The sequence below is a fragment of the Anomaloglossus baeobatrachus genome, chromosome 5, assembly GCF_048569485.1.
Source record: "Anomaloglossus baeobatrachus isolate aAnoBae1 chromosome 5, aAnoBae1.hap1, whole genome shotgun sequence".
Lineage (NCBI taxonomy): Eukaryota > Metazoa > Chordata > Amphibia > Anura > Aromobatidae > Anomaloglossus > Anomaloglossus baeobatrachus.
This window is the reverse complement of record NC_134357.1, coordinates 169,610,899-169,682,987: the sequence shown is the minus strand read 5'-3', so window position 1 is coordinate 169,682,987 and position 72,089 is coordinate 169,610,899. Positions and strand designations below refer to the sequence as shown.

At 43.7% G+C, this 72,089-nt stretch overlaps 2 protein-coding genes across 2 annotated transcripts in view; one reads left to right on the top strand and one right to left on the bottom strand.

Moving 5' to 3' along the window:
* Positions 1-16,008, top strand: part of CDHR1 (cadherin related family member 1) — a 366,668-nt gene extending 350,660 nt beyond the window's left edge. Inside the window, 1 exon segment of the mRNA XM_075347300.1 lies at positions 14,430-16,008. Coding sequence (XP_075203415.1) covers positions 14,430-14,984 — 555 coding nt within the window. The 3' untranslated portion in view covers positions 14,985-16,008.
* A 26,713-nt stretch (positions 16,009-42,721) lies between these two features.
* On the bottom strand, positions 42,722-56,968 carry LRIT2 (leucine rich repeat, Ig-like and transmembrane domains 2). Its single transcript, XM_075347299.1, has 3 exons — positions 56,859-56,968; positions 55,732-56,516; positions 42,722-43,542 (listed from the first exon to the last, which is right to left on the bottom strand). The coding sequence occupies exons 1-3, from the start codon at positions 56,966-56,968 to the stop codon at positions 42,722-42,724; spliced, it is 1,716 nt and encodes a 571-aa protein (XP_075203414.1).
* Positions 56,969-72,089: the final 15,121 nt, after the last annotated feature.

Below are 72,089 nucleotides of genomic sequence, written 5' to 3'. Positions count from 1 at the left end.
GGAAAAGAGACAGACTGGGAAAAGAGACAGACAGGGAAAAGAGACAGACGGGGAAAAGAGACAGATGGGGAAAAGAGACAGATGGGGAAAAGAGACAGACGGGGAAAAGAGACAGACGGGGAAAAGAGACAGACGGGAAAAAGACACAGACGGGAAAAAGAGACAGACGGGGAAAAGAGACAGACGGGGAAAAGAGACAGAAGTGGAAAGAGACAGACGGGGAACAAGATGGACAGACACAGAGAGACAGACAGACAGAAACAGAGATAGAGAGAGACAGACACAGACAGACACAGAGATAGAGACAGACAGACACAGAGATAGAGATAGACAGAGAGACTGATACAGAGACAATCAGAGAGATACACAGACAGAGAGATAGACACAGACAGACAGCTAGATTGACACAGACAGACAGATAGACAGACAAGAATACAGACAGAGACACACATGGATAGAGACAGACACACAGGGAACAATACAGAGACAGACACACAGAGACAGACAGGGAAAGAGATAGACAGAGAGACAGACACAGACAGATAGACAGACAGACAGACAGACAGAAAGAGACAGATAAAGACAGACAGACAGATACAGGGGGAGACAGATAGAGACACACAGACAGAGACAGACACAGACACACAGAGACAGACAGACAGAGACTGGGAGAAAGACAGTTACTATCCCGGGAAATGCCCGGGTATTACAGCTAGTCTAATATATAAAGCTGAGTGTGTGTATGCGTGTATGTATGTATGTCCGTTAAAGGAATCCACACCGTTGCATTTACAATCACAAAATTTTGCACACACCCCATGTGACTCAGGGAACACCATCATAGACTATGTTTTGACGGGGAAATTTAATCCCACACTTTATAGTTACTTTCCAAAAAACCTGCTTCCATTAAAGTCAATGGAGCTGTGAGCTATAGGTTATTAATTGCAGCTGTAAATCGTTGCTATAGGAACAAAATAAATTGTTAGAATAAGAAGCTTATGTGTGAGGTAATAAGATGTCAGTGGGGAGACGGATAGAGAGAAAGAGACAGAAAAAGAGACAGAGAAAGACAAAGTAAGAGGTAGACAGGGAAAGAGACAGAGACAGACAGAGACAAACAGGGAAAGAGACAGGGAAAGAGACAGAGAGAGAGAGAGAGACGGACAGTCAAAGAGACAAAGGCAGACAGACACACAGACAGGGCAAAAGACAGGCAGACAAGGAAAGAGACAGGGAAAGAGACAGAGACAGGCAAAGAGACAAAAACATGAAAAGAGACAGAGACAAAGAAAAAGACAGGGAAAGAAACAGACAGGGAAAGAGACAGAGACATGGAAAGAGACAGACAGGGAAAGAGACAAAAACATGAAAAGAGGCAAAGACAAGGAAAGAGACAGAGACAGACCTGGAATGAGACAGACCTGGAATGAGACAGACCTGGAATGAGACAGACCTGGAATGAGACAGACCTGGAATGAGAAAGACCTGGAACGAGACAGACCTGGAACGAGACAGACCTGGAATGTGACATACCTGGAAAGAGACAGATGAGGAAAGAGACAGACCTGGAACAAGACAGGCAGGGAAGGAGACTGACAGACAGACACAGAGATAGAGAGAGACAGACAGAGATAGAGAGACAGACACACAGAGAGAGAGAGACAAACAGACACAGAGAGAGACAGACAGACAGAGCGAGAGAAAGACACAAAGATAGAGAGACAGACATACACAGAGATAGAGAAAGACAGACAGAGAGACTGTTACAGAGACAGACAGAGATAGACACAGACAGACAGAGAGACAGAGACAGACATGGATAGAGACAAAGACACACGTGGATAGAGACAGAGACACACATGGATAGAGACAGTGTCAGAGAGTGACAGACAGTTACACACAGAGACAGACACACAGAGACAGACAGAGCCAAACAGACAGAGACAGACAGAGACAAGCACACAGAGACTGGGAGAGAGACAGAGAGACAGTTACTATCCCGGGCAATGCCTGGGTACTACAGCTAGTAATAAATAAATAATTGGAAAAAATGGTATAGGGTCACCTGTACTTTGATAACCAGTGCAGATAAAGCAGACAGCTAGAAGCTGCAGCCCCCATCTGTCTGTGTTATCTGGGCAGTGTATAAAAATATGAAGAACCCCATGCATTTTTGTGTTTAATTAATTAAAATATTTAAAAACACATTCTGAAGTTCCCACCAAATCTGATACTCAGCTATGATAAAACGAGCAACTGGGGACTGGTATTCTCAGGCTGGGGAGGCCCATGGTTCTTAGGCCCTCCCCAGCCTAAAAATAGCAGCCTACAGTCATCCCTAAAATGGCGCATCTATTAGATGTGCCAATTCTGGTGCTTTACCCGCTCATCCCAATTATTCTGACGCTTTACCCGCTCATCCCAATTGCCTTGGAGCAGTGGCAATTGTCGTAACATAAGAGGTTAAAGACAGTTGAGCTGAGCTGTCTATGGTAGACCCCCATTACTAACCATGTAAGTAAAAAAAATATATACTCAAAACACAGAGAAAAATCTTTTATTTAAAAAAAACACCCTCTTTCTCCAATTTATTAACTCCAAAACACCTCTGCAGGTCCAATATAATCAACAGACATGACATCCCATGATGATCCTATTTCTGCTACATCTGATGTCGCAGTGCGCTATCAAATTAGAAATCATGATCGAGCACTGCAGCATCAGGAACACACTGACTGAACTGCGCTGTGAGTGGTGACGTCCCTGAGTTCATGTGACATCACAGCTGGGGTTCCCACAGTACCCCAACTATGATCTCAGGTGAATTGACTTGAAATGAACTCATTTGACTTAATGACCTCACCTCATGGGAAGTCATTGAAGTCAATACCGGATTACCAGATTAGGTGATATGCACAGATTGAGTATTTGGTTGCAGACATTTCTACACCAAATCTGCAGCTCCTGGCAAAATAACGCACCAGAACTGCATCAAAACGCATGCAGTGTTCGTGCAGTTTTTTTGCCAGGAGATACAGATTTGGAGCAGAATGTATGCAACTAAATACTTAATGTGTGCAACACGCCTAATCTGGTAAACCGGCATTGAGTTCAATGACTTCACCTGAGGTCACAGCTGGAGTTCCCATGGTACCCCAGCTGTGACCTCAGGTGAAGTAACCTGAGTGACCTCACCTCAGGTGAAGTCATTTAACTCAATGCCGGATTACCGGATTAGGTGATGTGCGCACATTGGGTATTTAGTTGCAGATATTTCTTCACCAAATCTGCAGCTCCTGGCAAAAAAACACTCTGAAACCGCTTCAAAATGCATGTGGTATCAATGCGTTTTTTTTAACAGGAGATACAAATTTTGTTCAGAAATGTCTGTAACCGAATACTGAACATGAGCACATAGCCTAATCCAGTAATCCTGCATTGAGTTGAATAACTTCCCCTTAGGAATTCAATCAGTTCACCTCAGGTGAGTTCACCTGAGGTCACATCTGAGATACTGTTTGAAACAACAGCTGTGACGTCAAGCAAACTCAGTGACATCACCTCTCACAGCTGTGGCTCCATGAGTATGTCACTGACACCACAGTGATCGGTCCCATTTTCTGATGTAATCGTGCACTGAGACCTCATGATAATAAACAAAACCGTAAAGAGAAGGACACTAAGGCGGGCTTTGCACACTACGACATCGCAGGTGCGATGTCGGTGGGGTCAAATTGAAAATGACGTACTTCCGGCATCGCATGCGACATCGTAGTGTGTAAAGGTTTGATGATACGATTAACGAGCGCAAAAGCGTCGTAATCATATCATCGGGGCAGCGTCGGCGTGATCCATAATTACGCTGACGCGACGGTCCGATGTTGTTCCTCGCTCCTGCGGCAGCGCACATCGCTGTGTGTGAAGTCGCAGGAGCGAGGAACATCTCCTACCGGCGTCACCGTGGCTTCCGTAGGATATGCGGAAGGAAGGAGGTGGGCAGGATGTTTACATCCTGCTCATCTCCGCCCCTCCGCTCCTATTGGCCGCCTGCCGTGTGACGTCGCTATGACGCCGCACGACCCGCCCCCTTAGGAAGGAGGCGGGTCATCAGCCAGAGCGACGGTCGGAGGGCAGGTGAGTGCATGTGAAGCTGGCGTAGCGATATTTTTCGCTACGCCAGCTATCACACGATATCGTACCTGCGACGGGGGCGGGGACTATCGCGTACGACATCGCAGCATCGGCTTGTGATGTCGCAACGTGCAAAGCCGCCCTGAGACAGCTCTCTGTAGGCTGTATCGGCACGCCCCACAAAATAGGGATAGAATTTTAAGAAGAGAAGGGCTTAAAGTGCCATTAAACAGTAAATAAAGCCCAAATCATATTTCATGCATATAAAACAAATTTTATTGTAAACAAGAAATACACAGGAGTTATTTAAATAGCATATAAAATGTCAATAAATATTACAGGATCAGAGTGAAAAAAATGAAGAAGGGGAAAATAGGCACAAGAATCCCTTTCAGATGGGTGAGAAAGTAGTACTAGAACAGGGTGTGAGGCAGTGACAGGGGTAATATTTGAAGACCGCTATGTGTCCCCCAGAATGTGTCTGGAAACCCTTTGAGTTTGCTATAGCTATTACTGGGAGTATAGCACAAAGGGTAACAGGGAGACAGATCCCTCCTCCCAGTCCAGGTTTTGTAGCAATCCTCATGTCCGGCATTTTCGTTTAAATCATGCAGAGCACATCAGGGTGTGTCTCAGTTGAGAGCCAGGCTTGGTGAAGCTAACACATGCTGTGTGAGCTGGGCTGGCTCTGTGTGGAGTGAACACAGGCCAAGAGTGTGAACCTAGGAGAACCTTACACAGATCCCTGCGGTTAACGGGGTCCTAAGGTAACAAGACTTTTTATTCAAAGGATTTGTCTATATGCACCGGCTGTGATCCGGAAGAGACTTTGACAGTGGGAAATTGGATCTATTTATGCTGCAACAATAAATAGACTGTTGGTGTGAACACGCTGCTGCCTCACTGCCTCACGTTTTTGCCCAAGCAACGCTGCTACCTCACAAGGGGTATAGTTGAGTTCACCTTATTGACATTGCATATGCTATTTAAATGACCCCTGTGTATTTTTTGTTTACAATAAAATTTGTTTTATATGCATGAAATATGATTTGGGCTTATTTACTATGTTTAATGGCACTTTAAGTCCTTCTCTTCTTAAAATTCTATCTCTGAGACCTCATGCTCTAGCAAATCCACGATTGTCATGGGATGTCGTGTCCATGGCTTACGTCCGACCTGCAGGAGTATTTGGGGGTTAATAAATTGCAGAAAAAGGGTGTTTTTTGTTTTGGTTTGGAGTTTTTTTAATAAAGGATTTTTCTCTGTGTTTTGTGTTTATTTGTTTTGAATTACGGGTTAAGAAAAGGGGGGCTTTCATAGACCCCTCTCCATTACTAGCCTCAGGCTTGATGATAGCTGTGATTTCTTTGACAATTCACAGTTGTCATGAACCTCTTATATTATCCCAATTGCCACCGCACCAGGGCAGTCAGGATGAGTCCTGTAAAGCGCCAGAATTTGGACATTTAATAGATGCACCAATTTTGGGGCAGCTGTAGGCTGTTATTTTTAGATTGAGGAGGGCCCAATAATTATGGACCTCCCCAGCCTGAGAACACAAGTCCCCAGATGTCCACTTTATTTTGGTTGGGTATCAAAACTGGGAAGGACCTCACAATCGTTTTTTATTTTTTTTTTTTAAATAATTAGAAAAAAAACCATATTGGGTTCCTCATATTTTGATACATAGCCAAGATACCACAGACAACTGGGGGCTTTTTTAAGTCAACCAATATTTTACCAAAAAAACCAACACACTGAATGGCTCCACTCAATCAGTAACAAAACCTATAGAGAACTATGAATGGACGAGCCAGATGAATAAAATTGTAAACTTTATTGAAAAATTATTTTTTAAAAAACACACATATAAAAGACAAAGAATGAGGTCACAGTCAGATACCATCAGGTGATCACAGAAAATAGATCAATATATGTACGGCAGTAAATGTCTAAAAACCTATATCTCAGAATAGATTAATGGTGTGAAAAAATAATAATAAACCAAAGTGAGAATGAACACCATTAAAAATGGAAAATCCACAAAAACACCAAGAAAGAGGCCCTACGAAGTAGATACCTCATAGGGCTACCCTATTAAAGATAAACACCTTACCTGCAGCTTAAAAAGATGCAAAAGGGAGAAAAGCAATAGGGTTTAAAAGGCCAAGAGACAATGCCCTTTGTAGCCACTAGATGGTGTTAAAGCAACGAGGATATAGGAAGGCTGGAAGGAGAATAGAGTCCTTATCGCAGGAAACTACAAATAGTGGCAGAGGAAAAAATAGGCAGAAACTGCTCCATAAAAACTAATATTTCCAAAGCCAATCCTGCAATGAAATAAGTCTAAATAGAAATCAAGGGCCAATGCCCACTATATCCATAGGAAAACATTTTTTTTTTTTTTTTTAAATAATTAGAAAAAAAAACATATTGGGTTCCTCATATTTTGATACATAGCCAAGATACCACAGACACCTGGGGGCTTTTTTATTTGCTCTGGGTATCAAAGTATGGAGGATCCTACCCCATTTTTTCCAATTATTTATTTATTTTTACACTCCACTTCAGGGACCCAGACAGCTAGTATGAGGGCAATCAATCACAGACACAGGCACAGAGGGTGAGTGGGGGAAACAGGACTGCAACCAATCACAGACACTGTCACAGAGGGTGGGTGGGGAAGCAGTCCATATTCATGAACTTTAATGACTGGACCAGGAAGTATTGTGACAGCTGAGGGGAAACTCAGTGAGCATGATTCTTCTGCTTTAATAACCGCACATTATTTATTTATTTTTTTCATTAAGAGTAATGGATATCACAAATACCATGCTATTTGTGCAAGTAATGAATAGTGACAAATACTGTATATTCGCTCATCACTAATAATAACACATCCACATTACACCATGAGAGAAGTTTTATTGAATAGGAAAAACGCTTTTCCTAAATTCTGCTAACACTGAGGTACATCTTATGATATGGTACGTCTTATAGATAAAAAAAATACTGTACTTTTGTACAAAAAAAAAATATATTTTTTTATCATATTCTGACCCCCATAACCTTTTTTTGTATCTTTCTGTAGATGGAACTGTTTGAGGGCTTTTGTTTTGCAAGACAACCTGTAGTTTTTTGCACACTTATTAGTACTTTTTTTAGTACTTTCCGATCATAGTTTATTATTTGGTTTTAGTAGGCATTAACATAAAACATTAAAATTGGAATTGATGTAAAATTGTAGTTTTTACAGCATTCACTGAGTTTATTAATTGATATGTTAGGCTGTGTGCATGTTGCGTTTTTTCTCGCACTTTTTCACACATCTCGTGCAGTTGAGTGAAGATTGGCACAAAACCTGGAGGGAATCCTGATGTCAGCAAAGTCAATGATAATCATGAAGTGTTATGCACATGTTGCTTATTTGTGATTTACAGATTTGGTGCAGAGAATTATCTACAGCATGTCAATTCTTTCAGTGTTTTTTGCAGCATTTTTTCAACCATTGATTTCAATAAAATTAGTCAAAAATGAAATAAAAATACGAGTATAAATATAATTTGGATTTGTTGCATTTTGGTTGCGTTTTTGCTCCATAAGTGGTAACTAAAGCAAAGCTTGATAGATTACATAGACAGATAGTGGATAGACATACAGTCATAGTCGAAAGTGTTGGTATTCTTGAAACTATTCCAGAAATTGAAGTATTTCTCCCAGAAATTATTGAAATTTATGTTTTGTAATACACATTCATTTAATTTGTGTATTGAAACAACAGAAAATACAACAGACAGAAAAGGCAAACTGAACATAAATTCACACAAATACCCAAAAGGGGGCTGGACAAAATTGTTGGTACATTCACCTTAATATTTGGTTGCACACCTTTTGAAATAAATATCTGAAATCAATTGATTCATATAAATATCACAAACGTCTTACATATCTCAACTGGAATTTTGGACCACTCTTCTTTTCCAAACTGCTCCAGGTCTCTCATATTTGAATGGTTCATTCTCCCAACGGTATTAAAGAAAACTCCACAGGTATTCAATAGGATTTAGATGTAGACTCATTGCTGGGCACTTCAAAACTCTCCAGAACTTTGTTTCTCTCAATTTCTGGGTGCTTGATGAATTATGTTTGTTGTCATTGCCCTGCTTTAAAACTCATTGACACTCAAAATCCTTTGATAATCTTCAGATTTCATGATACCTTTCTCACAGCCAAGGCCCCCAGTGCCAGAGGCAAGAAAACAGCCCTAAAACTTCATTGAACCTCAACCATATTTGACTGCAGGTACTGTGTTCTTTTCTTTGTAGGCCTCATTCTGTTTTCAGTAAACAGTACAGTGAAGTGCTTAGCCAAAAAGCTCTACCTTGGTCTCATCTGTCTACAAGATGCTTTGCCAGAAGGATTTTGGCTAACTCACATACATTTTGGCAAACTGAAGTCTAGCTTTTTATGTCACTGTGTCAGCAGTGGGGTCCTCCTGTGTCTACTGCAATAGAGTTTCATTTAATTCAAATGTCAACGGATACAGTTGAAACAAGAATTTTACATACTCTATCTAAAAAGACACATCTGCATGTTTTTCTCACTATCTGACATGAAATTAGAATAAACCTTTCTAGTTTTAGGTCATGTAGGAACCAAAATTATTTATATTGGCCAAATGCCAGAACAATGAGAGAGAGAATGATTTAATACATTTTTATTACTTTCGGCAAAGTCAAAAGTTTACATACACTAAGAGTACTTTGCCTTTAAACAATATGGGACAGCCCATATGATGATGTCATGTCTTTCGAAGCTTCTGATACATTTATTGGCAACATCTGAGTTAATTAGAGACACACCTATGGATGTTTTTTAATGCACATCTGAAACACACTGCTTCTTTGTGTAACATCATGGGAAAGTCAAAAGAAATCAGCCAAGAGCCAGTCTGGGATTAATGCCTTAAAACATTCTCTCTCTCATTATTGTGGCATTTGGCAAATATAAATAATTTTGCTTCCTAATTGACCTAAAACAGGAAAGATTTATTCTGATTTCATGTCAGATAGTGATAAAAACATGCAGATGTGTCTATTTAGATTGTGTATGTAAACATCTGGCTTCAACTGTAGTTTGCACTGACACTGGAGCACCCTGAGCCTGCAGGACAGCTTGCATTTCTTTGGAACTTGATTGAGGCTGTTTACACTATCCAAACTATCCTGTGATGAAACCTTTCATCAATTTTTCTCTGCTGTCCACATCCAAGGAGATTAATTACAGTACCATGGATTGTAAACGTCTTGATTATGTTGCGCACTATTGACAAAGGAACATCAAGATCTCTAGAAATGGACTTGTAACTTTGAGATTGGTGACATTTTTCAACAATTCTGGTTCTCAAGTCCTCAGACAGTTCTCTTCTACTCTTTCTGTTCTTCCTGCTTAGTGTGGCATACTCAGACAAACAATGCAAAGATTGAGTGAATTTAATTTATCTAATTTCAAATGTGAGTTTCATATTGGTCACACCTGTTTCTTGCCACAGGTGAGTTTGAACAAGCATCACATGCTTGAAACAAAATTGTTAACCAACAATTTTGGAAAGGTGGCAACAAATTTGTCCAACCCATTTTTAGGGTTAAGTGTGAAATTATGCCCACTTTGCCTTTTTTTCTTTTTTGTGTTGTTCCAAAACACACAAAGGAAATAAACATCTGTATAACAAAACAGGTGTAATTGCAATAATTTTCTGGGAGAAATACTTTATTTTATGGAACAATTTCATGGGTGCCAATAGTTTCAGCCATGACTGTAGATAGATAAATTTGTATAATGGCACAACATCTATAACATTTTATAAAATTGGATTGCATATGGTGCTTATTGTACAGCTTTCTAAGATTTGTTAGATAGCAAATTAATTATTGAAAGAAACGACATGTGATCGCCAGTTTTTTATAGCCAGCAGAGGTAAAGCAGACAGCTGTAAGCTGATAAAATAACTCTGGGAATGTCCCAGCCTAAAAATACCAGCCCACCCTAGAGGAGGAGCATCACACGATGCTCCAATTCTGACAATTTGCTTCCGCCCCTCGATGCTTTGACAATCGGGCTAATAGTTTTTCTGGTTGATGTCAGCTGTGTAGTGTCCAAAAACAAAGGTGGCAGCAAGCTCTGGTGTTAGTAATGGAGAGGTTTCTAACACACACCACCATTAATAATCCAGTAATAAAAAGAAATCAAACACAACAAAATATTTTATTGCATTTATCACTCCCAACATTTCCCTTGATCACCAAATTTTGTAGTTAAAAAAAATTGCAGGAGGTCCAACTAGTTCCCCAAATCCGACGAAGTCCACTAATGGAAATCTGTAAACAAAAAAAGAGTAAAAAACCAAGACACTTTCCCTTATTCACCAATTCATTAAATAAAAAAATCCCCAGCACCTCCGATGTAGTGCATGGAATACGACTTCCAGAGTATCTGGAGCTTTGTTTTGAAGCTCCATAAACTTTTGCAACTGCCACTGTGTGTTCACGCTGCGCTCTGCATGCCTCGGCAATTCTGATTAGCAGTGATGTGAGTTAAATTACTGACGTCATCGATAATCAGAATCGTCAGATCTCACAGAGCACAGTATGACCCCACAGTGACTTTTAGAAAAGTCTATGGAGCATCAGAACATGGCTCCATAGGCTTTGAATGTCGGATTTCAAAGATTACATTGAAGCTGCTAGGGATTTTTTTATTTAATAAATTGGTGATTGAGGAAAGGTGTCTTGCTTTCTTCCTCTTTTTTTTTGTGGACTACATCAGATATCGTGGAATACATTGGATTGGCTGGACTACATCAGACCTGCATGGGATTTTTTTTTTATAGATTGGTGAATGAATGAATTAAAATGTAGGGGAGTATTAATTTCAATATACAATTTTTTTCTTTGTGTTTTTTTTCATTACTGGGTTAGTAATTGGGGTGTGTTATAGAAACCTCTCTTTTACTAATACCAGGGCTTCATGTCAGCTTTGTTTTTGGACACTACACAATTGACATCAACTCCAAAAACTATTACATTGATTGCCAAAGCACTAGGGCAATCGGGCAAAGTGCCATAATGGGAGCATTTTGTGATACTCCACTGCTGCTGTGGCTTTGGACTGGTATTTTTAGGCCTGGAGGGGCGCAAAAACCATGGACCTACCCAGCCTGATAATTTCAGGCTGCAGTTGTCTGCTTTACCTTTGCTGGTTACCAAAAATGGTGGGGACATCTTTGATGGTTTTTTTTTTAAATGTATTTATTTATTAGGTTCCTCATCATAGAAAGCTGTACAGTAAGCTAAACATGCAATGCACTAAAGGGTGCAATTTTATAAAATGTCAGGGAATTGTGCAATGATATATCTGCCAGATATCTATTTGTCTATGTTTATCTACAGTACTCTTGGCTCTCTAAGCTTCAAGTTGCTTTTAGTGCTGTCCAAAAATTATAGAAAAACGCAAGTTAAAAAACGCATAGGAGATGCATCAAAAACTCACATTTTGTCCACGGTATTTTTTATGCCAAGAGATGTAGAAATAGTGCAGAAGTTTCTTCATCCAGATACTCAACATATGCATATACCCTTATTGTTATTCTTTGGTCAGGCCAATTATGTTGGTACCCAATGTATTACTTTTTATATTTTAAACTTTTTCACAACAACATTCACTTTTTTAAAAAAATCCCTTTTTTTGTACATCATATTGTAGATGAACAATCTTGATCAGTAAAGGATTGCCAAATTAAAATTATACGATCCTCAGCCTGTTGGGTGCAGGATTGGAAATCTGAACAATTAACCGAAAAGTCGTCAATGTTTGGTTTTGTTCGGTAAATGTTTGGTTTGGGTAAACCATCTTCTCTTGGTCCCATCACATGTCATGTAATGAGATGGCTAAGAAGTAACTGTACAGGGAAGTAACTGTAAAAAAAAGGAAGCAAATTGAAGCAGGACATACTTACCGAGTCTCCCCGCGGCTGCAACGCTTCTTCCGGGGCTGCTCATTATCCCTCATACATATTTACTGTTTTCCCCACCCACCGGCGTCTCTGATTGGCTGCAGTCAGACCCTGCATCCAGACAGCGTCTGTGACTGGTTGGAATCACAGATGCTGTCTGTGTTCTTATATTAGTTTAAAATAAATAAATAAAATGTCATAGTGTGAGTCCACCCATCTGTTGACACCTAGCACACATAAAGCCCACAGCTACAGGCTTCAGCCCCCAGCTGTGCGCTTATCTTGGCTGTGTATCGAAGTATGTTGAACCACCTGCGGGTTTTTTTTTAATTATTTAAATATATATATTTTTTTAAAATTGGTGTGTGGCTCCCCCCCCATTTTGATAGCCAGCCAATATAAAGTCCAACAGCTGGCGGCTAGTATTCTCAGGCTGGGGAGACCCATGCTTGTTGGGCCCCCCAGTTTAAATATAGCAGCCTGCCAGGATTGCCGCATCTATTAGATGTGACAGCAAAGTGCATTCTAAGTCATAGATGACTTTGCACTTTGCGCTTTAAACGCGCAAGAGAACCAGCATACTTTTTTAAAAAATATTTTGATATTAATTTTTGTGCAAATAAACTTTATTTTTTTTATCTTGGTGCCTATCCTATACACTTTTTTCATGGTTTACCTGTGGTCACAGGTGGAGGGCATATAGACTTATTTCCTGTAGCAATAGAAGTAAGTGCTGGCGATGTTTGCTTTGTTTTTGCTGGATTGCTCTTTCTTCAATATTTTCCAATGTAAATATGCCAGAGATTGACCAGTAGACGAGAAAAATGCTCATTTGTTTGTTGTTTGGATTGTCTATGGTGGCGTAAAAATCATGGTTATTAGTAGAACTGCTGGCAATGACATGATGAGTATGGGAGACAAAGTGATCATATTACCTATCTTTCTGTTCCCATCAGAAGTTTGTTGGCCTGTGTAAACTTAGCAGTAAATAATTAACTGAAATGTAGTCAATTGGCGCTTGTTAATGGGCTGAAAGCTGTCTAAATAGACTATTAAAAGTCTTTGTTGTCCACTTCAGGTAAAACATAAACAACAGAAAGAAACAATGTGACCAATAATAGTCATTTCTTTACTAATTAGTTGTTTCACAGAAAGGCAAATTCAAGGTGCCTAACTAGGCCAACATGGTCAGAGCTACTCATCCATACACACCTTTTGCTCACTACTGGTGAACTAGTGCTGGGCGAATAGTAGCTATTCGTATTTGGATTATTCCTGACGAATCCCAAGGTATAATTCCGGTATTCATCATGAATAACGAACCTAATGCAAGTCACTGGTGAACACAAGTATTTTTCATGAAGATTTCCCAGAAAAATGTTCGAGTTCCCCCATTGACTTACATCAGATTTTTTTTATTCATGATGATTGGAAGAGTACTTTGGGATTCATTACGAATAATCCGAACCCGAATAGTTACTATTCACCTATCATTAGTCGCCACCTATTTCCATTTCAAGCAGTCAGCAGCTAAAGTTTATTTTAGTCATTGGACTTTTTTAATTTTATTCTATGTTCCTTGCAAATCATTGTTACCTTGTTTCCCTTTTTCCAACAAGTCTTCCATTCCCCACATTACGTCTTCTCATGTTTGCCATTTCCAGATCAAATCAAGGGTAAAGTCCTATGTTTTGGGTCTCAGAAAACGACCATGGATGATATTTGGAATTTGCTTGAGTACAGTCCTCTCCAGCATTTCTATAACTATAGTGATTTCCACCATCATGTACTGGAAAAGTGTGAAACGATCAAAAATCCATCCTAGAGGCAGGGTCAAAAAAATTACAAGGGGACCACCAAAGCAGGCTTTTAATTAACTGAACCAGTTTTTATGTGCCTCCAAGATGCCAAATGACCTCAACTAAACTTGGTCTGCATTCATGTATGTTAGTGATATTTCATTACAGCATTTTCTTGTCTGTAAAAGAGTACAAGAAAACAAAAGGTAGTGTTGTATAACATACTAAATGCCTCGCCAGCATGTGTTAGCTGTCGTGTTACATCCAGGAATTATTTTGAGCTTCTTACTTTATGAAGATAATAATTATTTTAGAATTAGATGATTCTTGTCCTTTACTTTAAATGAGTGTCATGATCATAAATGGTCCAGAATGCAGAAAGATAAGCACATAACTATAAAAAGGAAGTTTACTGTGCGGTCAAGTGGCAGACATACAGAAAGGGCAGTATGTATGTCATATGTTATCTTTGTACTCTTTTACAGACTCTTCTTCACAAGGGGCCTGTGGCTGCCTTTTTGATGCAAAGTAAAGATAACCCCATGAAAGCCTTAGGGGTGCTAGCTGGTGTTATGGCAGTTATGGTGGTCATTACACTGTTAATATCTACAGCCATGTACTGGCGCAACAAAAAGTCTAATAAAATTATGCCCATGAGAAGGGTTATTAGAAGACGAAGACCAGACCATCCTCCCAGGACAATTAGGACTGAATGGTTGAAGTTTAAGAATTCCACTGGTTCTGCTGAGAAGTTCACCGTGCAAGATGTGGAAGCAGATCTTGAAAATGAGAATGGAAATAACAACAGTCAGTTTACTAATTTTCCACCAAATGCTCCCTCTCCTCCTCCACCCCCTCGTCTAGTACCAAAAGCCAGTAGGACAGAATGGAGACTGCCTACTGTGTCTGGGTCCCTCACACCCAGGATAATTGATCAGCAAATGAAAGAGAGAATTCCAAGTGTAAGCACTGCCCTCGTGTCTGAACTGAAACTGATGCTGGAGAAGAAAAATGCTGGCAGCTCAAAATGTTTTTATTAGTTTATCCCACTGTAGCCCAGAAATCCAATATTATGTTACACTATGGATCTATGTGCAGTATGTAATGTCTAATAGCCATGCCATAATCTGACATGACATGTAAAGTTGTATAAAATGCAAATATTGGGGGATATACATGCGTGTATAATATTTTATGCACAATATTATAAATGTATCCATATTTACCATGTTATGTATAACCTGCCATGGTGTCATATTGAGATATCCATTTAGTAGCTAGAACTTTCAAAAATGTAAACTTTAAAATGAATCTGTCAGCAAGATTTGACCCCCCCCCCCTTAAGCTCTTCATATCCACATGTAGCTCTATTCAAGACACAAGTCCAGAAAAACCTTTACATGGCCATTCCATTTCTCCATTACTGAGAAATCAATATTTGAATTCATAAGCAAATGAGGCTGACTAGGTATTTGTAGATCTGAATCCTCAGTCACTCCGGCTCTACTACCCGTCCAGCACCACCTCCTCTTTCTTCACTGACAACCTCTATAATGTGTGACTTTAAACAAAAGAGTCATCAGTCAAGCAGGAGGAGGTAGCCTTGGGCAGAGAATAGAGCTGGAGTGACAGAGGCTTCATATATACTAATCTGTCTTCAGCGTTACATAGTTACTTAGGTTGAAAAAAGACCTAAGTCCATCTAGTTTAAACTTCCTCCACCAGTTCTACATCTTGTCACTAAGTCATTTATAACCAACAATGTTGTGTGTACTGAGGAAATCATCCAGCCCTTTTTTAAAAGCTGTTAGGCTATGTGCCCACGTGTGTGTGCTCTGCACCGCAGCGTTTTGTCACTGCATGTGCGCTTCAGAACACAGCTGAAAAGCTGCGTTCTGAAAGTTTGCTGACCGCTGAATTTGTGCGCTCTGGATGCTGCCTCTCTCTATAGACAGAATGGAGACAGCATGCAGAACTCACTAAAGAAGTGACATGTTGTTTTTTAGAACGCAGTGTTTCGGCAGCAGCTGAAGTGCTGCGTTCTAATACGCAACATGGGCACTTACCCCCTCATAGAACTCCAACAGGTTGGTTAGACATGACTTATCTTTCATGAATCCATGCTGTTTGTCATTATATTATTTTCTGCAATATATTTTTGCATGTCATCCCTTAAAATGCCCTCAAAAACTTTGCACACTACTCATGTCAGGCTTACTAGATGGTAGTTGCCTGGATCTACCCTTTTACCTTTCTTAAATATCGGTACCACATCAGCAATCCTCCAATCCAATCCTGAGGCACCAACCCTGTTACAAGCGAGTCTAAAAAGATGAGATACAGCGGTCTGTCGATTACAGAGCACAGTTCCTTCAATATTCATGGATGAATGCCATCTGGCCCTGGGGATTTGTCAATATTTAAATTACTCAGACACAGGCGTACTTCTTCTTGTGTTAAATTAATTATATCGGGTCGTGAACTTTGATTTTTCACTTGTTGAATGATCCCTGGTACAGTCAGTTCCTTGGTGAACACAGATGAGAAATGCCTATTTAATATCTCAGTCTTTTGTTTGTCCTCTATAACTAATTTATTATTATATTTTAAGGGGCCGATATTATCCTTTGTTTTCTTTTTTTGCATTAATGAATTTATAAAAGATTTTGGGATTTACTTTAATGTCATTGGCGATTTTTGTTTCAGTAGCTAATTTTGCTTGCTTGATTTCTTTTTACATTGCCTCTTTTGCATATCCATTCAAATGCTGATTTCTAAGTAAAAAATAAGAAGATTGGCCATGTAAATGAATAGCTGGAATTGGCTTTGAAAGAGCTACATTTGCATATAATAGTTTATGACAGATTTCAGATTTTCTTTAAGGCTCTGTGTGCATGACCATTTTATGAGGTTATGCATGAGCTATATATTCCTGTGTCAATGAACGGATCTATGATCCCTTTGGAAAGAACTTTCTTGGTCCCACTTGGCTCTAAATATGAAACTCATGCATTAACCTAGGCTACTACTATGTCTTTTAGCCCTAAAGAGCCTATATGACATATGGTCATTGTATTTAATTTTATTTTGGCAGGCTTTTCATTGCTATATTGTCTTAGTTATTATATTTTTGGCAAAACACCTTCCACGTAGAAAGACTATTTTGCTGATGTGTTTATTACTTCAAGATGCTTTTGCCAGAGAGAAAAATGAAAGGTTCCATACTTTATTGTAAATTATGGGTTCTGTAAAATATGTTCAGAAATATAAATGAAGACATTAAAGACACATTTATTGTAACAGAATGTAAATAATGGAACATATGGTTATACATTGCAAATATTCAATAAGAGCAAAATATAGCTTTATAATCTAACAATACTAAATGTGTTTTCACTCATTTAAACCGTCTTCAAAAAATTGATGAAGTTTGTATTTTACTGGATGCAAAACTTCTATCAAGAAAAACTATTGCATATAAAGTGATGTGACTTTAATTTTGCGGGTACCTAAAATGTATTAAACTAACAGAAATAAAAATGTAAATAACATTTGTAAGCCCAGTGTAAAATAACTTTTTCCAACCGCTTAAAGGCAATCTGTCACCATGTTTTACAATCTGAAGACAGCATGAGGTAGAGGTTTAGACACTGATTTTAGGTATGTGTCACTTATTAATCTGTGTCTGATGTTGTTTCAATAAAATGAGTGTTTTATCAGCAGGAGTTTGGACTAGATGCCCACATGAATCCTAGTCCAACCATACCTTCTGCACTGATTTGCTGCTCACTTTCAATATACATTATTCACAGGGGTGGTAGGTGGGGTTAACATCTGAGCTCTGCTGTAATGCTACATCTCATCTAAAAACTCTGAATGTGTCATAACTGCTGCACTCAGTAAACTAAGTAATACATCATTGGAATCAGGGTCTCTTTGGAACATTATCCTGCTCTCAGATATGGTAGCAAACACACAGTAACAGATTCCCTTTAAATTACATGTTCTGGTATTGGTGTACATACAGTTGAACCGAGCAGCTGCTAAACTCTAGATGGAAATAGATTGGTGAAATAAAATCTAATTTTTGAAAAGTTTATGCTTATTGTGAATACTTAATGGGTGTACTAGAAATATGTAATTTTTAAATTAAATTCACAAACATACAGTTACATTTGCAGGGGCACTTATGGCTCCCATCATCACCGTTTCCAACTGCCAGTAACATTTCCTAAGTACGTAGTCACAGAATGAAGTGATAACATGGCCATTTGTCATATTTTCACTGTTAATAATCACATGTTTACATGCTTCCCATCAGTGTTTTTGACAGGTTAAACAGAGGAATAATGCAAATCATTACTAAGTGTCTTTTTTTTAAGTGTCTATTATATCACTATATTTCCCTCTCACCCCAAAAAATAAAATCTCATACACACACTCCAGGAAGAATCTGTATGGCATCTGTTTGAAATTGACATCCATATTCTACGTGAACTCTGCGCCATATGTTCTGCAAACATGACAAATCTGTGTGTTACTTGTCAATTTTTTTTCTGCTAATGGTAATTCCCTTGTAGACATCCCCTAATAGCTAATTGTTTATCTTTTAAAATGACTTTTTAATTTACGTATATGTTGAGTGGAGTCAATAAAAATGTTGAATATCATTTCATGACTTGTACTGTGCATGAACTACAACTTGTGTTTTAATGCAGAACTCGATGCTCAATTCTAGGACCCTCTTGCTGGTTTGTTGTCTGTGCTGAGCTCATTCTGGTGATTTGTATTCTATGTAGTCTTTCCACTAGTCATTGTGCATCTTGTGACTGTTCCAACATTATCATGATAGAGAGTATTGATTTTGGGCCATATTTATATTGATTTTTGCCCTTTTTAAACATGTCGAGAATATGACATAACTTTCTAAGAGACAATCAAGACAATCAAGACAATCAAGTCAATCAAGACAAGAAATGGAGAAAAGTCTCTTTGACATTTATTCTGTGCACTGATACTCCCTAGGACTTGCCCTACAGCACAGTGCTCATTCCAGCGAATTAATGCCCACACCCTAAGAATAAGGTGGATCCCAGAAGTCTGACCCCAACTCATAACTAAATGAGGCCCATCCTAGCCTTTACATGTTAAATTAATGTTAAAGCTACTTTAAGTATTTCTTTACAGTAGACATTGATGCAGTTCTCCGGATATAGTTGATTTTAGAAGATGTTGTATTCTTTCTATACATCTACAAATATCTGCAAACTATAGGTGTCCTATTTTGTATGCTTTTTACTTGTATTTTTTTTAGGAAAAATATTTCCTGTAGGAAAAGAAACATATTTGCAAACGTTCAGCTTCATGTACAGATAGATCAATACGATCTGCAGCAGATTAAAGTACATTTAAAATAGACTAGATTTTCTAAAACCCAATCCACACCTTCTTGGAAAATAACTCTATGGAAATTAGAATGAACTGCAAATTTGAAAAATGCAAATTTCTGTGAATTTAAGGCACAAATTATTTTCTATGTGTGATCATGGCCGAACAGTCAACATGAGACTGCACTTTCTGAATGTCAAATATTATTATAATGTATTGCGGAACAATATGAGACAGGATTTAGGAGTTTGGGGCAATGAGATTATAATTTGGGGTTAGTAACAGTAGCTGTTATTACAAAATACAAAATAAAATGTAGCTTTTTACACTTCCTAATTGTTCTTCGAAATTTCAAGTAGATTTGTCACCTTCATTTTACAAATATACACTTCTCATTTACTAGCTGTGACTTTAGCTGTATTTTTCCATTGGTAACCATACCAAATGCTTACCAGAATTACATTAAAGCATAGCCTACATTTTTACTGCTAAATCTGTCTATTTTTTCCATGTAGATGAATGCAAATTTTAATTCAGTAGCATAACTGGTATGGATGTGCTGTGAATTGTCTTCCTTATGTATTATTTTCACCAATATAACTTAATAAACTGTCTGAAAACATTTCAAATATGTCTCCTTGTAATTTTTTTCCCATCAACTACATAGTAGTGTCTGCCAAACTGAGAAGCAGACTTCAAAGAGTACCAGGCTACCCTCGATCTGAGGCTGCACTTGTTATTTCATAGAAAAAGTGTGGATCTCCAGATTCATGATGTTTCTAAAGATTATCTAGTAACAAAAGCACTCATAAGGGTCTTTAATGTGCTTAAAAAGGGCCCAACATTTCAGCAAAACCTGGGTCCAAACTAACACGTACGATGCCTTAATCTTCCATGGGTGTACTTACAGAGAAAGTGAAATGTCTCAATCTTTGCATTAACTTAGTGCAGCCACATTTGCTACTATTACTGAAATGCATCTGCTGAAATTATGTTGTCATTTGGTAATAGTTTAGCAAAGTAAGTAGCAGTGCTCAGTTAGTGCAAACAGCGAGAGCTCTCAAAATCTTGCTGATTCACTGCAAGAATGGTGGCACAGAGTTTTGGTATCTAGCTTTGCACGCCGAAATGGTACAACATGGACATTCTGGTCTAAATTTTGCTAGAAAGTTGGAACCTATCGGGGGACAATAGTGGTTTTATTACTAGATGATATTTAAAAATCACCAATCTGGGGTTTTCATTGTTTTAGTAAATAAAACGACTTGTCACAGCCTTTAAATTCCAGGAAAGCAAGCTAGTGGACAATAGAAGCAGCAGTGCTTGCCGGTAAGTGAAGGAAAAGATAACTTATAATGCTTTTCAAAATGCTAACAAAGAGGCATGGATCCAGTGTTACAGCGCATAAATAATGGAACAATCCCTGGATGAAGACATCATATTTAAGACCAAGCTTTTACTTTAGTTTTGGATGAAATGACAGGTACGCTTTAATCCTCAGGTAATATACACTTTAAATTGTAACTAAACTTTTAAGGAAGTTTTTGATGCATAGTTGCCCTTGTCAAGTATTGTTGATCAGTGTTAGTCTGGGTTCAGAAGACCTCCACCGATTGCTCAAATCAAAAGGCAGAAGCTCTCAGCATATGTTCTAACTTCATGCTATTTGAAACTTTCTTTTGAGCTTGTACACTGTTCTGCATGTGTTGGACCAAAAGCTGAGTACGTATGTTCCTTAGTTCCAGCAGCTTTTGGTGGTCTTAGGATGAGGATGCTCACCAGTCAACACTACTTTAAATTAGCTACAATATATGGAAAAATGTTTAAAAGTTTAGTTTTAGGGATGATCGAATACCTCAACAATTAGGCTTTGCGAATATCCGACGAATAAGTCACCGCTATGTGAATATTCGATGCACAATGTAAGTCTATGGGAAGACCGAATAGTTCTGAATAGTTGTTTTTCGAGCTTCCCATAGACTTACATTGCGCATCGAATATTCGCGAATAGTCGAATAGTGGCGAACTATTCCGCAAATATTCGTGAAGCCGAATATTTGAGGTATTCGATCATCCCTATTTAGTTTATATTTATCCTAATACACTAAATGAGTTTTAAAACACTAGTGGAAAAAATAACATTTCTTAGGTAATGAAAACCAGTATTACTGTACACACATCAAAAGTCAAGATCTCAAAATCTACAGTATATCATAAAACTGAATACAGCGCTCATATTTTTGTAGATATTTTATTAAATCTTTTCATGGGACAATACTGAAGATATGACTATGATAAAATCTAAAGTAGTCAGTGTACAGCTTGTATAACAGTGTATATTGGTGTGCCCTCTAAATAGCTCAACACTCTTTTTGCCATTAGTGTCTAAACCTCTGGCAATAAAAGTCAGTACACCGCTAAGTGAAAATGTCCAAACTGTGTCCAATTAGACATTTTCCCTCCCTGGTGACTTATTAGTGTTACAAGGTCTTAGATGTGAATGGGGAGCAGCTGTGTTAAATTTGGTGTTATCGTTCACACACACTTTCACATACTATTCACTGGAAGTTTAACATGGCACATTAAACAGAAGGTGGAGCAGCGCAAGATCTCTATTAACCAGCTTCTTGATTGAGGATGGAAAAGGATCCCAGTGGCTCCTGTGAAGCTCTAGAGAACTCCATACCAAAGAAAAAAAGCAAATTAAGTTAGTACTTGAAACTAATGGTGGCCAAAAAAATTGACACTTTGGGCACAATTTGGCCATTTTCAATGGGTCTACTCACTTTTGTTGCCAGTGGTTTACACAATAATGGCTGTACAGTTAGGTCCAGAAATATTTGGACAGTGACACAATTTTCGCGAGTTGGGCTGTGCATGCCACCACATTGGATTTGAAATGAAACCTCTACAACAGAATTCAAGTGCAGATTGTAACGTTTAATTTGAAGGTTTGAACAAAAATATCTGATAGAAATTGTAGGAATTGTACACATTTCTTTATAAAGACTCCACATTTTAAGAGGTCAAAAGTAATTGGACAAATAAACCAAACCCAAACAAAATATTTTTATTTTCAATATTTTGTTGCGAATCCTTTGGAGGCAATCACTGTCTTAAGTCTGAAACCCATGGACATCACCAAACGCTGGGTTTCCTCCTTCTTAATGCTTTGCCAGGCCTTTACAGCCGCAGCCTTCAGGTCTTGCTTGTTTGTGGGTCTTTCCGTCTTAAGTCTGGATTTGAGCAAGTGAAATGCATGCTCAATTGGGTTAAGATCTGGTGATTGACTTGGCCATTGCAGAATGTTCCACTTTTTTGCACTCATGAACTCCTGGGTAGCTTTGGCTGTATGCTTGGGGTCATTGTCCATCTGTACTATGAAGCGCCGTCCGATCAACTTTGCGACATTTGGCTGAATCTGGGCTGAAAGTATATCCCGGTACACTTCAGAATTCATCCAACTACTCTTGTCTGCTGTTATGTCATCAATAAACACAAGTGACCCAGTGCCATTGAAAGCCATGCATGCCCATGCCATCACGTTGCCTCCACCATGTTTTACAGAGGATGTGGTGTGCCTTGGATCATGTGCCGTTCCCTTTCTTCTCCAAACTTTTTTCTTCCCATCATTCTGGTACAGGTTGATCTTTGTCTCATCTGTCCATAGAATACTTTTCCAGAACTGAGCTGGCTTCATGAGGTGTTTTTCAGCAAATTTAACTCTGGCCTGTCTATTTTTCGAATTGATGAATGGTTTGCATCTAGATGTGAACCCTTTGTATTTACTTTCATGGAGTCTTCTCTTTACTGTTGACTTAGAGACAGATACACCTACTTCACTGAGAGTGTTCTGGACTTCAGTTGATGTTGTGAACGGGTTCTTCTTCACCAAAGAAAGTATGCAGCGATCATCCACCACTGTTGTCATCCGTGGACGCCCAGGCCTTTTTGAGTTCCCAAGCTCACCAGTCAATTCCTTTTTTCTCAGAATGTACCCGACTGTTGATTTTGCTACTCCAAGCATGTCTGCTATCTCTCTGATTGATTTTTTCTTTCTTTTCAGCCTCAGGATGTTCTGCTTCACCTCAATTGAGAGTTCCTTAGACCGCATGTTGTCTGGTCACAGCAACAGCTTCCAAATGCAAAACCACACACCTGTAATCCAACCCAGACCTTTTAACTACTTCATTGATTACAGGTTAACAAGGGAGACGCCTTCAGAGTTAATTGCAGCCCTTAAAGTCCCTTGTCCAATTACTTTTGGTCCCTTGAAAAAGAGGAGGCTATGCATTACAGAGCTATGATTCCTAAACCCTTTCTCCGATTTGGATGTGAAAACTCTCATATTGCAGCTGGGAGTGTGCACTTTCAGCCCATATTATATATATAATTGTATTTCTGAACATGTTTTTGTAAACAGCTAAAATAACAAAACTTGTGTCACTGTCCAAATATTTCTGGCCCTGACTGTATGTTAAGTTATTTACAGGGCATACAAAGTTTACACTGTTATACAAGCTTGACACTGAGTACTTTATATTGTATCAAAGGGTCATATCTTCAGTGTCGTCCCATGAAAAGACACTGTATAATAAAATATTTACAAAAATATGATATATGATATGAGGTGTATGCTCACTTTTGAGATGTACTATATATATGTTTTCTTTACTCCATTTATAGCACTTTACTTGTGACATCCCATTTTGCATAGCTTTTGCTTAAATTAAAAATGATATATTATACATCCAGAATGCACAGCTGTGTTAAATATATTCAGATTTTTTTTCTTTTTGTCTCACAGGGGTTTCTCTTATACCTGTTATGGTCTGTGTATATCTGTTTACTAGATTAAGCTTGATGAACTCTGCCACCTGCAATCTGATCTCCAGATCTAATTCTCAAATTTCAAGCTTGTTTGATTATATTTGCGCATTTCCTGGATATTATTATTATTATTATTATTATTATTAATAAAATGGTGTAACCTAATGCTTACCAACACTGCGCCTTATCTGCCATGTTGCTGTCTCTTCATTCAGATCTACCAGGACATTCCTTGCAGTATCTATGACACTTTCAAATGTGTTTTATTCTTTATCTTTCACCTTGGCTCAAAATATTACTAAAAAATTGACACAAGATGACTTGCTTCAAAAATAAAAGCTTTTACTTTAGTCTGGTGTTGTGACAATAACATACTTTGCTTTTTCCTGCTGAGGTAAACTATTATAGTGTGCATGTGTTGGCTTTACTTTTAGGTCATCAGTGCTCTTTGCCTTTCCCAGTAACGACCCATTACAGTACTGTGCCCTGTGTTCAGCAAGGCAGGGCAAAATATTCCGGCGCAGGAGCGCAATAGAGAGACACTATGTGGATGACATAGGATGCGTCATCCATGTGAAGATGGGAAGGCAGATGGCAAATGTAGGACGAGAGGAAGTACCGGATGAAGACCAGAGACTCCCTTTGCATAGACCACGCCATTTGTGTGTAAAATAAAAGATCTAATTTCTTTATCTTTATTTGTGCTATGCAGTTGGGTTTGGGGACATACATAAAGCGTAATAGAATTTTTTAAAAGTGGACTTAAAGGTGGTGGCCGTACTTTATATTGAGAAAATTTAGTGATAGGTTCCCTCTAAAGAGTAATTGCTTTATCATTGAATTTTATTTCTGACATGTTCATTTAACCTTTTCTTATTCAATGTTTCTGAACTGCTCAACTTCATAAAATCATTATAATTAGACTTTCGTGAAGATCAAGCTCTATTTTAAGGCTTTTATAATAGGTAATACTAATTACTACAATTCCTAATATACTGATGATGGGGTATACATCTGCAATCATAGTCCTCTCCATCTGTCCGCCTTTTGTTGCAATAGGTTAACAAGAATTAAAGAACAGACATAAGGCATTATGATAACAAAAAAACGAGTTTATTTCTATTCTGTTACCATGGTTACATATAAGTTTGCATAGCCGCTGTAGACTGCATCAGAGTTTCTTTTACTATGCTGCAATTACGAATATTTTACCTCTGACTTAACTAGTTTTGTAGAAGCAGTACTCCTCTTGCATTATTGATTGCCCTCTTCTTTAATCAGCTTTATAGAATACGCTACCCTCTACCCTTGTAGGAATGGTGACTTCTTTGACCAACCTATTAGAATCAGTAGTCCACTTGCATTATTGATTGTCTTCTTTAATCAGCTTTACAGAATGTTGTCAGGAACAGATGGGAGTATACATGAACATCCCACCACTATGTAACGAACCAGCCACAGACGTCCCTACGCCCATTAGTTGACTTGTCAATTTGTAACAGACGTGCAACTCGCAGCCTCACCCTGACGTCTCTAATACATCAGAGCCACGCAATATGATCTTGTCACCTTCACCAACACACAACGTTCCTTATCCCCAAGGGGTACATAAGGTCAATACTGAGACCTACTGTCCCCGCAGGCTCAGGGAGGTATGTGGAGGAAGACCGAGCAGGTCGCATAACCTCTGACTCAGCACCTCACAAGATCATAACCCCAACAGGCCAACAGATCCTTTTCACTAGCCCCAGTGAAACAGTAGTTCAGTAGTCTGCCACCAGTTCTTGATTAGGTATGGGCCTGGTCCGATAGCAGGACTATATCAGGCCAGAAACCAACCCAAGTATAGTGCAATATTAAACTGAGCTTATAGACATGGGATTCGAGTAAAAAAGACCAGACCAAGATTAAATTATACATTTAATTGCCATAACGGGAAACTAGATAATACACTATGTACAAGATGAGATTTACAGATATTATGTCAGAAATAGAGTTGAGCAATGTTCGATGTTCGAGGTTTGCCAATTTCATGTTCGAGTGATTTTGCGGGGTGTTCGAGAGGCTCGACGAACTCGAGCTTTTTACTAAAAGCTCGAGAGTTCAAGATACGTTCGAGCATTAAAAAGCCAAGCTAGTTACTAGCTGACCTTTCACTGTAATAGTGTAAGCCACTGTGTGAATCATGCAATTATCAAAATTCAGCGTATAGTGTGCGGGGGGGACGGGGTTTAGATGAGTGCTGCTGCTGAGCTGAGTGCTGAGATAATGCAGATCGCCATTTTTTTTTTCCCAGACACGCACTGCACAGTGGATTTTTGCCAGACAAGCAAGGGCTTGTGTCATAGGCTGTGCATGTCACATGTCTTTGCTCTATAAGACACGGCTATTTTCCCCGTCGCCGCTATTATCTGTCTGCTGCGTGTGGGTGACAGTCACTGCTCCCGCTGCTACTGCTGCTGTGTGCGCTATAGAGATACAGTGCCATCTACACAGCACTTTAGGGATTAGGAACTACTGGTTACTTAAGCCCTTTTCAGGGCTGATTTAAAGGCGTTCATAGCCATAGCTGCTAGGCAGATCCGTGCAAACACTGTGCTGGGCTTTGCTGTCCTGCTACCTACAACACCCGTGCATTCTACCCACCTGCCCATTTTTTCCCACGCTATTTTATTTCCCCAAAGTGCTGACACTTTTTGTGGCATCCTAAAAGTGTCTGGAATGCTAACTTAGTGTTCGTTTGCTGTCCACTGACCCATAGCAACCGGGCATTCTACCCACCTGCCCATTTTTGCTACGCTATTTTATTTGCCCAAAAAGCTGACACTTTTTGTGCCATCCTAAAAGTGTCTGGAATACTAATTTAGTGTTCCTTTGCTGTCCACTGACCCACAGCACCCCTGCATTCTACCCACCTCCCCATTTTTGCCACGCTATTTTATTTGCCCAAAGAGCTGACACTTTTTGTGCCATCCTAAAAGTATCTGGAAACTAACTAAGTGTTCCTTTGCTGTCCAAATACCCACAGCACCCGGGCACTGTACCCACCTGCCCATTTTTGCCACGCTATTTTATTTGCCCAAAGAGCTGACACTTTTTGTGGCATCCTAAAAGTGTCTGGAATACTAAGCTAGTGTTCCTTTGCTGTCCACTGACCCACAGCACCTGTGCATGCTACACACCTGTCCATTTTTGCTACGCAATTCTAATTGCAAACTGTGCTGACACCGTTAGGGGCATACTAAAATTGACCGGGATACTCAGTGTTGGTTCGTCAGCTGTCATACTCAGTGTTGGTTCTTCAGCTGTCAAGAAAGTTAGACCCCCTCTGCAATATACACCACCTCTCCATTTTTTCTACCACATTTTAAGTGTCCAATCTTGTTGCTAACAAAATGAGTGGCAAAAGGACAGATGCTGGTGAAAAGGGGAACAGGCGTGTTGGAAAAGGAAAAAAAGTTTGTGTCAGTGGGGTAGGTGGGATACCTACATTAACATCTGCTGAAGAAAGGCCATCTTCCAGCAAAAGTAAGATGTCTACTACTTTCCGTGGCCAATCTGATGTGCTCCCTTTTTTACGGAACCGAACAACTCTATGAAAGGTAGATGATGCACCAAAAATGAACATGCTTGAATGGATCGCAAGTGCTCCAACAAGTGGCCTCTCCTCCACCTCAACTTCAACATCCAAAAAACAACAGTCCTCTTAGTTGTCACCCCAATCGCACTTGCTTTCTCCCAGCTCTCAAGTCTCCACCCGCCATGCAGAGTATGGTGTAACAGAGACAGCTGAGTCTGCAGAGCTGTTCAGTCACACTATACCCTGGGAATCAGATGTCTGCTCACAAGCTACAGTGAGTACACACCAGGAAATGATCTGCAGTGATGGCCAGAAGCTTTGTGAGTCTCATTCAGGCCCTCAGGCCCTGATAACCAAGTTTCTGAGCATAATGTACACCCTCATTCCCAAACTGTAACACCTCTTGGTGGAGACAATAAGGAACATAGTGATGACGATGAGACGCAGACACCTGATTGGGATGACAACTTAACTATTCAGTCAGGGCAGGAAGAGGTTAGGTCTGAGGGCGTGGGGAGTGCAAACACAACGCTTGATGATGAAGTTCTAGATCCCACTTACTGTCAACCCACATTCACGCACTCGAGGAGGTCAGCAGAGGTGGTGGAGGAGGATGCGACTGACAACGAAGTTACCTTGCGCCTTCCTGGACAGAGTCGGAGTACTGGAAGCACGTTAACAACTGCATCCTCTGCCACAACTCTGCCTCTGAGCACAAGTCGGGGTGGCTCTGCAGGTCGCATGGGCTCTAAGCCTTGTCTAGCATGGTCCTTTTTTGACCTCGCAAAGGATCTCCCAAATCATGTGATATGTAAGATTTGTCACCAATCTATAAGTAGAGGCCAAAAGCTCACTAGTTTGACAACTTCTTCCATGAATCGTCACATGAATAACAAGCATTACTCCCAGTGGGAAGCTCACTTTGCTTCAATGCAGCCTAGCGGAGCGGGCCAACCACCATCTGCCCCTTCAAGTGCATCCGTGTGCTCTTCTTCTTCTATGACTGTGGGGACAGCTGTCACACATGTTTTTCCATGCAGACCTTCCACCTCTTTAACCGCAACAGGCAGTTTGCTTGGCAGGTCGTCAGTTGTTTTGGAAGGGGAAACAAGTGCTGGTATAGAGCTCTCTCAGACATCAAGAGCACCAACTTTGGATGAAGACAACATCATGTCTCCGCCTGCACTTTCCTCACAGACCTGCAGTTTTCCAGATACACCCTATTCAACACCATCTCCACACAGCAGCCAGATCTCGGTCCCTCAGATGTGGACAAATAAAAGGCCATTTCCTCCGAGCCATGACAAAGCTAAGAGGTTGACTTTCACCCTCTGTAAGCTCTTGGCTACCAAAATGCTGCCTTTCCACCTGGTGGACACAGAAGATTTTTGAGACCTTATGTCAGTCGCAGTGCCCCAGTACCAGATGCCCAGTCACCACTACTTCTCCAAGAAAGGTGTGCCTGCACTACACCAGCATGTCGCACACAACATCACCGCTTCCTTGAGAAACTCTGTGTGTGACAGGGTGCATTTCACCACCGATACTTGGACCAGTAAGCATGGACAGGGGCATTACATGTCGCTGACTTGGCACTGGGTAACTATGGTGAGAGATGGAGAAGGGTCTGCTGAACAAGTCTTGCCGTTCCCACGACTTGTGTGTCAATCCTCTTTATGTAGAAGTTCCTCCACTGCTTCTGCCTCCTCAACCTCATCTGGGTCCTCCACCTCCACCCTAAGCCTGCCTGGTCAGGCCACCCACGTTGTAACTGCGCACAAGGATTCCCGTACATCTCCTTACGATGCTGGCAGCAGAGCTCAATGGCATCAGGCGGTCTTTACCTTGAAATCTCTGGGAAATAAGAGTCACACAGCTGCTGAGTTGTGGTCAGCTCTGCGGTCTCAGTTTCGTAAATGTAAATCATGCTGCTGGAGTGGTCTCAGATCAAGGACCTATGCACCTTTCTGCACAGTTTCGACATGGCGACGAATATGTTTAGCGCTGACAATGCCATTATCAGCATGACAATTCCAGTCATTTACATGCTGGCGCACACGCTAAACACTATTCGGAGTCAGGGGGTGGGACAAGAGGAAGGGGAGGAAGTACAGGAGGATTCATATGCGCAAGGGATACCAACATCTACAAGGTTCAGACGTTCAGCATCACCAAGGCGGCAGGCATGGGACGGTGGGGGAGAGGGATTAACAAGGGCGCATGGTAGCAGCCAAAATGTTGAGGAAGGTGCAGGAGACCAGGAAGAAATGGAGGACGAACTCTCGATGGCCATGGAAGACTCAGCAGATGAGGGAGACCTTGGTCAAATTTCGGTTGAACGAGGTTTGGGGGAGATGTTAGAGGAAGAAAGCACTGTTATCACCTCGCCGCCACAAACACAGCGAGGACTTGGTCCGCATGGATGCGCAAGACACATGAGTGCCTTCTTGCTGCACTACCTACAACATGACTCCCGGATTATCCGAATTAGAAGTGATGATGACTACAGGGTTGCCACACTATTAGATCCCCGGTACAAGTCCAAATTTGGCAAAATAATTCCAGCCATAGAAAGGGACGCACATATGCAGGACTATCAGCAGAAGCTGTTACTCCATCTTAGCTTGGCTTTTGAACCAAACACCAGTGGTGCACAGAGTGAGTCTCCCAGTTGTAACTTGGCAAGCATGGGACTGTCTCGTCATTATCAGTCAAACCGTACCTGCAACACCGTATCTGGTGCTGGTAACAGCAATTTTATGGAATCGTTTCATAATTTTTTTAGACCATCCAATGCAAGGCTACAAGAGACAAGAAGTCTGACACATAGTCAACGGCTGGAGAGGATGATACAGGAGTATCTCTAAATGAACATCGATGCCATGACTTTGCAACTGGAGCCTTGCTCATTTTGGACTTCAAATCTTGAAAAATGGCCTGAGCTCGCCACTTACGCCTTGGAGATCTTGTCGTGTCCTGCAGTCAGCATTGTCTCTGAATGTGTCTTCAGTGCTGCTGGGTGTGTGCTGACAGATAAGCGCACGCGTCTGTCCAGTAACAAGGTGATCCAAGAGGTAGAGGAGGAAGCAGGTTTAAATTACTGCGCCAAACCACAGAAAATCCAGATGCTGTTAGTAAATCCCTTTTTCTTTATTTTTTTCACAGGTCTACGCGTTTCGAGGACATATCCGTCCTCGTCCTCAGGACAATGTACAGAGAAAAACCATGACGCTATAATAATAAATAATAATAATAATAATCTGCAGCACTTACATTATATATTTATTACATATACATATAAACATAAAGGAGCCACATAAAGAGGTGTTAAGGCAACAACTCAAATTAACAATAAACCAAGGCAGAAGAGTCTTTAAATTTGACCGGCGTCCCAACACGTGTTTCGCTGGATGTGCTTCCGGTCCCCACGTGCTATCCCGGCTCTCTGATTGCTTTCCCTGGTAAGTGGTTCCTTTTCCCCTTAGGCCACAATTGAAACCAAGTTGTTTTGTTAGGCTATACCTGTTTTCTTGGGGGTCTTTTCATCCGCTTAGTGACTGGCCAACTTGGGAAAGTTTATCAGATTTGGAGACTTGTTCTCCATTACTTTATTCCGGGACACGTGGGGTATCTCCCCTCAGCACTCATTCTCCTTGGTCCTTCTTATGTATATGTTTTGCTATATATATTTTTTGATATATCCTATACTATTATAAATAAAATGTTTTATACATTTATAACTGTGAAGTGTATAGGTGTCTTTTTTACTGGGCAAATTTAAAGACTCTTCTGCCTTGGTTTATTATTACATATACATGTAGTACTGGTGTTTTTATTACTTTTGTATTGTTGTTTACATTTTTGTATGACCTTTATTTATTGCACTTGACACTTTTTCGCCCATAATATTTCAGTATCAGCCATGAAATTCCAAAAAAATTAATCTACCTTAATTTGTGTTAATCTGTTGAGTGATAGATCACCTGGTATTGATTGTGTCCCCTTGAGGTGTTTTTTCCTGTGTTTTTAATAGTGTTTTTATCTAGATGAAAAAACTCAATAAAATATGTGTATTTAAAATTGTTATACAAAAAACATTTACCTGACTAGGGCTATGCCAGGGTCTTGTTGAAAATTGATGAATGAAGTGTATGTGTATTCTGTTGGACGAATAGTTGATTAATCCCTCTCATAATGTGCCTACATCGTGTTCACGCCTTTCGCCTCCCATGTTCATGATCCAAGGTGACCTGGTATGTTACAGGGTTGATCTGCTGGTGCACGAGGTATGGGACTTCCCAGGCAGCCTAAAGCTTGTCCTATGGTATGGGGACCAGTACTTACACTTTTTGACTCACCTGGTAGGTTCTCTTACAAGCATTATATTCATACCAACGCATCTGGTTAGCCTGGACCTGAGCCATATTGTTGTGCACCAGCTGCATCAACGCCTGCATTTTATCCCTGAAGCGGACAACATACTTGATGACAACACTCCAGGGGTGGCTAAGTCCCCTTCCCAAGCCTCTTCACCAGTGACGGGGGCTCTGCACACGTCGCCCATACAAGAGCTCAAACGGTGGCCACCACCATGCTTGAGATTTACTCCCAAGTGTTTTTCCCCAGGATATGCTCACTGACCAGGGGACCCAATTCATGTGGCAGTGGATGGAGTCCCTGTGCAAGCAAATCCAGGTGCAACATCTGGTGATTAGCCCATATCATCCACATACTGATGGCCTGTGTGAGCGGTTCAATGGCACCCTAAAGCAGATGCTTAAGATGTTGGTCAACTCCCATGGGCGTGACAGGGAGCAGTATCTCCCACAACTGTAATCTGCCTATCGGGAGGGTCCACAGGCCTCAACGGGATTCTTACATATGGATCAGTTACCTTGTTTCTTATGATTAGGAATGGTGATAGCTTAGCACAGGGGAGGCGCTGTGGAGCCACTGGTTTCCTTGGGACTTTTCCACACATTACACGACATGATCCCTCAGAGAAAAGACAACCTCAAAATGTCTGCTCTCATTTTTATGTACCTTTATACCTCCCATGTACCTATGACCTATGACAGGGTTGGACATGGCCTGTGCCTTCAGTTTCCAGAAAGTTATGAATTGGCAGTTTTCCCCATATCTCCAACTGTGAGTCTCTTACTTGGACAATATGACCATCATATTTCTAGTCTTGCCCATAGTTATGAAACATGATAGGTCTGTTGGCTGCCCTTCGCGTTATTAATTTTGGGCTAATACGCACATCCCACTATTACTAAAGAAATGACATGTGACGTGCGTCTCACCGTCATGAAGCTGGAAACATGCTTGCCATATCTGTGGCAGCTTCGCACTCCTCAATATAGTAACTTTTTCCCTGATGTCTGACTGACTGCAAAGTACTTTGAAGCTGTCCTGAATCTTGCAGTTGTCTGCCCACTTCCCTATCTGAATTAGAGATTCTTCCTTAGTTTTAATTGGCTTTTGTCACCTGCCATTTGGTCACTCTTTCTTGCTGCAGGGCTTCTGAAGTGTAAATATGTTTAAATATGAAAAGTGGCAATTGACTGGCATGTATGCCTCACAATATTCCTTACAAATATTTTCCTATCTAGCTTGCCTACCCTTTTTGGACTGGTGACTCTCTGTACTTTGACCAACCTTTTAGAATCTGTTGCCCTCGTCTTTGATTCACATTGTAGAATGTAATTTGCCTTATACCTTGACACATCTTATAGGGTCAGAGTTGAAGAGATGCACCTGACATTGTAGTCAAAATACTTTAAGGTTTGTCAACATGAAGTTTTTCCTGAAATGATTTCTGAAGTGGTGTTTTAAGCTTTTTTTTAACTTGGCATTTTAGGCCTTTTGACTTTAGAGTAAAATTTTTAACAGATTCCATAAGGAATTCACGCCAAAAAAGAGACATGTGACTTTTTTTTTTGTAGCAAAGTTTTTAAAACCATGGTAGGAAAAAAAACTTGTGCTATGAACAGCAAAGTGTACTTTTTATTGAAGTCAAAAGGAAGAAAATTCAAACAGTATTTTAAGTGATTTTGATGTTTTAAAAAACCCTCAGTGTGAACCTGTCATACAGTGTTCAGCTTTGCATTCGCTGGGTGTCATGGTAGCGTCGGACCCAATTCACACCACAGAGTCTGACATACAACCTTCGGTCTCTTAGTTGCTTAGCCTGACTCAGACATTGGCTGTATTAGCTTCCCTGTTCTCCAGTTCAGCAGGAGTTAATTCCTGCTGGTTTTTGAACTGCTGCTAGAGGCCCAGGCTGCTAATAACCATTCATAGCCGTCTTCACTCTTTATAAGGTACTGTAACCGGTTGTCTGTCACCGAATATAGTTCAGTGTTGCTGCAGCGAATACCAGTCTCATTGTAGTGATCCTGAGCCTGGTAAAATGTTGTGTGCTTTCCTGTGTGGTGAGGAAATATTCCTGTTGTTAGTTTACTTCCTCCCTGTGTTTTATTTCCTCCTGGGCACATATTGCCTCTCCCCTCTGTCTGATTGCAGTGTGCTTGTGTTTTGTTTTTTTTCCCTGTGTGTGGTATTTGTGGGGTTTGCTTTTCTGGTCCCGGCCCTCTCCTGGGGTAGGGGAGAGGGGGTGTTAGTTCAGGTTTGAGACAGGAGCAAGGGTCACGCTCGGTGTCCAGACCTGGCTACCATCAAGCCTACCTCTGGGATAAGGGACAGCGCAGGGTCCCTTTACTGAGGGACAGTTTAGAGGTCTCTGCTCTATTACCCCTACATTCCTGTGAGAGAACCTAGCTCTATAATATGGATTTTATGTTATTGGTGTAGAGTTTTGTTTTGATGCAGATCTTTTAGTAGCTTTCCTTGCTGTGTCCGTCCATCATATGTAGATGTCAGTCTACTTTAAGATTTGCTGGAGGCTGTAATTTGGACACATTACCATATGGTTGCTAGTATTGTACTTTACTACAGAGGTGTAACTTTGTAATAAACAGGATAAAAAAAAACATACACGGAGTATGAAAAGCATGCAGTTTCAATCCTGTAAATCCAGATTTTCAAAATACCGCATCTCCCATCCATTACAGTTTTGTTATAGATTCGCTGCTGATTAAAGTAACTGAGAAAACACATCATGTCATTCCAGTGCTTATTTGTGTTGTATTAGAGGTGAACAGGTTAGGTCCAGAAGTATTTGGACAGAGGCAGATCCTTATTAAATGTAACCTCTACACCATTACAATGAATGTAGACCATATTGTAGCTTTTGTCACTAAAAGACTTTTTGCTATCTGATAGAATTGCTTAGTTTTTTAACCTCTATACTCAACTATTCAATGTCAACTGTTTTATCACAACTACTCAGAAAGGGTCCTGCAGTGATGAAATCATGACCATCATTTACGTTACTACTCCAGGAATATCTTGCATGTGCCATACATGCCAGCGTGACTGCCATAGCAGTGTGAAAAGGGTTTTTTTTTTATTTTATTTTATACCATTTCTTGCCTTCAGCATATTTTTTTAAATGCTGGAAAACATCTGTCTTTTTCTATTTGTAGGGCTTATAAAAGCCTTTTTAAATTAACATCAATGTGAAAACATAATTTTAAATATTCACATTTTTTTGAGTTTGGGTCAAAATCTACACTTTACATTTCAGTATGTAAAAAGAAATTCCATTTTTTTAGCCTTGAGAAAAGTTTTTGTTTAAACTTAAACTTGGCCAGAAGTAACAGATTTTGTAATTCACAGAAAAATCCATAGCCTTTTTGACTTCTCCCATTGAACTTGAGGATGAATCTTTATTCATTTGCTTGTATGTAAAAACGTTGCCTTCATGCACTGTGTCACTCTGGTGGGTGTGGTCCCAGTGCGCCATGGGGCAGGGCATACCTTAAAAGGGCTTGACTAAGCAACTACATCATATTAAATAGAGCCTCTGATGTGAGGTTAGGTTTCTGCTGGAAAGTAGCCACTAAGTATCCCTATAGGGAGTTCTCCGTACTGCGGAAGCTAACTTCTGGGGTCAGGAATGCAAATACAAATTCAGGTATCTGACTGGGCGGCAGTAACTGGCTGGACGGCAGGTACTGGTAGGATGGCTGGTAGAGACTGACCAGCAGATACTGGTAGGATGGCTGGAAGAGAATGAATGTCTGCTACTGGCACGACAGCTTGTACCGACTGGATGACAGATAATGGATGACTGGTACAGGCTGGAACACAGGAGTGAGAACACAGGACAGGTGTTGGTTCTAGAGCAAGTGTTAGAAACCAATACGCAGGTACTGATTACTGGAACACAGGTTCATATACACAGAACTAGAACAGGATTAATGGAACCTGACAACTAGCCACTAGCAGACAAACTGAATATGCACATTGCTATGGCACCTCCAAATAGTGGAGGGTGCCTTAAGCACCTGGTGTCCTCCAGCTATTGGCTGGGGACACTCACAGAGTGTGTGCACTGCCTTAGCATGCTCCAAAGACACTTGAATGGCATGTGCGGGACCTGAAAGCAGACAGACACAGTAGAGATCTGAGCAGAAGCATGGGCAGCCATGGTGGTGAAAGTGTCAGTGTCCCTGCCGAGTGGAGTACAGTGACTCCCGCAGCATTACACACTATTTCCAGAAAATTGAACTGTCTCTACTTACTAAGAGTAGGTAAAGGAAAATTAGAAGAATTTTGGGTAAATTCAACATCTCCTTCCAACTGTATAGTGAAGGACTTTGTATTGTTGTCCATCCAATATGTAGGATATTAAAAACTGACCTTGATCGTACAATATTACAAAAAGATCTGGATAAGATGTCAGAATGGGCAGATACTTGGCAATTGAGATTTAATGTTGATAAATGTAAAGTAATGCACCTAGGATGGAGTAATCCTATAACTGCGTATACATTAAATGGAAGTAAACTCGGGACTACAGAACAGGAGAAGGACTTGAGTATTTTCATTACAAATAAGCTGAGCAGCAGCACTCAATGTCAAGCAGCAGCTGCTAAAGCAAACAAGATTTTAGGGTGTATAAAAAGAGAGATTAGATCCCGTGATCCCAACGTATTGTTACCCCTCTATAAATCACTTGTAAGGCCACATCTGGAATATGGAATCCAGTTTTGGGCTCCACATTTTAAAAAGGACATTCAGAAGTTAGAGTCAGTTCAAAGGCGGGCAACTAGACTACTACAAGGAATGGAAGGCCTCCCATATGATGAGAGGTTGAAAAAGTTATATATGTTTAGCTTAGAAAAAAGACGTCTCAGAGGAGATCTCATTTATATGTATAAATACATGTGTGGTCAATATAAAGGATTGGCACATGACTTATTTCTTCCAAAGACAATACTAAGGACCAGGGGGCATTCACTGCGAGTGGAAGAAAAGCGATTCCGACAGCTAAATAGGAAAGGGTTCTTTATAGTTAGAGCCGTCAGACTGTGGAATGCCCTACCACAAGAGGTAGTAATGGCAGATACTATAACAGCTTTTAAAAAAAAGGGCTGGATGATTTCCTCAGTACACAAAACATTGTTGGTTATAAATGACTTAGTGACCAAATGTAGAACTGGTGGAGGAAGGTTGAACTAGATGGACCTAGGTCTTTTTTTCAACCTAAGTAACTATGTAACTATGTGATCTGAAAATGGAGTGTAGGTAATCACAAAATATGCAAGAGTTATGCAAGCATTGCATTTGAATTTTGTATTAATGCTATATTTTCTATTATAATCCACGGTGTGCATACTAAACTTTTTCATTTACCTATGTTTTCTATTCCTATGAAATTTTTATCGCAATTGTGATGGTGGGATATGGGGGAGGTGTATCTTGCTGTACAGATATCTATTTTAAGCTTAGTTCACTGTCCATTATTTGTACTGCTTCTGTGTACATTGTATTGTTTGTAAGTAATCACCCCCTATAGTGCAAGGTTATAGCCTCTTGAGGCACTTCTGTCCCTGGGTGTGAGGGGAGGTGGTCCCTAAGTCCACCTACCATGGACTCTCTGCTTACCTGGGAGATTTGTCAGTCTGTTGGAGAACTTGAATGGAGAAAGATTGAACCTCTGGGAGAAGCTGGGACTTCTTAGAGAGACTAGGACATTTATCGCTTATTGGATTATATGCATATTTCTGGACTAATTTTACCCTCTGTTTTGTGGATTATGTTATGGACCATTTGATTTGCTTGGAATAAATGCTCTTTGGATTGTACAGCCATTTCTCGCTCTGTTGATTGTGTGATACGGGAGCAGGACCCCGTCACAGCAATGATTGCTATACAAATAATTGTAATGTTCCTAGAACATTTTAGTCAAATTGTGTAAGTCCATCTGCCAACAACAAGGTTTCCTCTTCAGATAGGACTCTACTTTAAACAGCTTCACCTCTCATGGGCTTAGGTCTCCAAAATAAACTTCGGGTATTTTGGATCCATCTGGTTTCTGCTCTAATTAAACATAGCATATCCATAAAAAGTGATATAGGTGTAGCACCCCTGAGGTATCAGGTAAAACAAAATGTAACCTGTGGAAACCCAAACCCCGGAATATCCATGCCAGTCAACACACAAGCACCTTCAGGCCATACACAACCTCAACACCAGACTGGGAGACTGCCTAGCAGCAGGTAAAAGGAATGAGCACTGATTGGATAGCTGCCACCCAATCTGTAGGGAGAGACCCAGCAAGGAGAGGGGTGAGTGGTCAATTGGGAAGTTGACGGGAGGGAGTGAAGAAGAGAGTTAGAAATGATGGAGAGAAGTAGTGTAGAATCGGAAGAGAAGGAGTGTGGAGGAAGCAGTAAAGTAGAGTGAAAGTACAGAAAGAAGGGAAAAGACCTGAAGTAACAACGGAACGCTGTAACATGAGTGAGGGACTGTGGAGTAAGGAACCGGGACTCCAGGAACCGTGGGTTACCTGTGGAAGTGTAATATTCCAGGAACCGCGGGATACCTGTGGAAGTCTGGAACCAAGGCTCACAGGACTCAGCACAAGGCGGAGTACAGACCCTAGGACAGCGGGACACTTTATGGGCAACTGTTAATTCTGCCAGGTGAGGGGATTTCCAGGATCCCACACCACCCAAAGAGTCTGAAGCATTAGCAGCAAAGAGGGGACCGTGGAATGAACCACTTAAATAGTCTAGGCTGCCTGCAATAGGACCAAGACTGAAATGGAGGGGCTCCTCAGAAGCTTTAGGCCACGGGAGCCCACCACTAACAAGTGTGCACGGAGGACAGATAACCAAGGTCACAGCTGGCATGGAGAACAAGAAGAGTGGGAACACCTGTAACCGGAACCAGCGGGTCCATGTACCAGCCGCAAGTAAAAGGCAAGTTAAAACTACAATACCAGTGTGGACTGTTTCTTTCTCGCCTCCGTACCCGTACACTGACTGTCCCCTACCATTGACACCTCATCATCCACTGTTGGGGCCTGGCCCTGCTTGCAGAGGGCTCAAAACACCTAAGCTGAACTACTCCATCAGCCTCAGCAGGACCCTGCAGCGGTGGCCTCAATAACCTGGCCGCACACCGCAAGTGGTGTAGTCAAGAACTATTTTATTTTTATTTCCTTCTTATTCTTCATCCCTTTTTATCGGACCGACTCCCAGGGTCACGGAACCGGGCATTGGCCACGACCACGACCAATCCCCCCCGCGCACCGCACGCCTGGGACCGAGTACCCCACAGCCCTGGGGCGTCACATAGGCAAACAGATGTGTGCTGCTGTGGCTACAATACAAAGCAAACAATCATAACAGATGCAACAGCACTATATTTCATTACAGACATTTGAGGTGAAATAGTCTTTTTTAAGTGGTGATAACACACTGCTGACACATTGTGGCAGTGTAGTGTCTTTTGCAATGATATTTTAAAGTAATGGGAAAACCACAGTGTCTAAGACTAAGTCATGATTTTGGAAAATGATGGGGAAACAACACATTATTGCTAGAGTGTAAACATGCTATTCACCAAGTATGGTTCCTAGTATAATACGTTCAGGTTATTAATAATTCGACACATTATAACAAGAAAAACAATTCTTAAAAGTACAGACAAATTGATACCTTTGTGTTTTTAAATGCCTGAAACTTAATTGAAAAGTACAGTAATTAACTAAGTAAACATATTACTTAAGTATTTAAGGCAACAAGCAATCCCTTCCCCCAAAACAAGCAAGATTGTCTGTTTGTCTGAGGGTTGCAAAATTAAGGCAATTAAAAATTGCAAATAATTTTCGTTTTATACAAAGTGTAAATCCCAGTTTAATGTGAAGATTGTATCAGCTGGTTTTTCATCGTAATGCTGCAAGATTCATTTTCCTGTTTTCTTCTATTTTTCTGCTATCTGAATGGATGATTTTTTTAAAAGCAAGCATCCTTTATATAGCATACAACAGATAGACCATCCAGTAAGGACTTCTGTATAGGTGACTCATGAATAAAATGAATGGCAGTGACCTATACTAAAAGGCAAGATAGAAAATCTGAAGGAAACTATAAGAAGGGGAAAAAGAGTCTTAAAATGTATGACAATGGGCTGACATGACATCTCTTCTGCAACTTGTCATTGTGTTGTGGTCGAGCAGATGCAAATACCAATCACCCCACACTCTTTGAGCACTTAGATGCTGCATTCATTATTTACCACAAGAATTAAACTAGCACCAATCTCAGAAGTTACAGGCAGTTGTTAGCTCATAATACACCCAGCACCTGCTGTACATGGAGAAGGCTCAGCTCCTGAACGTGCTCTTGCTCTATACACCAACAGCTAACATGTGACATACAGTCATGGCCAAAAGTGTTGGCACCTTTGATATTGTTCCAGAAAAGGAAGTATTTCTCCCAGAAAATGATAGCAGTTACACGTGTTTTGTTTTACACATAATTATTTCCTTTGTGTGTATTGGGAACAACACAAAAAATACAGAGAAATACATAACTGCAATCAATGCAGTTTTAAGATCTCTCCACAGGAGTTCAATGAGATTTAGATCCGGGCCCATTCCTGCCACTTCAGAACTCTCCAGCACTTTGTTTGCATCCATTTTTTGGTGCTTGTTGAAATATATTTTGTCATTATCATGCTGGAAGACCATTGACATAGGATGCTAACCTAGAATCTGATTCTGGGCACTACATTGCAACCTAAAATCCTTTGGTAATCTTGGAGGCAGCAAAACAACCCCAAAACATCTTTGAGCCTCTACATAACTGTAGGTATTGTGTTCTTTCCTTTGTATGAATGAATTCCGTTTTGAGAAATAGTAGAATGATGTGATTTATCTTGGTCTGATCTGTCCACAAGACACTTTCTCAGAAGGACTTTGGCTCACGGATGTGCATTTTAGTAAACTGCAGTCTAGCTTTAAAATGTTTTTGTGTCAGAAGTTGGGTCCGCCTAGATCTCCTGTCATAGTGTTTGTTTAACTCTCATGTCGACAGGTAGTTCACGCTGACACTCATGCACTCTGAGCCTGCAGGACAACTTGAATTTCTTTGTAACTTGATTGGTGCTGCTTATTCACCATCCGGACTGTCCTGCATTGCAAACGCACATCAATTTTTCTCTGACGTCTGTTCTCCATGCTTAGTATGGCACAAGCAGATACACAATGCAAAAATTGAATCAACTTCTCCCCTATTTATTTGGCTGCAGGGGTGATTTTCATATTGCCCATACCTGTTATCTTTCACAGGTGAGTTTGAGCGAGCATCGTATGTTTGAAACAAAGTTGTTAACCCACAGCTTTGAGAAGGGGTCAACAATTTTGTCCAGTCTAAATTTGGGATTTTGTAAAAAATTATGTCCAATTTGCATTTTTTTCTCTGTTTTTTTTGTATTGTTCCAATACATACAAAGAAAATAAATATGTGTATGACAAAGCATGTGCAATTGCTTTAATTTTCTGGGGAGAAAAATATTTAAGTTTCTGGAACAATTTCAAGGGTGCCATCACTTTTGGTTATGGCTATATACAGTGAGTACCCGATACACGTAGTTCACCGCTACAGGATGTGTATCGGATAACTATCGTGACAAGGGAGGAACTTCCTCTGTCACACGCTACTCAAAGGCAGCGCGCTGGCCAATCAGAGGCAAGCGGCCCCTGGCTTTGACGTCAGCGCTCTGGCAGCGGAAGTTCCAGCATCGGTCGCGATGGTTACCCGATACACGTCCTGTAGCAGCGAAGTACGTGTATTGGGTAACCATCGCAACAAGGGAGGAACTTCCTTTTTCAGATGCTACTCAAAGGCAGTGCGCAGGCCAATCAGAGGCAAGCGGCTCCTGCCTTTGACGTCAACGCACTGGCAGCGGAAGCTCCGGGGCATCAGTCGCATGGTTACCCGATACACATCTTGTACCGGCGAACTGCAAGTCCCAGGAGACCGGCGATGGAACGGAAGGTAAGGTGAGCATAATATGTGTGTGTGCATTCGTGTTTGTGCATGTTTGTATGTGTTTGTGTTTGCCTGCCATTGTTTTCAATGGTGTTCGAAGGTGTTTGAAAGTGTTCGACGAACCGAACTCGAATACTAGGTTGGTGGCTCATCTCTACTGCCAATAAATCCATAGATGCCAGCTCTCACTGGAAATAAACATTTACACACTGTAATTCTATAATGTGGATGATTTTATATTTTTATTTCACTCAATGGATTGAAACACAAAACTGCAGCTTTACTGTAGTGCACAGTTTGTTATACAAAAATGTTATGATCCAGTAAGAAAAAATGTAGTTTGCATATGTGGATTAGCTACAAATGGAAAGTGGAAAATATTAAGAATTTGGAAGTCAGTTCTAGTGTGCAAATGTGATGTAGAGGTTTCCTTAATGCTAATTGATCTTCTAGGAATATCAGCATTTTATTAGAGCACTTCTTGCTCTAATGTCCAGGCATTTCCCAATAAAATGTTTATTTGCGTTTCCTCCATAAAGTCTTTTAGGCAAGAAGAAACAGTGTTTTAATACAGTTCTGCTGGGTTTTTGCTCTCTGGCTTAGCTTTATTAAGTTTATCCTCTGAACATCTTCGCCTACGGTTTTCTTCGGTGCCTTCTCTCTGGCACAGTCCTTCTTCACTGCTGGCCTGTAAGCTGTCAAAAGTGCTTTCTTTGGTGTTATTTTTCTTTAGATTTTTCTGGACTTTATGCCTTTTCCGGCAAAGACCTAAGCATTTCTCAAGACAGTTAAGTCTGGTCTCTGTGGTGCATGCATACATTCCAGCTGGAACTGCTAATACCATGGCACACACGATAACAATTATATGGATTAGTTTTTCCCTCTGTTCTAGTTCACTGATGTCACTGCCAGTCATGAACACAATGCATTGTCCTTTCCGAGGTCTTTGACTTTTTAATGTAATACAAACTTCATATTTAGTTGTAGGAAGCAAATCATTTACAGAATATGTATAAATTCCAGGACCGATATTTATGACATCTTTCTCCTTGTCATCATATTTGCCAAAATAAATAGTATACCATGTTTCACTGGGATTCTCTGTCACGGCAAACCATTCTAATGATATTCCGTAAACTGTCTGCTTGGCGATTCTTACATCTATGAATACATTCTCATCCGAAGACAAAGATGGACTAAAAGAGTACGATGGAAACATTGAGGAATCTCCTGGACTTGGAGACTGAACATGTACAATCACTGAAGAAGAAGAGTTGCCCAGGAAATTCTTGGCTACACAGTTGTAGACTCCAGCATCTGCAGGGTGCACTACAGGGATCACCAACTCAGATTTTATTGTCTCTTCATCTATAACAAAGGTGGACACTGTGGAAATAACAAAAAGTATTAACTATACTGGCAAATATTAGCAACTTTAAATAGACTGTATTAAATCTAATACTTCACATTCTATTAAAGGAACAACCCAGCTGCACTAAAACATGCAAAAGGCTTTACTTAAAGGGAAACTGTCACCAGGATTTCACCCGCCAACTATTTATATGTGCTTGTATATTATTCATTCAAAGACAAGTCCAGCAATATATCTACATGGTCAGTTTGTTCTTCTGTTATTGAGAAATCATCATTTGAATTGAGATGAAAATGAGACTGGAAAGATAATTGTTGAACTGAAGCCTGTCACTCCAGCTCTATTCCCAACTCAGAGCCATGTCCTCTTGCTTGACTGATGACTCCTTTATCTGATGTCTTAATGTGGCGCCCCTGACCTGGTCAGGCACCACTGAGTACTGCACCCATGCTGGGGACAGTACAAACAGGTAATCCAGAAGGCTGACCGGGGTGTGGAACACAGGCGCATAGTGATCAGGTCTCACACATGTACCCATGAGAGGACCCCTGGGGATCCCAGGAGGGGGAAAAGCCTTGACCTTCACTGGAATAGTGGAGGGGGCCAAAAGCCTCCATCTCCTCTCAAGGGGTGTGGTAAGAGAGTCTGGTTGCTAGGTGGCGTAGGCAAGAACAGGAGAGGAGGGGCAGTGAGTCAGTTAGAGCAGAACTCCATAGGGCTCAGTGAGGAGCAGACCTGTGGGGCTGTTGCTGTCTAACAGCGCCCGCGCAGTGGCTACTGACGGGGGAGAACGGTCAACTAGGAGTGCTACCCGAAATCCATCTTCAGCTAAAGAAAGGGCACGGAGTGGGAAGTAAGGAGACTGCTAGAGAGTACCAGGCCCAAACGGGCGGCAGATCCCGAAGCGGAGATAGATCCAGCTTTCTTTTGCTAAACCTGCCGGTGTGGGGCTCTCAAAGCCCACGCCACAACACCACAAAAAGCCGCAGCCACGTAGCCACAGTTAGGGCCCATAGCTCACAGGAGGCAAGAAGCTGGAGTGATCTGGTCCAGGCGACAAGCAAACGGCAAACGAAGGGGAGTGAGGCTTCAGCAACTTCCCTGGGTGACCCCCATAGGGACTCAAAGTCGGGGTCACCCCAAACCACCAAGGGCTAAGGAAGGCGAGTTGGTAGTCACCCTCACAAGTCAGCCTGAAGGACACCTGGTTCCCGCCTGGTTCATCCCAGCTACGCCCGGGTTACTCACCCTGCCATCTGAAGTGAGTAAAAACCCTGAAAGACATTCTGCCTGTGTGGAGTTATTCTGCGCCTTGTGGTACTACGCACCTACATCGGGCCCTGGGGCTTGCCTCACTCTCAGGAGGCTATTCCAACTAACTGCACATACCATCAGCCCCAGGCGACCCTCAACCTGCAGTGGCGGTCCCTACTGGCCGCAATACTGAGAGTGGCGTCACGATCAAACAGAAGATTTCCTACCAGTGACGGAGATCCAGCAGAGTGGAGTCCCTGAAGGTAATGCACCGACACTACAACACCTGTGGGGCTTCACATCTGGCGTCACGAACAGGATAAGGACTAGACCTGTTCAGACAGGTGACCATGTGCCCGGGCGGTCCGCTTGAAAAATTGGAAGCGCCGCCATATTGCCACCATGAAAAGCGCGCTGAAAAACAACAGCAGCCCGCGCTGGAAGAAGTTACCGCCCACGAAGAGGTGTGGCTACCCAGAGATCCCCTGCAGAGTTCTGACCTCGCTTGTGAAGAGAGCGGAGGCGTCCAGAGACGTCGGGACAGAAAGAGAGCCACAAGCCTGCTGCTGGGAGAGGAGCTGCTGAAAGAGGCAGAGCAGAAACTGAACAGCTTGCTATCAGAGGCAACGGCGAGTCCACAGCTGGAGAGTCGTGCAGAAGAGGGCGCAGAAGAAATGGCGTCTGACCGCAGAAATCCAGAACCGGGCTCCGCTGCCTGGTGGTATCGGGAGCTGGCCCAGTTCTGCGACCGACTGGAGACCCGGGTTGTGGAGCAGATCCGGGAAGAACGAATGGAAATGCTGGAGATGACCGCGGCGGTTCGGGCCTATGAAAGGAGAGCCGCGCGCCGAGTGCCAGACAGGACGGCGATGACGCAGACCCCGATTCTGCCACCGGTGGGTGAGTCGAGTGATGCCCCGGCCAGCGCAAGTGCCCCGACCCCTGCTGCCACGCCCGCGGTCCCCGAAGAGGCGTCCGGTGCGGCGACGCTGAAGCAGGCCGCAGCCACGCCAGGTGCGGCCTTCCAAGCCCCAGCGGCCGCAGCGATGCCCTGCTCGGCCCACCAAGACCCGGTCCCTGCAGCAACGCCCAGTCCGGCCCGCAAAGAACCGGCTGCCACCGCGACCCTCATCCGCGTCGCAGGCGTAACGCTGACCCAGGCCGCCGCCCTGCTAGGCCCGGCCCGCCGAGACCCCACCGCCGCAGCAACGCTCGTCCGCGCCGCAAGTGAGGTGCTGAACCAGGCCGCAGCCACGCCAGGCGCGGCCCGCCAAGCCCAGACTGCTGCAGCGACGTCCAGCCCAGCCTGCACAGATCCCATCGCAGCTGCGACGCCGATCCAGGCAGCCGCCATGCCGGGCGCGGCCCGCCAAGACCAGGCCGCCGCCATGCCGGGCGCGGCCCGCCAAGACCAGGCCGCCGCCACCCAGGGCGCGGCCCGCCAAGACCAGGCCGCCGCCATGCCAGGCGCGGCCCGCCAAGAAGAGATTACCTCATCATTTACCCCGGTCTGCAAGGCCAGAGCAGACACCGCTCCCCAGTCCAAAGAGGTTCCTGCTAGGAAGACCCTGATAGGAGAGGACCCCGAATACTGGAAGCTGAAGGCTGACCTAGAGGCCCAGTTCCCACAAGAGATGGTGGATCGGTATCTGCTGCCTCCGCATACCCCCAAGGAGATTCAGGCAACCCCTGCAGCCGCGCCAGAGAGTCCACTGCCCAGACCAGCTGAGGACCGCTCATCTCCAGCGCTACCACAACCAGAGTGCAGCGAAGAACTAAGGGGGAGAGGAGGCCAGGAAGCTGAGGAGCTGACTCCGGAGCCACCGGCAGTGGAGCAATACTCAGAGCCGGAGATGTTACCCTATTCACGTTGGGATGAGGAGGACTTGACACCGTCTGCTGACGAAGACCAGCCCAGAAACCTCACCTGGGGCCCTGCAGGCATTGAAGTAACAGCCCAGCAGAACCCAGCCCGCAAGACCAGGCGTCGCAACAGAACAACGCTGTCCCCTGCACCACAGTCTCCAGAGCAGAGAGAAGTCACAGCCAGAGACCTACAAGAAAAACGGTCCCTGAGAAGAGCCAAAGCCCAGGTCAGAGGACCCCTTTGCAGAGGAGTAGTGGAGGATTTCAATTTGAGAAGTGGATATGGATTCATTGTAGCCCCTGGTATCAAAGAAGGGATATTTGTCAACAGAAGAGATGTGAACGCTCATCTGCCTAGAGGACACCCTGGCAGAAACTTAAAGATGGGAAATACAGTACAATTCACTATGCATGAAGGCGAAAGAGGATTGTATGCGCTTGATGTAGCACCATGTCCCAAAGAAGAAAGAAAAGACAAAGGACCTACAGACGAGACAACAACAGATGAAGAAAGAGGCCAAGAAAGCAGCAGGTGCCGTAGCCCTACAGGCCAAAGCCCTGGTAAAGAGGAGTAGAGAAAAGTAAAGTAAGAAGAGAAGTTACTGTTTTGACCAGTTTGAAAGTTTGTTTTGCAACGTTTTAAAGTTCAAGCATGTGCCCACAAAAACTATTGTGAGAAAAACCATAAACCTTAAGGCTATGAACTGGCTATAGCCACAAACTCTCGCAGTGTAAATAGTTACACCAAAAGGGCACCACCACCACCAGAGTCAGCCTGTTTAGGGGCTTGGCTCGTCTGCAACCAGGAGGAGCCCGTCCGTATATAGGGCCTTGGCTCACCTGCGACCAGAGAGCATGCCTGTTTATGGGGCCTGGCTCTCCACCACAAAGAGGGTACCTGGTCAGCACCAACCGTGGAGGCCGCCTCTGCATCCTGCCAGAAGAGGCTGAAGGCGCGGATCCACCAGGCCAGGTATACCCTGAAACCACCAGCCCATGTAAGCCGCCTCTACATCCTGCCAGAAGTGGCTGAAGCCGCGGCCAACGTGAAAGGGTTTTGGGTGGGTTAACGGACTTGTGGGTGGAGGGTGGTGATGTATGGTACCTGGTGCTTTTAAATGTTTTACATGTTTTAATGTTTTATGCATTTTAAAATGTTGTCTTGCAGCCCGAGGACGTGCTGGTGATAACTAAGGGGGAATGTGGCGCCCCTGACCTGGTCAGGCACCACTGAGTACTGCACCCATGCTGGGGACAGTACAAACAGGTAATCCAGAAGGCTGACCGGGGTGTGGAACACAGGCGCATAGTGATCAGGTCTCACACATGTACCCATGAGAGGACCCCTGGGGATCCCAGGAGGGGGAAAAGCCTTGACCTTCACTGGAATAGTGGAGGGGGCCAAAAGCCTCCATCTCCTCTCAAGGGGTGTGGTAAGAGAGTCTGGTTGCTAGGTGGCGTAGGCAAGAACAGGAGAGGAGGGGCAGTGAGTCAGTTAGAGCAGAACTCCATAGGGCTCAGTGAGGAGCAGACCTGTGGGGCTGTTGCTGTCTAACAGCGCCCGCGCAGTGGCTACTGACGGGGGAGAACGGTCAACTAGGAGTGCTACCCGAAATCCATCTTCAGCTAAAGAAAGGGCACGGAGTGGGAAGTAAGGAGACTGCTAGAGAGTACCAGGCCCAAACGGGCGGCAGATCCCGAAGCGGAGATAGATCCAGCTTTCTTTTGCTAAACCTGCCGGTGTGGGGCTCTCAAAGCCCACGCCACAACACCACAAAAAGCCGCAGCCACGTAGCCACAGTTAGGGCCCATAGCTCACAGGAGGCAAGAAGCTGGAGTGATCTGGTCCAGGCGACAAGCAAACGGCAAACGAAGGGGAGTGAGGCTTCAGCAACTTCCCTGGGTGACCCCCATAGGGACTCAAAGTCGGGGTCACCCCAAACCACCAAGGGCTAAGGAAGGCGAGTTGGTAGTCACCCTCACAAGTCAGCCTGAAGGACACCTGGTTCCTGCCTGGTTCATCCCAGCTACGCCCGGGTTACTCACCCTGCCATCTGAAGTGAGTAAAAACCCTGAAAGACATTCTGCCTGTGTGGAGTTATTCTGCGCCTTGTGGTACTACGCACCTACATCGGGCCCTGGGGCTTGCCTCACTCTCAGGAGGCTATTCCAACTAACTGCACATACCATCAGCCCCAGGCGACCCTCAACCTGCAGTGGCGGTCCCTACTGGCCGCAATACTGAGAGTGGCGTCACGATCAAACAGAAGATTTCCTACCAGTGACGGAGATCCAGCAGAGTGGAGTCCCTGAAGGTAATGCACCGACACTACAACACCTGTGGGGCTTCACATTACAACATAGTGACTGTTAGTCAAGCAGTAGGAGGCGACACTGGGTGGCGAATAGTGCTGTAGTGACGGAGGCTTCAGATCTACAATATCAATTTGCATATCAGTACAAATGCTGATTTCTCAGTAATGAAAGAACAGACTGGCCATGTAAAGGTATTGTTAGATATGTCTTTCAAAGAGTTAAATGAAAATATATAATGGTTTGGGGAATGAAATTCTGCTAACAGATTCTCTTTAGCAAAAAATGGGTATGAAAATTTCTGGAATAGATGTGCATATCATGCATATCATATATATAGGTTCAGAACAACTATTATAAAAATTGCTAGAAATATTAAGTGGTATTCACGGTCCCATTTTTAAATGGTGTTTAATTTTTACACACTTTCCTATTTCCATGAATACTCCTTTTACAGTAACATTTTTAATTAATTTACTTCTGAGGTTGATGAGGTTGGCAATGACCCCCTTTCACACGTCAGTGATTCTGGTACGTTTGTGCTTTTTTTTAAACGTACCAGAATCACTGACATACGCAGACCCATTATAATGAATGGGTCTGCTCACGCGTCAGTGATTTTTTACTGCACGTGTCTCCGTGCGGCGTATCCGCGTGTCCGTGATTGCCGCACGGAGACATGTCCATTTTTTTCTGGCATCACTGATGTTCCACGGACCACGCAGTGTTGTGGTCCGTGAAACATGTGCCAGAAAAAAACGTGCTTCTAAAATAAAAAGCATTTTAACTCACCCAGTTCCAGCGACGCTCTCTGCAGCCTGTTCTCCCTGCTGCTTCTGAGCCGGCTCATTACTGTCGCGCATATTCATGATGCACGACACAGCCGACCCGGAAGCAGCTGCTGCAGAGGTCAGCGCCGGCCAGATGCTGCACCGCGGGAGCGAACAGCACCATGGAGAGCGGGAGCGCGCACAGGTGAGTTAATCTCTAAGTGCAATCACGGGCCACGGAGAACGGAGCCCGGATTGCACTTAGACAACCCACGTGTGGCGTGATTCACGGCACACGCAGGGACATGTGCGTGTTTTACACGCCAGTGAAAAACGTCAGTGTTTTTCACTGACGTGTCAAACGGGCCTAAAACATATTTTTTCATTGTTGAAATCCTACAATAAAAAACATACTGGTAGGTGAGTATGTTTATATTGTTCTTTCAGCACCGCCATCAGCTCATTTAAAAATGACTATAAAAAAACCTTTAAGCAACTTTGCAATGCAGATACAATGCTGATTAAATGAATTAGAAAAAACTTTCAATTCACATTCTTCAGGTTGACAGCTTTAATCATTATTCTTTATTGGCCTATTATCTATGCAGAACTTGCATTAATAACTTGCAGTCAATACTGTACAGCAAGGTTGGGGAACCTCCAGCCCACAGACCACATGCGGCCCGCGATGACTTTTTATGTGGCCCCCGGGCACATTCCCAGGGGCTGCAGTGCTGGGGCCGCCGCTGCGGTCTTGTAGACTGCTAGCCCTTTAAATCACCACATGTGCTGCTGTCCAGTGTCAGCGTGCTCAGTGGTGTGTGACCGCCCCTCAGCTCTCAGGAGCCGTGTGCCTGCCCCTCTGCCCTCGGAGCAGTGTGCCTGCCCCTTTGTTCTCCGAAGCAGTGTGCCCGCCCCTCTTCCTTCTGGTGCTGTGTGTCCGGCGCCTGCACTCCGGTGCCTGCCCTCTGTGCGCACTGTGCCCTGTCTAGTACATTGGGGCCTTTACACTTCTGTGTACCACCTCCCAGAGATGTGTGCAATGCTCAGTGCTGTGTCCACTCCCCCTCACCCATGCTGTATATCACCCCAGGTTTGTGTCCCCCCAGTGATGTCAGGGCTCTGCAAGTGCTGGGTATAGTCCCCTCAGTGCTGTGCAGCCCCCCCGTGCCAAGTGCCCTCCCAATGCTGTGTATCACCCCAAGTGTTGTGTTCCCCCAATGATATCTGTGCTCTAAAAGTGCTGTCCATGCCCCCAGTCCCTCCAGTGATGTCTTTGCCCCCCCAGTGATGTCTCTGCCCCAGCCCCTCTTGTGACATCTGTGCCCCCAGCCCCTCTTGTGTTGTCTGTGCCCCCCAGTAATGTTTGTGCCCGAAGCCCCTCTTGTGATATCTGTGCCCCAAGACCCTCTTGTGATGTCTGTGCCTCCAGCCCCTCATGTGATATCTGTTCCCCCAGCATTGTGTATGCCCCCCAGCCACTCTTGCGTTGTGTATGCCCCCCCAACCTCTCTTGCGTTGTGTATGCCCCCCAGGCCCTCTTGTGTTGTGTATGCCCCCCAGCCCCTCTTGCATTGTGTATGCCCCCCAGCCCCTCTTGCGTTGTGTATGCCCCTCAGCCCCTCTTGCATTGTGTATGCCCCTCAGCCCCTCTTGCATTGTGTATGCCCCCAGCATCTCCTGTGGTGTGTATGCCCCCCAACCCCTCTTGTGTTGTGTATGCCCCTCAGGTCCACTTGTGTTATATTTGCCTCTAGCGTCTCCTGTGATGTGTGTGCCCCAGAGTCTCCTGTGATGTGTATGCCCCAGCATCTCCTGTGATGTGTATGCCCCAGCATCTCCTGTGACTTATACATAATATTTGAGATGCTGGGGGAATATACATCACAGAAGACACTGGGGAGATACACAACACATGAGGGGCTGGGGGCCAGTACATCACAGGAGGGGCTGAGGGCATATATATGTCCCCAGCCCCTCATGTGATGTATGTGCCCCCAGAGTGTCCTGTGATGTATATACAGCAGTCCCAGCGTCTCCTATCTGATGTATATATGTCAGTCCCAGCGTCTCCTATGTGATGTATATGCCCCCAGCCCCTCCAGTGATGTATGTGCCTCCAGCATCTCCTATAATGTATATACAGCGTCTGTTATGTGATGTATATGATTTACCAATCTTATTATCACAAAGAGTTGACTGCGCTCCAGACCAAGACAAACCTAGAAAACCAGCTGTGAGAAGCAACATGATTAGTATCACCAAGCATCACAGCCGTACCAAAGAGAAGCATCTCCGGCCACCACAATAGGGGTGAGTTAATTAATTTTTTACCTAATATAGCAGGGTTATTTTCACATTGATAATTTAGTGCGGCTCCCGAAGATTGGTAGAATTTGGCAAATGGTCCCTTGCAATGAAAAGGTTCCCCACCCCTGCTGTACAGTAACCTCAGATACCAAGAAAACAAGAGTTCCACTCCATTAATCAAGCTTAGTTAAAAGGATATTATGATTATTTCTAATTCTTATGGCATTTTCACATGATATGCCATAAATGTCTGAGAAGGGAAAAATCTTTTACATACAGGAGGCCTTATCTAATATGTAAAGCTGAGTGTATGTATGTATGTGTATGTATGTGTGTGTATGTATGTGTATGTATGTGTGTATGTCTGCAAAAGGAATCTGCACTGTCACATTTACAATCACAAAATTTTGCACAGCTACCTCATTTGACTCAGAGAACATCATAGACTATGTTTTGAGGACAAGATGTAACCCCGTGCTTTACCGAGAGACCCACACACACAGATAAAGAGACACACACATACAGAAAAAGACACACACATGCACACACACACAGAAACAGACATACACACACATGAAGAAACACACAGAGAAACATAAAGAAAGAGACACACAGAAAGAGACACACACACACACACAGAAGGAGATAAACAGAGAATGAGACACGCAGAAAGAGACACATGCACACATCAAGAGACTAATACACAGAAAGAAACACACAGAAAGAGACACACAGATAAACACATAGAAAGAGACAGATACACAGAAAAAACACACACACACAGAAAGATACACACAGCTAAAGATTCGCACACAAAGAGACACACACAAAGAAAGACACACACAGAAAGAGACACACACAGAAAGAGACACATACACACAGAAAGAGACACAAACACAGAAAAAAACACACACAAATAGAGACACACAGAAAGAGAAACACAGAAAAAGACAAACACATAAAGAGTCACTTACAGAAAGAGATACACACCGAAAGAGAAACACACACACCAAAAGAGACAAACACACAGAAAAAGAAATATACATAAAAAAGACACACACAGAAAGAGACACATACAGAGAGAAAGAGACACACAGACAGAAAGACACACAGACAGCAGACAGAGACACACACACAGAAAGATACACAGACAGAAAATGAAACATGCATAGAAAGAGACATACTCAGAAAGAGACCAAGCCAGAAAGAAAGACACACACCAAAAGACACACACACACACACACACACACACACACAAACTGTTTGGATGTTGTAGGTAATATATTGGCTCTTCGCACAGTTAACTTGGATATTTATCACGTGGCCAACAGCAGCCAATCACAGCTATGCTTCTATATTGCTACAGGTCATTAATAGGAGCTCGCATTGGTTGCTATAAGCAAGGAAGGACATTCTTAGTATAAAACAGCTTATGTGTGAGTTAATATGATTTCAGTGGAAAGAGGGACAGAGATAAGGACAGACAGAGACAGACAGACAGAGACAGAGAAAGAGAGACAGAGAAACAGACAGAGACAGAGATAGACAGACAGATAAACAGAAAACAGAGAGAAACAGAGAAAGAGGCAGACAGAGATACAGACAGATGAAGAGACAGACAGAAAGACAGAGAAAGAGACAAACAGAGAGGCAGAGACAGACAGAGAGACAGAGAAACAGAAAGAAAGACACAGTGGGAATGACGGAGGGAAAGAGAGAGAGGGAGACAGAATGGGAGAGTGGAAGAGAGACACTCCCTATCCCGGGCAATGCTGGGTCCTACAGCTAATACATTAGATTAAAGTCAAATGAAATAGTCTATATCAACCATAACAATTCTTTGTAGTCTCGTTCAGTGCAAGGAATGATCATTTCTTTCGACAGATAAGTGACCAATGAAATGCATATAATTATTGAAGACACTGATCTGGGTTGTTGGAATAATTTGGGCAATATAGTGTGTGATGTGTTTAGGGCCACAAAAACAATGATTTATCAGTCCATTTTCATTTAATATTGAACCAAAAAGGACCCTTTTATCAAATTGAAAAAATGAAACAGAATAAGTATCTCCAGAAGAGAATAAGTAAGATAAAGGCAACCAAATCCTGAAAAATGTATAAAGTTTGTGTCTTAATAAATAAATACACAAAATAACATTGGGGTAAGGTGAGGTCAGATATAAAGTCCACATCATAGAATAAGATGAAATAGTAACGAGTGATTAGTAATGAACCCAATGGGCATACATAGTAGCTAATAGAAACACATGCTCGGGTAATAGAATATAAAGAACAGGTAAGTGGCAGAAAATACATCTGCATTACCTGAGACTTCCCTGCTATTTCTACTCGATTACCTGAGCATGTGTTTCTATTAGCTGCTGTATATGCCCATTGGGTTAAGTAATAACCACTGTGCTTTTTAGTTTTGGTCAGTTATCTTTACTAGATTTATGCAATTATTAAGGTTTTTTTTGCATGTAATCAATTAGAAGTTGATAAGGAGGCGTTTCTTTGGCTCTTATTGTCTGACCTCACATTAACACAATTATATTCTGTGTCTTTATCAGCAAACATTTGATATTTTTCATAAATTGGTTGAGTATACATTTACTCTTCTGGGAATACTTATTCATTTTTATTTTTCCAATTTGAAAAAAGGGTTCTTTTTGCTTGAATATATTGTTTATTTGAAGCAGTTATGTTATTTTAGTGTATACAATCATAGGTTGACATTTTCATTCAATGTTTATGGAGGCCTTAAAATGAATCTGTCAGCAGAATTTCACCCCCAAACTATAAATATGCACATGTACCTCTTTCAAAGACAAATACAGAAATTTACATGGCCAGTCCGTTCCTCCATTACTGAAAAATAATTGCTTGAATTGATATGTAAATGAGGCTGAAGGGTTTTCCACACAGGGAAAGCTCTTCCCAAGCTTGTGTCAGTGCAGCACTATTCCCTGACCAGCGCCACCTTTTACTGTTTGACTGTCCACTTCAAAGCTCTGTGACTTCACGCAAAGGAGCTGTCAGTCAAAAAGTAGGAGGTGGCATTGGGCAGGGAATAGAGCTGGAGTGACAGAAACTTGAGAAGAACTTCCAAGTGCTAAAAGCACTTCAGCTCCATTTCCATATCCATTCAAATGCTGATTTTTAGTATGGACTGGACTGCCTATGTAAAAGTATTGCTGGATTTATTTTTCAAAAAGCTACGTGTGCATGTAAATAGTTTTGGGTTGAAATCTTGCTGACTAATTCCCTTTAATGTTCTCTTTACTCTACCATTATTGTTTCCACACATATCAGAAGCCACAGTAATTCATTTAATATCTTACTATCCCCGGCCTCCTCCTTTATTCCTGCAAATCCATTCTTACTTATAATAAATAATGCCAATTTGCCTTCGTTATTCACTGTACACATGTGCACTTCTCAATTTAAGGCCAGATGGTCACCATATCTCTTTTTGGAAGTAAGGTCCTCAAGTTGCTGCAGTCTCAGCTCCTTTCCTTTCCCCTCCTATATATTACATGCACACGATTTCTTCAATTGTTGGTTTTCTAGTAGGAAGCATTGATTAATTACAATGGGCATCTGGCCAACAGTAACCCTACTGGAGAAAGGTAACACATATGACTATATAGACAATGGAAAAGAAATATAGGTGTTTATTTTAACTTACCATTATATGTTTTGATATTAGATGTTTTTAATCCATGGGTCCATAATATTAATGGTGTAGGACTTGCTGTAATGTAGCACACCAATGTAACATTCAGCCCGACCTCTACAGTGATGTTGGACATCAATGAGATGGTGGTTGGCTTTATGCAGCTTTTTAACTCCAGCTCATGAAAGAACTTGCCAGTTTTAGAATCTGGGCTTGCACAAATCAAGTATGAATTCATCAATATAAAGGGTGGGCTGACTGTTTTCACAAAATTAACAAAGCCTTTAAGACGACAATCACACATCCAAGGGTTGTCGTGTAAGGCCAAAACTACATTTGTAGTTATTTCAGTCCTCTCTGTTGCATGTGCTTTCTGATACAAGGGCCAGTTAGAAAAAACATCTTTAGAGATAATTGTAAGCTGATTGAAGGATAAGTCTAAGTAGGTCAGATGGGACAGAAACTTCATTGCATGTTCTGGGAGAACATCTAATCTGTTGTGCTTGAGGTCCAGTATCTTTAAAGCAGGGGTGTCTTGAAATGCAGTCCATGGTACTGATCGTAATTTGTTTCCTTGTAGTCTTAGTTCCTTTAGATTTTTAAGGTCCTCCAAGCTTTTCATATGCATTAGAGTAATGTTATTAAAATTAAGCCAGAGGTATTCTAATGAGCTGACCCCACCAAACAATCCCCGAGAAAGTTCAGTGAGGTGACATTTTTCTATTCTCACTTTTCGAATATCTGGAGGGATATCTTCTGGTATTTTGTACAGAGATGAAGACATGCAAAGTAGACTCCTATAAAATAGATAAGGGAATAAAAGACTACATGTAAGAGAAGATTTTGAAGTTCACATTGGTCTGAGTATACAGTACATACCTAATTAGATACTGTTACATATGTTCTGATGTTACACCACTATACCCATATACATAGCAATGTGTTTTACTACAGCTTTCTTCAATAAGTCCCTGAATGCCACCCCTACCTATAGGACTAGCAGACATACAATATATGTAGATATACAGTATATCAGTGTACTTCTAGCCCAATATTCTTTTCATTCAGCTAAAAAAAAAATGAAAAAACCCTTCCCCAAATCCTTAGTACTTTATCAAATGCTAACATCTATTACTTACCTCCCAAAAGTGTCATTTGAACAAGAGCATCCGATTACACAAGAAAGAGACGCCAAGCCAAATTCAGAGAAAAGAAGTAGTAAAAGAATGAGGTGCCAAGCTGCATCCATATTCTTTCTTGGGTAAATACTCTATTCCTATTCTGGGAGACAAGCAGACAGGTTCCAAGTAGTAAATCCGATTAACATTAATCTTACTTCACTTAGACCAAGAGGCTGTTGAAGTCATTAACACAAATTTAAAGTGAAGTTTCAGTTCTACCCTTAGCTATGTAATTTTTGGTTATGTAATAGAGTATTGTGATCTATAAAATCCTTAATTTTGCAAGATGGCTGCTTATCGAAATCCCAACTTAAAACTTGCTTTTCAGTTATATGAGCCAGAAATCACCCCCATCAGCCATTCCCCATTTAAATGTATATTTCCTTTTTTTAGTAGTTATTCCCTATTTGTAGGTGATAACTAGCTGATCGGCAGTAGACAAAACCAAGATACCTGATGATCTCAAGAATGGATCTCTGAAATGCCGCATCTGATGGATTGACATGTGCATCACTGCCCCCTTAATTCTTCATGGAACAGTTGGAAAAAGATGAGCATTGTACATTGCTAACTTCAGCAGTCTAATAATGAATAAATGATTAAATAATGTTTCACTATTATTGGGACTGGTAAAGATTCCAACAGTCAGTCCCCCACCAATTAGTAAGTTATCCCGTATTTGCTTTTTAATATGAGAATAACCATTTAAAGAGATTCTTTCATCACATTTTTCTTGTTGATCTGAATTCCCATTGGCTGCAGAGCAGAAAAAAATGGATTTTTGTGTACTTACTGTAAAATTGTTTTCTCTTAGCCATCATTGGGGGACACAGGACCATGGGTGTTATGCTGCTTATCCATAGGAGGACACTAAGTAGATGCAAAGATGTTAGCTCCTCCCCTGCAGTATACACCCCCTGGCCCAGCCAGGCTACTTCAGTTTTAGTACACAAGCAGTAGGAGAACAAGTAACAAAAAACGTGAGTGAATACTCATAACAAAATAGTACTGAGAGAGAAAAAAGCTAAGACCCAACAAGGCAACAGGGAGGGTGCTGTGTCCCCCAATAATGGCTAAGAGAAAACGATTTTATGGTAAGTACACAAAAATCCATTTTTCTCTGACGCCTCATTGGGGGACACAGGACCATGGGACGTCCTAAAGTAGTCCCTAGGTTGGTAAACAAACAACGCAACCCAAGGACTAGGAACCAGTCCCAGATAGCCAGGAGCACCTACTGAGATAGGTGCTCCACTATTGTTTGCAGAATTTGCCTACCTAGGTTCGCCTCAGCCGAAGCCTGGGTATGGACTCGGTAATGCTTTGAAACAGTATGTAGGCAAGACCAGGTTGCAGCCTTACACCCCTGTTCCACTGAAGCCTGATGCCTAATGGCCCAAGAGGCGCCAATTGCTCGCGTGGAATAAGTCTGCAGCCCATTAGGAATGGGCTTGAGTTGGGAGCGGTAGACCACCTGGATCGCAGAGCGAATCCAGCGAGCCAGCGTTGCCTATGAAGCTGCGTCTCCTTTCTTAGGCCTTTCAGGAATGACAAACAAGGAGTCCATGTTCCTTAAGGGGCTGTCCTGGGTACGTAATATCTGAGAACCCTCACAAGGTCTAGCGAATATAGGATCTTTCCACCCTATGGTAAAAAGAATCCCAGCACTCAAAATGAAGACAAGGGGGGAATTATGCAAAAGTGAATTTATTGACTAATACACTGCAAAAGGAACCTAACCAGAGCAACAGCACCAACGTTTCGGCATAGAGCCTTTCTCAAGGTTGTTGCCTGAAAAGGTGTGAAGACAATAACAATAATGAGTGCATTATATACAGGTGATACACAGATTATGTACGAAATAATACAAATATACATGAAAATATACTGCGGAACGTACATCACTGGTCAGAGTAAGGAACCACGGGTCTCGGAGGACAACCGGGGGTTTGCAAATAATGGCAAGGTTCCACACGTTTTTGCAGAGTATGCTCTTAATCACATGGAGAGAGAGATAATTAGTACAGGTATGATAACAAACTTGCCTACCATAGGAGATAATAATGGTCATGTGATACAGGTAAAGGCAGACAGCCGAAGCTGATATTCAAATCAAACAGCCGGAGCTGGTATCAATACCAAGGTGAGTGGAGAGAGAGAGGAAGAAAAAGAGAGAGAGAGAAACGAAGAGGGAGAGAGGAAAAGAGAGAGAGAGAGAGGGGGAGGGAGAGAGGAAGAGAGCGAGAGAAAGGGTAAGAGAAAGAGAAGGAAAGAAGGAGACGGAGAGAAAGAGAGGGAAAGAAGGAGAGGGAGAGAGAGAGAAAGAGAGAGAAGGAAAGGGAGAAAAAGAGAGGGAGAGAAAGAGGAGGCGAGAAAGAGAGGGAGAGAAAGGGAGAAAAAGAGAAAAAAGGAAGGAGAGAAGAAAGAGAGAGAGGGAGGGAGAGAGAGGGAGAGAGAAGGAAAGAGAGAGAGGGAGAGAAAATAGAAAGAGATAGAGAGAGAGGGAGAGAGAAGGAAAGAGAGAGGGAGAGAAAATAGAAAGAGATAGGGAGAGAGGGAGAGGGAGAGAAAAGGAGGGAGAGAAAGAGAGGGAGAGAAAGGGAGGGAGAGGAAAAGAGAGAGAAGGAAAGAGAGAGAGAGGAAAAGAAAGGGAGGGAAAGAGAGGGAGGGAAAGAGGAAGAGAAAGAGAGGGAAAGAGAAAAAAGAGAAGAGGGAAAGAGAAGGGGGAGAGAAAAGAGGAGAGAAACAGAGGGAGGGAAAAGTGGGAAAAGGGAAAAAAGGAAAAGACAAAAGGAACGGAGGAGGAAGAGTAAGGGAAGGAGGGAGAAGGAGCACAGATGGTAAGTATGGTTAGTGACAACAGGGAGGCAGATGCTACATACCGTGGGTGAAGGGGTGACAGGATCACAATGTGAGGTGAGAGGACGCCTGGAAGACAAAGCAGCATGGTGAAAAGGGGTAATCCCAAAATCGGTGGTGGTTGGAGTGTGCAGGACAGCAGCGCTACCTGCAGTGGAGATCCGGGACTGGCATCAGTGGCAGGGAGAGAGGCTGCAGCGGCGTGAAGACGGCTGCCGGGCGGCGCCATTATAAGGAAGTCAGTGGTGTGATGGGAGGCGCGTCACATCCGGTAACGTGCGGTGGAACGCACGTGTGGAACGCACAGAGTGCGCATGTCAGTGACGTGCATTAGCACGTGACAATGAGGCGGCCAGGGGGTGGGTGCAAGGGCGGTACGCTGAATGAGCATTGTATCCGTGATTTACCTGCTGCAGAGCGTGAATGGGAATGTGCCACTGAATGGAGGTGAGGGATGGGAGAGGATCAGTTGTGCGATATCTGGAAAAAAGACAGGGGGTAAATAACAAAGATTAGCAGGAGACATATAAGGGATAAGAGTTTAGATATGTATCATTAAGCAAAACAAGTGAAGGAAGTATAAACCCATAGTTACATGGGACCCGAGGGGCGGAAACACCGGGGGACGCCCAGACAAAGTCACAACTCGCTCCCAGGTAGGGACAACATTGTGTACAACATATCCAGCCAGACCCTGCCCCCCCTTGAGACCCAGGTCCTACAGAAGGGACTCTCCTTTTGTCCCACCCCCTCCTTCAGCACCTTTAATCTAGAATATGACCTTAACAGATTTTTTAGAAATCTTCGCCTGAAAGCACACTTTGCTACTGGTACTCCCGAGTTCGGCCCACCATCCTCCGCATCCGTTACTTCGTCACCCCCTAGTGGGTTTACACTTAAGGGCCTCAACCTCAGGACTCCCAGCAATTACCAACCCCCACGCTGCTACCACCCAGTTGAGACCTTCATCAGCCTAGTCTCAAGGGATGTTCATTCTATCACTACGGACATTAGCAGGGGGCACTACCACCTGAGTAACAACATGACCCCTGATGAACGCAGGGCCCGGACTTCACTTAAAAATCATAAGAACATTGTCATCAAGCCAGCCGACCAAGGCGGGGCGATCGTGGTACTAGATAGAATCTACTACATGGATGAAATCCGCCAGCAACTTAGTGACACCAATACTTACTGTCCATTACCCCATGATCCCATGTCCCGCATTTCCGCTCTGATACGGGAAAAGGTGCAACATTACAAACAAAATGCCATCATTGACGACAAATTGAGTGAGTTTTTGACTAATAACCATCCCATCACCCCGGTGTTTTATACCCTGCCCAAGATCCATAAAAATCTGACCTCTCCACCCGGCCGTCCCATCGTCGCATCCACCGACTCGCTACTCTCACCTATCTCTATGACCCTTGAAAAAATACTAACTCCGCATATTTCTAAAATTCCCTCATATTTGAAAGATACTAACCATTTCCTCTCCATTCTAAGATGCATTTCCAGTGTCCCGGATAACTGCCTACTCGCCACTCTGGATGTTTCCAGTTTGTATACGAGTATAGGCCATCATGAAGGCATCCATGCAGTTGACAGGTTCCTTGAGACTCACACTGACCTTCCCACCTCCAAAAAGGAGTTCTGTCTTGACATGCTCGAGGTGGTCCTTACCCAGAATGTCTTCCTTTTCGAGGATCAGTTTTTTCTGCAATGTAGGGGGACCGCGATGGGATCTAACGTCGCGCCCCCCTACGCTAACATTTTCATGGACCACTTCGAGCACAGCCATATCTATCCCCATCAACTATTTGACAGCCATGTGACACTATGGAAACGCTATATTGATGACATCTTTCTGATCTGGACCGGCGACGTTGTATCACTTAACTCCTTCTTCACTGACATCAATAGTGCCACTGACAACATCTCATTCACCCTCCATCACAGTGATCACTCCATCAACTTCCTCGACACCACGGTAATCATCAACAACGACCATACCCTCTCAACAGACTTGTACACAAAGCCGACTGACAGAAACAGTCTTCTCTTACATTCCAGCTGCCACCCACGGCACATCAAAAAATCTTTGCCACACTCTCAGCATTGCCGTGTCGACCGGATCGTTTCAGATCCACCTACTAGGGTCAAACGCCATACTGACATGGATAATAAATTTTTAGCCAGGGGCTACCCGCCATATGTGAGACCCCCACCCTCTCTTTCTGCTCCCAACCCACAATGTAAGAACAGGGTCCCCTTTGTGAGTACATATCACCCGTTCAGCCCCCTTATTAATGGTGTCATCTTTAAACATTGGCCTTTACTCCATCAAGCCTATCCTTCCATTTCGGAATTTGATTCTCGACCACTCATTTGCCACAAGCGGCCCCACAACCTGAGGGACAGCCTTGTCAGGGCTGACATTGGTCCCTCCAAGCCACCTGCCAGACAGATCTTCCTCTCGTGCCAACGTAAGGGGACTTTTCCATGCCTGCATTGTCTCCAATGTTCACACATCATCAAGGGTGATTTTTCACACACCCACGTACCGGTAAAAAATTCCCGATCCGTGGATATTTCACCTGCGAATCTAACTTTGTCGTCTATCTGATTAAGTGCCCCTGCGGTCTCGGATATGTTGGTGAGACCACCCAACATATCCGGGACCGCATTAATAAGCACAAATCCACCATCCGCTGTAAACAGACCACCTTACCCATCCCAGCCCATTTTATTGCCACAGGCCACACCATACCACAGCTCAGATTCCAAGTACTCGAGCATGTTGACCAACCCCGCCACGGTGGCAACCGCATCAAAACACTCAGAGAACGCGAGGCGTTCTGGATTTATACTCTCCAGACTCTAGAGCCACTAGGGCTCAATAGGGAATATGAGGCCCCCCACTAACACACTTATGGGTTGTACTCTTACATGTCCTCTTGATTGTAATTTGTGACATTATACTGCCAGGTTTTCATTTTGTCAGTTATCCCCCTTTTTTTCTTCCTCGGGTCCCATGTAACTATGGGTTTATACTTCCTTCACTTGTTTTGCTTAATGATACATATCTAAACTCTTATCCCTTATATGTCTCCTGCTAATCTTTGTTATTTATCCCCTGTCTTTTTTCCAGATATCGCACAACTGATCCTCTCCCATCCCTCACCTCCATCCAGTGGCACATTCCCATTCACGCTCTGCAGCAGGTAAATCACGGATACAATGCTCATTCAGCGTACCGCCCTTGCACCCACCCCCTGGCCGCCTCATTGTCACGTGCTAATGCACGTCACTGACATGCGCACTCTGTGCGTTCCACACGTGCGTTCCACCGCACGTTACCGGATGTGACGCGCCTCCCATCACACCACTGACTTCCTTATAATGGCGCCGCCCGGCAGCCGTCTTCACGCCACTGCAGCCTCTCTCCCTGCCACTGATGCCAGTCCCGGATCTCCACTGCAGGTAGCGCTGCTGTCCTGCACACTCCAACCACCACCGATTTTGGGATAACCCCTTTTCACCATGCTGCTTTGTCTTCCAGGCGTCCTCTCACCTCACATTGTGATCCTGTCACCCCTTCACCCACGGTATGTAGCATCTGCCTCCCTGTTGTCACTAACCATACTTACCATCTGTGCTCCATCTCCCTCCTTCCCTTACTCTTCCTCCTCCGTTCCTTTTGTCTTTTCCTTTTTTCCCTTTTTCCACTTTTCCCTCCCTCTGTTTCTCTCCTCTTTTCTCTCCCCCTTCTCTTTCCCTCTTCTCTTTTTTCTCTTTCCCTCTCTTTCTCTTCCTCTTTCCCTCCCTCTCTTTAACTCCCTCTCTTTCCCTCCCTTTCTTTTCCTCTCTCTCTCTCTTTTTCCTTCTCTCTCTTTTCCTCTCCCTCTCTTTCTCTCCCTCTCTTTCTCTCCCTCCTTTTCTCTCCCTCTCCCTCTCTCCCTATCTCTTTCTATTTTCTCTCCCTCTCTCTCTTTCCTTCTCTCTCCCTCTCTCTCCCTCCCTCTCTCTCTTTCCTCTTCTCTCCTTCCTTTTTTCTCTTTTTCTCCCTTTCTCTCCCTCTCTTTCTCTCCTCCTCTTTCTCTCCCTCTCTTTTTCTCCCTTTCCTTCTCTCTCTCTCCCTCTCCTTCTTTCCCTCTCTTTCGCTCCCTCTCCTTTCCTTCTCTTTCTCTTCCCCTTTCTCTCTCTCTCTCTCTCTCTTCCTCTCTCCCTCCCCTCTCTCTCTCTCTCTTTTCCTCTCTCCCTCTTCGTTTCTCTCTCTCTCTTTTTCTTCCTCTCTCTCTCCACTCACCTTGGTATTGATACCAGCTCCGGCTGTTTGATTTGAATATCAGCTTCGGCTGTCTGCCTTTACCTGTATCACTTGACCATTATTATCTCCTATGGTACGCAAGTTTGTTATCATACCTGTACTAATTATCTCTCTCTCTATGTGATTAAAGGTCCAGTCACACTAAGCAACTTACCAGCGATCCCAACAACGATAGGGATCGCTGGTAAGTTGCTAGGAGGTTGCTGGTGAGATGTCACACTGCAACGCTCCAGCGATCCCACCAGCAACCTGACCTGGCAGGGATCGCTGGAGCGTGGCTACACAAGTTGCTGGTGAGCTCACCAGCAACCAGTGACAAGCCCCCAGCGCCGCGTGGAAGCTGCTGCGCTTGGTAACTAAGGTAAATATCGGGTAACCAACCCGATATTTACCTTGGTTACCACCGCACGGAGCTACACGTGCAGAGAGCAGGGAGCAGCGCACACTGAGCGCTGGCTCCCTGCTCTCCTAGTTACAGCACACATCAGGTTAATTACACGATGTGTGCTGCAGCTAAATGTGCACAGAGCAGGGAGCAGCGCACACTGCTTAGCGCTGGCTCCTTGCTCTCCTAGTTACAGCACACATGGGGTTAATTTCCCGATGTGTGCTGCAGCTACATGTGCACAGAGCAGGGAGCAGCGCACACTGAGCGCTGGCTCCCTGCTCTCCTAGTTACAGCACACATGGGGTTAATTTCCCGATGTGTGCTGCAGCTACATGTGCACAGAGCAGGGAGCAGCGCACACTGAGCGCTGGCTCCTTGCTCTCCTAGTTACAGCACACATCGGGTTAATTAACCCGATGTGTCCTGCAGCTACATGTGCACACAGCAGGAGCCGGCAGCACAGGCAGTGAGAGCGGCGGCGGAGGCTGGTATCAAAGGTAAAAATCGGGTAACCAAGGACAGGGCTTCTTGGTTACCCGATGTTTACATTGGTTACCAGCCTCCACAGAAGCCGGCTCCCTGCTGCCTGCACATTTAGTTGTTGCTGTCTCGCTGTCACACACAGCGATCTGTGCTTCACAGCGGGACAGCAACAACTAAAAAATGGCCCAGGACATTCAGCAACAACCAACGACCTCACAGCAGGGGCCAGGTTGTTGCTGGATGTCACACACAGCAACATCGCTAGCAACGTCACAAAAGTTGTTCGTTAGCAGCGATGTTGCTAGCGATGTTGCTTAGTGTGACGGGGCCTTAAGAGCATACTCTGCAAAAACGTGTGGAACCTTGCCATTATTTGCAAACCCCCGGTTGTCCTCCGAGACCCGTGGTTCCTTACTCTGACCAGTGATGTACGTTCCTTTTGCAGTGTATTAGTCAATAAATTCACTTTTGCATAATTCCCCCCTTGTCTTCATTTTGAGTGCTGGGATTATTTTTACTATATGATTCTTTATCCCCTAAGCACCTTTAGTGTATGTGGTGAAGCCTGTAATTTCTATATATTTCTTTCCACCCTATGGACTGGGTGTGGACAAAAGGGAGGCAGAACAATGTCCTCGTTCATATGAAATGGGAAAGTAACCTTCGGAAGAAAATCCGGAAGGGGGCGTAGAACCACCTTGTGCTGATGAAAGATCAGAAAGGGTTTGCGGCAAGAGAGTGCTGCCAGTTACGAAACTTGTCTGATGGACGTAATCGCCACTAAGAATGTTACCTTCCAGGAGAGAAGAGCAAGAGAAGGTTCCTTAAAAGGTTCAAAGGTGGACCCTGGATACCGTCCAAAACGAGATTGAGGTCCCATGGGTCCAGCGACCGTTTATACGGGGGAACTAGATGGGAAACGCCCTTGAGGAAAGTCTTGACTTGCGGATTGCAAGCTAGGCGGTATTGATAGAATATTGAGAGAGATGAAACCTGCCCCTTAAGGGAGGTGAGGGCCAACTCCTTTTGCAACCTGACTGCAAAAAAATCAAGAATTCTGGGGATCGCCAGAGGCATAGGTTGGACATTAGATTCCCTGCACTGGGAAAGGAAAGTTTTCCACATACGGTGGTAAATACGGGATGAAGGCCGGCTTTCGGGCACTGTACATGGTGGAGATGACCGCGGGAGAGAATCTTGCTCTTGTTAAAGCCCAGGTCTCAATGGCCAGGCCGTAAGCTTCAGGGCTCTGGAGTTCTGATGGGAAATGGGCCCTTGGGTCAGCAGGTCTGGGATGCTTACGAGGCGCCATGATCAATTGTACTCATTCGGCATACCAGGCGCACCTGGGCTAGTCCGGTGCTATTAGTATCACCGGGACTCCTTCTGCCTTGATCTTCCTGATTACCCGGGCAGCAGGGGCAGAGGCGAAAAACATGTAAGGTAGATGGAAGTGACTTCAGGAGACTAGAGCATCCGCGCCGATGGACTGTGAATCACGTGACCTGGCTAAGAACGCGGGTACCTTTGCGTTCAACCTTGAAGCCATTAGATTCACGTCTGGTGTACCCCAGCGAGTGCAGATGTGTGGGAACACTTATGGGTGGAGAAAACACTCTCTGGCGGCCAGGCCTTGGCGACTTAGAAGGTCCGCCACCCAGTACTCTACTCCTGGTATGTGTAGCATGTGTAACACTGAAAACACAGACCCCCGTCGATTCGGCCCAGGTAAGGATCCTGAGGACCTTGAAATAAGCTGTCTTGCTGCTGGTACCTCACTGCCGCCGATTGACCTACACCACAGCTGTTGCATTGTCCAATTGGACCCGAATCAAACGACCTGCTAGCAGAAGGGTGGAATGACCTGAGCGTGAGAAAGATCGCACTGATTTTCAGGATGATTTCTGGGAAGAGAAGACTCCTGGGGTGTCCAACGTCCCCAAGCTGTGTAGAGTCAGTACGCAGCTCCCCAGACTAAGAGGCTGGCGTCCGTGGTCAGGAGTAGCCAGTCCACTTGGGGGAGAAAAAACTCCCTCTCGATATGGAAGAGGACTGAAGCCACCAGCAAAGCGCATACCTGACTGAAGGTGTCAGGTTAAATGTTCATCAAAGGAAAAAAGGGGCTCTTGTCCCAGGCAGCTAGAAGTGCAAGCTGCAGTGGGCGGTGGTGTGGCTACGCGAGCAGTACTGCCTCTATAGCCGCCGCTATCCTACCTAGCACTCTCATACTGAATCGTATGGAGCGAGAGGATTATGTAGAAGACAGTGTAACGCTTGTTGTAGAGCGGTCGCCTTGTCTTGAGGGCGAAATATCAAGCCCCGAAGGGTGTCCAGGGACATGCCCAGGGAGGTGACGGATTTTGACAGGACCGGGGATGATTTGACTGGAGTCAGAAGTCGCCCTAAGTGGGATAGGGTGCCCATAGAGATCTGCACGCTGGTTGAGTCCTTGATGAGGAGGTCATCCAAGCAAGGCAGAACAGCCACTCTACTGGCGTGAAGGGCACTCATGGCGGCCGCCATGACCTTTGTTAAGACCCTTGGCACTGTGGCAGAGCCGAGGGTAGGGCCACAAATGAAAAAAAAAAAAAAAAGAAGTCCTGAACAGCGAAGCCGAGGAACTTTTGGTGAGCTGGAGCGATGGGTATGTGCAGGTACGCGTCCCTGTAGCTAGGGAGGCAGGGAATTCTCCTTTGACCATAAAGGTAATAATGGACCCTAGGAATTCCATTCTGAATCTCCTTACGTGCACATGTTTGCTCAGGTGTTAGAGGTCCAGGATGGGTCGAACTGACCCTTCCTTTTTTGGGGACCATGAGAGGTTGGAATAGAAGGCCTTGAACCTCTCGCCATCCGGAACCGGTACCATCACCTTTGCTGTTTGGAGGGAGTGGATCGCTGAGGAGAAGGCCTCACGGTGTTTTGGAGCCTTTGGGGGGGTTTGAGAGAAAAGACTGCCCAGGGGATCGGGTCCTGAATTCAATGTGGTAACCAGAAGACACAAGGTATCGTACCCATTTGTGGTCTAAGGCGGCAGCCCAGATGGAGGAGGATGAGACTCCTTGGTCTTTGTCTAGACTGCCAGGACGAGGTGGACTCGGGGAGGGCTGAGAAGGTCGGGCCCTGCGTGTCTAGTAAAAGACATCCTGGGCTAGAGTTGGGGGAGGGAGGTACTCTTTTCCTCCCGTGGCGTCAGACAAAAAAAAGAGCCTGTCCAGATGATCGGCAAACCATCGGTCTGGAAAGGAGTACTGTGAGAGGCTTCTTAGAGACCGAGTCCGCTCTCCATTATCGGAACCAGAGGTCCTTACGGATGGCTATGGTATTTGAGGCGGCAATAACTGCGCAGGTAGCAGCGTCAAGGGAGGCCTGCATGAGGTACTCTGCCGCTGCAGCAATGTGAACTGTTACATCTGTGAGGGTCTGAGGGAAACTGGTAGTCCTGGTGCCTGTGCGACCCACACGGAAGGGGAGAGGGACCTGCAGCCTCAAGGCAGAGCGATCGAGCTGCTCCACTTGTCTGTCTGTTGGGTCCTTGAAGGAGGATCCATCAAGTAAAAGACAGGAGGGTCCTTCAGGCAGGTGGAAGCCAGGTGAGGGTCCACCGAGGCCGGATTGGCCCAGCCCTTAGAGACAGCTAAACCAAAGGGGTACCGGGACTCCACGAGTTTACGGATACCGAAGGGCCGTCAAAAAACTTTTTTTTTTTTGAGGTTTCTTCACCCTTTTAAAGGAGACCGCATGGTCAGTAGTAGTGGATGGGAGATCTTCCACATGCAGAGTTTTGGTTAATTGCTGCAATAAGGGAGTCCATCGCAGCTTGATCGCTCAGGGAGGTTGAAACCAAGGAATCATCCCGGTACAAACATCATTCCCCTTCCTCCGGCTCCTCAGAGACTGTGGAACATGTGGGAGAACCCCATCTGTGTACCCCAGAGGGAGAACCATGGGGGTCATGCCCTTTTTCTGATCTGCAACCGGTGAAGCAGAGGGCTGATTCATATCAGAAGGACCCTCTATAGAGGTGTCATCAGGCTGCGTTCTGTCCAGGGCCCCCGAGGGGTGTGAGGACAAGGTTGCATAGCCAGCACCAGGTTATGGGAACTGTGCCCATTCCGGGGGACTGGGAGCCGTAGGCTCTGGGCTGGCAGCGGTTGCTGCAGTAGTGGCGGGGGGAAGGGAGGGGAGGACTACTGAGGCACCGGACTCACAGAAGGAAGAGGTGCTATCATCCCCTAATAGCTCAGTGTGGCAGGATACATTAAAAGTCTTATAGTTATTGCTGTAGTTATGCAAGGCATAAAACATGTGACTGCAGCCTCTGGCTGATGAGCCACAAACTCTAATTGCAATGAGGGAGCATTGCTCTGCAGAGCTAATGTGCAAGTGAGGATATAACTCACCCAGAACACTGATGACCCCTCCCCACCTCCTCCTGCATCCCAGTTCCTGTGGGAAGGAGAAAGCCAGCTCTGAGAGACGCCCACAGGCTCTGATCACAACAAGAGGGAGCAATGCTCTGCAGGGCTCCTGTGTGAGGAGGGTTACGCGCGCTTTTGTGAGGGGGCGTGGCTTATCGAGTGTTGGAGGGGCAGGGGCTTAGCTCTGACAAGAAGGCATGAGAAAATATAATAATAAAAAAAAATGGTGGGAAGGGACTCCCCTCCCCCCCTCCAGGCCTGCACAGCAATGGTGGACAGAAAAAAACTCTATAAGTGTACCGCAGCTGCGGGTGCACTTAGTCCTGGGGGCTCTCCCCCTCCCCCCACCACAGGTGGAATGCTATGCAGGAGTCTGCAATCAGCTCATGTGCATCCAGTAAGTGTGACCTTTGCTCCAATTCCTGTCAGGGAGCTAGTGTGGAGATTCTGACGCCTGCTGTGCCCGGTCACAGAGCGTGTATCAACTGAGAGCCTGCCAGAGGGACTGAGGAAGTTTTTCATCTGCTCTAGAAATCGGAAGGATCTCACCTCATGTGGAGATGGCAGTCTGCCTGGTCACGCTGGTGCAGAGCGTGTATCAACTCAGAGCCTGCAAGAGGGACTGAGGAAGTTTTCATCTGCTCTGGGCTCTGGAAAATTGGTGCCTGTGAGAACCGTCGTCCAGTGAGTAACAGCCCAGGATACAGAGTCGCAGGAGGGGGTACGGTTAGGCGACACTCCGCGTTCCCGCCTGTTGATGGTTTTGGGAAATCGGTCCCCGAAGGAAACCGTCGCCCTCTAAAAACAAAAAATTCTTGCTGCAGTAGTCTGCAGAGATGTGCCTCCTATAGACACTAAGCTAAAACTGAAGTAGCCTGGCTGGGCCAGGGGGTGTGTACTGCAGGGGAGGAGCTAACATCTTTGCATCTACTTAGTGTCCTCCTATGGATAAGCAGCATAGCACCCATGATCCTGTGTCCCCCAATGAGGTGTCAGAGAAAAAAAACATTTTGTTCTTTAATTTGGCCTATCTGTTTGGAGAAATTAGCAATCAATTAATTTTGACACCTAATGAGTTAACTTTTTAAGTCTAAGTGGGTGCTATTGTAGCACTCCACGGGGCAGGTGTTTAACCTACTCATTGCCTGGCCAGGGGTGCAGATCCTCTGCATTGTCACGGGATGGCCTGGCCCTGTTTCGTTGCCCCGAGGCATAGAGAAAGGAGGGTTGGAAGGTGGTAGGGAGGATGGAGGTAGTAGTTGGAGGTTAGAAAAGTCTATTAGGATCATGACGCCACCTGTGGTACGCAGCCAGGGATGGGGGCTGCCGCTGCAAGGTCTCTCACTGGGGCAGATGTCGAATGCAGTCGGGATGGTGTCGATCCCCACAGGTGGAATGGGCCCCAAGAGGATGGCAGGGGCATGGCAGACCCCGGGAGTGCAGGGCGACGGCAATCAGAGTCAGAGTCAATAGGTGCGGGTTCCAGGTCTTTATTTACTGGGTCAATGCCGCACCCCGGGTGCTGGTCTCTGCCGTAAAGAAGCTTCGGTCAATCCCGGGTAGGTCAGAGGTTAGGTCCGGTATGGCAGTCTCTGTGGGTCTCAGCCCTGTCGCAGGTGAAGTGGATCCTTGCCTTGGGATGAGCCACTGAACTTAGTCCCGGATCCAGTGTATCACTGGGCCTCAAGCTATTTGGGTGCTGGATGGGAGACCTGAAATCTTTCCGTCCTGCAGATGTTGGCAGCCAATGTGAAGTATAACTTGCCATATTACTGTGCACCCTGTAGTAGTGCTGGCCCTGTGGAAGCAGCCGCCTGCTTCTCCCCAGCGACCGCTGTAGAACTCCTCCGTCCCACAAGATCTACCGTACCGGATTCCTCCTCCTCCTGATGTCTCCAGCCTGCCCCCAGTCTGGCCGATTCTATCCGCAGGAGCTCTGAAGCACTCCCTGCGGACGACCGTGTTGTTCTGTGTTCCCAGACGTTCTGAAGTAATTCTATCTCTGCTCCTGTACATTCCTGTGCTCCCCCCTCCCTCTGGATGAGTCACCAAGCTAGGAACTTCCCATTTTTCATCGTGATCACCTCTACTCTAATTAGTGAAAAGCCAATTTCAAAATTGCCAACTCATTCTCTGACTGTGTGATTTAAGTGAGATATACCAGACGTTAACCTTTCCATACCCAGGATGGATACTGCGCCTTAATTGAGTTGCAGTACCCTGTGGCGACCAAAAGCCCAGGGGCGCCACCTTCCATACTTTTCACTGGTAGGTGTACTTTTGCCTGTATGAGTTGCTATCTGATAACTTTTATTAAGTCCTAGTGAGTGTTAACTCATCAAGTGGCAAATAATAAAATCTAATAATATCTAATTAGATTGTTAATGGAGGCAACATTTAAAATACTAATACTTCATCCATTATTGCATCATGTGTCCAGTTCATCATGTAAAAGTTTTTGAAAAATCCTTTGGTGTTACATCCCTAAAATGGTAGATTTAATACATATTGTTTGTTAAATATCAGTTCAACAAGTCTGTTGCACATCTTACCATTTACAGATCTCAGTATATTGTAGATGTTTTGCTGCCGTTGCTTGGTAGTGAATAATACAATGATTCCAGTCCATTGAAGGATTTATCTGTGTGATGAGCAATAACCCCACTCCTCCAACTGACCTCATGCCACTTCCAGGACAGCCCATT

What these genes read in the sequence shown, in the direction of transcription:
- LRIT2 (XM_075347299.1), bottom strand. Translation starts at nt 56,968, where the DNA reads ATGGATGCAGCTTGGCACCTCATTCTTTTACTACTTCTTTTCTCTGAA. An exon ending in TCAAATGACACTTTTGGGAG is followed by an intron (nt 56,517 to 56,858) that starts GTAAGTAATAGA and finishes TCTATTTTATAG; the next exon opens with GAGTCTACTTTGCATGTCTT. An exon ending in TAATATCAAAACATATAATG is followed by an intron (nt 43,543 to 55,731) that starts GTAAGTTAAAAT and finishes TTATTTCCACAG; the next exon opens with TGTCCACCTTTGTTATAGAT.